Genomic DNA, 72,089 nt, shown 5'->3' with positions numbered 1-72,089 from the left:
CTGGAATCTCTTATCTTGTTCTTTTGTCTCAGATAGCAAAATGTCTTAGGCCAGCCTAAGGGATAGGCCAAGAAGTATCATCTGGTCTATTGGTGTAAAAATGTTTTAGGATGTTTTAAAGGCTAGAAGAGAATATATTAATTGCTATTTATCCCTCCAGGAGCCCACGTGTGTGGGTTGAACAGAGCTTTAAAATCCCATCCTTAGCATCAAAATTAAAAGCATAGTAATGGCTGTGAACTTTGTTTTGAGCAAGTCCAGCTATAATTTGGCACCCCCCTTCTTACCTTACTTACCATATTTTCCGTCTATAAGACGCCCCCATGTATAAGACTCCAATTTGGGGGGACTCCAATTTAAGAAAATGGGGGGAGGTGGCCCCATGTAGAAGACACTCCCAAATTTTTGACATTATTTTTAAGGGGGGAAATCTAGTCTTATACACGGGGAAATACGGTAACAAGGAGTCAGACAACAGCTTGTAAACTAAGTTTAAAAATAAGTTTTACTTATGTTATAATCATACAGTGGTTCACAGCCAAGACGGCAGCATATCTGTGCTGGCAAAATACTTACAGTATAACCAGCTTCAGGTGTGTTCCTTGTGCTGGAGCAAGCAGAGGACACGTCTGCCCTCATGGCTGGTCAAAGGAAAAGAGAGAGTAATAGGAAGTTGTCAGGGAACTGCCATCAGGGCCGGAGGGAGAGAGCAGGCTCCAGAAGGGTTCCAGAGAGCGTCCCGGGATGGGGAGAGGCAGCCCATCTTCTGGGGAAGAGAATCAGCGTAGCACCAGTGGAGAAGGGGGGCAGATGGGGGAATCGGCGAGGCGGTCCCATGACTCCTTGCCAGGGACCAGCGGGGAGAGTAAGGGTCCTCCGCTGCCTACACCCTCCTTGCACAGAAGGCTTACGCGCAGGGAGAGTAGGAGGAGACTAGGCATCAAAGAGCTTCTTTGCTGGAAGAAGTTCAAGAAACGCCCACTGACGGATTCTGCCAGCGATTGAGACAGCCACGGGTGAGTGGCTGTCCGGACAGAAAAGGTTCACTCAGGCAACCAAGCCAGGCGTTGCACCGGTTTACGCACGAGCAACCCCTAGAACCACTACAGAAGTACTATATGCTCCTTCCTCTCCAGGGAAGGAGAGGAAATGATATCACACAGAGCCCTCTCTACCAATTGCATTTCTATGGTCTAAGTATTTGCCTATCTTAAAAAAAAACAAACTTTATTTAGCAATCAATATTAACTTACATGGCAACACACTACATTACACAACCTTACAAGTATTTGCCTATCAGCAATATAGATATGTGGACTTAGCCCCTTCTCATGCTAAATAGCTAGAATATGCATTTGTTAGGTTTGACTACTAATCTCCCACAGTTTCCTTGCAAGTGGGTCCTCTGCAGCCCCCTCTTCAAGAAGAGTTGGGCAGAATTTCAGCCTGATACCCCTCAGGTCATGAGCTCCATACCTGATGACACAACGTTGGGAATGCCTGGACCAGTCAGAGTCAGCATGGTCCTTCCATATATTGTTGGACTGTAACTCTCACCAGCCACAGCCAGCGGGACCAAGGGCCTGGGATTAACTGATCTGAGAAGATCACATTTGTTATCCCTGTCATTAATGTATACTATATAAATGTGTCACTTATTGGTCCAGTTCATACATTTTGACATCCAAAGTGTGGTCGAGCAGCTGAAATGGGTATCACATGCTCCTTGCCTCAGCTGTGCTCTTTCCTTATCCCAACCTCCTTGGTACATTGGCTCTGGTTAACTACAGCTCCCCACTACGTCCAAAATAGGGAGCTGCTGTTTAATGTCAGTTTACTAACCAGGATCCCAAACCACAATTTCTTTATTCAAACCAACCACTGCAAGCTTAGTACAGTCACTTGGCATCCCAATTTAAAACTATTCATGTGATGGAGACAATATTTCACTTTCTAATGTAATGTTTCAAGACTTGCTGGGGAAAAGACAGTAAAAAAAAACAGTCACATCAAGTTTAAATTATATTTAATTTTCAAATATGAATAGAAAGTTCAGACAAGTTCTTGATTCACATCCATTCTAATTTTGTCACAAACCCTCCCTGGCTCCTCAACAAAGGTTGTCCACACACAAAATGATTTCTGACTTTGCTTGTCAGAGGCCAAAACTTCCCTCATGCACACGGCTTTTGGAGTCCAATCTGAAGCTCACAGCTTGTCTTTTGTGTGTCATATTCCATCAGGAGCCAGTGTGCAAATAGCATATTTCCATTTTAAAATCTGGGAGGGGGGGAATGTTACAAAAAGCTTTTGGCATTTACAAGGCTCAGACAATCGCACTTACACCCTCTAATTCTCTCCACAGCTAATTTCTTATGTTCAGTATATACCCTCAGCAGGAAATCAGGAATAACTATTAAAGGCGGGGGAAGAGAAGAGTGTTTCTGCAGCATAGCCATTAGTGTGTGCCAGTAACAAGAAGGGAACATGTTGTGTAGCAATATTGACAGCTTTTAAAAAAGAAATATATGGCAAAAAAAATATCAAATACTAAAGTTCAGATAGAAGGAATTCAAACATCGTTTCAAAAAGTACATTTAGAACTCTGTTTGAAAAACAATCACACACATGTCATTATATAGACAATTATTACAACTCTTTGCATAAATCAGCTATTTCCAGCTCTTGCTTTCAATGGATAAACAAGGGAAACAAGTTAAATTCAGGGTTGAGGCCCTACAGAAGTTTCGGAAACATTTCCCTAAGTGTGAAGCCTGCCGTCTTATACCAAGTGGCTGTGAGGCCTGGGATTCCGATTCAGAGGATGAACCAGAGGAATCCCAGCCTGCACAGGAGTCCCCGCCTCCAGGGCCGGCTGAACTGGGGCAAGGCCTAGATGCTGAAGAGCCTGCACCTGTGGCAGAGCACCAGGAGCTGGCCCCAGGTGAAACCCTTCTGGCCCCAGAGGTGCTTGAGGACTCAGTGGCGTCAGGTGAGCCTCCTCCAGGGCCCAGTAACCCTTCGGCCTCTCCTGATCTGCAGAGGCTTAGGGCAGAGAGGCGAAGGGAACTGGTTGCTCCCAGGAGGAGTGCTTGCCTTAAGGCCAGAGGAGGCAGGGCTCCTGGGGGCCGGGACCGCCCCCGGCCTTAGAAGAGGATAAAAGCCTAGTCAGCCCGGTCCCAGGTTGCGGGAGCAACGTCGTTGTTGGCTTCGGACCTTCCTGTGTTCCTGACCCCTGCTCGGCCTCCTGTTCCTGACCATCCGGTGCTCCTGTTCCCTGCTCGGCCTCTTGTTCCTGATCATCCGGTGTTCCTGTTCCCTGCTCGGTCTCCTGTTCCAGCGTTCCTGTTCCCCGCCCGGCTCTCCGCCTCGGACCTCGCCCCTCTTCGTGTGGACTCTGCTTACGCCCACGGTACCTTACCCCCAGGACCAGCACAGTGGCATTGAGGACTCCCAGACTGCTGGTTTGGGGGAACTTTTACATCCATGCCAAGGTGACTGGCTCTGGAGTGGCTCAGGAATTCATGGCTACCACGGTGACCATTAGGTTGTCCCAACATGTCATCAGCCCAACGCATGTGGCAGGCCACACTCTATATCTTGTTTTCTCAACTGGGCAGCAAGAAGGGGATTTGAAAGTGGGGAATATTGACATCAGTCCCTTCTCATGATAACATCACTTCCTGTTGAGGTTAAGCTTTCAGCATCTGTCCTCCTCTGCAGAGGTGGGGAATCTAATGTGTTTCCATATGGCTCTGAGGGATTTTTTTCCAGCTGATACAACTTGTGCTCCTGTTAAAGCCCTGAGCAGCCTCTGGGACATCTAAATGACTTGGGCCATTGACATGATCGCCCCTGAGTGCCGTCTCCCACTTCATGGAGCCCATTTGGCTCTTTGGTATACTCCAGAGCCTAGGGTGAGGAAACAAGTTGGGATGCAGCTCAAAAACAAATGGAGGAAAACTCCAGTCAACTGCAGTCAAACACTGGTGAGGGCTCCTCATCCAGCCTCCCTAGTGGTTGTGAAGGCGTTTTCTGCAAAACAATGACCCAATGAGGCTGCACTTCAACCCAAATGCCTTCAGCATCTTCCTTCACTGATCCACTGGTCACCTTTCATGCAGCTGCAGTGAGAACTCAACCTTTCCAGCCTGACTGTGTCAACTCCCAGCTAGGAGGATGGCAGTGACCTCACATTCAGCAGCAATGTACAAGCTAGGCATGTGTAGGAGATCCTGGCTCAATCTGCAGTACAGTGGTACCTCGGGTTAAGAACTTAATTCATTCTGGAGGTCTGTTCTTAACCTGAAACTGTTCTTAACCTGAAGCACCACTTTAGCTAATGGGGCCTCCTGCTGCCGTTGCGCCGCGGCGGCACGATTTCTGTTCTCATCCTGAAGCAAAGTTCTTAACCCAAGGTACTTTTTCTGGGTTAGCGGAGTCTGTATCCTGAAGCGTATGTAACCTGAAGCATATGTAACCCAAGGTACCACTGTATGTCCATCTGAGGTTCTCAGATAGTAAAAGTGGGAAAGAACCACAGCTTGTGGCTTTTGAAAAGTTTCACTAGCCAAAGGGGTACCACAAGGCTATATGGGCCAATGGTCTGAGTCAGAAGTGAAAAGTGGGGGAGAAGGATTACACCAGTTATTCCTTCCTTCAACTTCCCAATGTTCCTCTGAACCTGTGTAGCAAGCATGTGAGGGTTATCTACACTAATGCAAGTTTTGTTTAACAAGAGCTCTGTTGTTTATATCTTCAGAAAAAAATGTGTGGAAGCTGAATGCATGGCCAAAAAAGTGCAATCTCTGTCTCTGTCCACATAGAGGATCACATAAACAGGTCTACAGTAAAAGTCTAGCAAATGTTATGATGAATTGCTATGACTAGTCATTTGCATTCCTTTCCTCTAAAAGGTATCCCTTACAAAACAAAGTACCTTTCTCTTTCTATAGTTCATGCTCAAGAGTCGCTGTTTCAAAACTAACAAGGAAAAACAGGCTATGCAGACTTTGAGTCTGCTGTGAGAAGCATCAAGTAGAAGAATTAACTTTCAAATACAAGTGAGCATTCTTCCACGGAGAGAACAAACCATTTCGCTGGGATTATGTCAGCGATACAGAGATGAAATGCTTTGTTGCCAGTGGCAAATTGTGGGAGCAGTTCTGTTCATGTGGAATGGGAATAAGTATTTACTCAGCGTAAACTATTACTCAAGACATAGTCTTTTGAAATAGCACAGCTCTAGGACATGAAAATCTAAACTGATCAATCACACACAAGTCTTCCGAACAAGGCAAGGTAGAGATGTAAGGAAGAAGAAAACCAGCCAGAGGCTGCATGGTTTAAAAGTGAAAAAAACAAAATACTTCCAGCATTTAGATTTCCTGACATGGAAGCATTCCCACAAATCACTCTCATATTTGAAAATCTGATGTCAGCATGTTAATTACATGGTGCTTTCTGCAATAGAATACAGGTATTTTAAAGCTGTTCTCAGCTACCTCACTTGCAGGAGCATCCCTACATCCCAATTTCTAAGTACCCCCTAACTTTCAGACTGGGATTTTCAGGAGAGTTATTACAATGAAAATGAGGGCTGGAGAAGCCCAAATAGTCAACTCTTCCACATTCTACTCTTCTGAATTTTCCACTTTTCCGAATATTCTACCCTCATTGCACATCCACACCATATTGTTTGCAGTGGGGGAAAATCCCCTAAAATTCCTGCATGCCAGGGTTTCCCCATAATCTCTGAAATTTGTAAATATGGGGTTTGATCAATAATAATAATTTTATTGTTTATACCCTGCCCATCTGGCTGGGTTTCCCCAGCCACTCTGGGCGGCTTATGGCATATCTAAAAACACCAAGCATTAAAAACCTTCCCATACTGGGCTGCCTTCAGATGTCTTGTAAAAGTTGTGTAATTCTTTATCTCCTTGACATCTGAGGGGAGGGTGTTCCACAGGGAGGGCACCACTAATGAGAAGGCCCTCAGAAGCCCAATGGATTTAGCAAGACCTAAAAAATATGTCAAGCCAGCTTCCATAGCAGCTTAGCTTAGAGATGTGTCATCAAAGAACTAAGAAAGATGATGGCAGAGTCATTACCTTGACGAAAGGTGAGACATTAAGTGTCAGACAAGATGGGAGGAGTGGAGTTCTTCCTCTAGCTGTGTGTGAGTTAGCAAAAGGCAATAGCTAAGTTGGCAGGGGAAGTTGCCAGGGTTACAGAGGGAGTGATGTCACCACAGGGAAAAATAAGTGTTTTTTACGTGAGGCTCATTTGGAGCAAGGGTTTTTCAGGAGGAGGAGGAGGAGGGAGGGGCCAAAACTCCATGTGCACTGACTGGGAGAGGCTGTCCTGAGAGACTGGAGATCATGGCTGGTTTCTACTCTGGACCCAAGTTTGCTGAAGCTATAAGAGGAGCAACAAGAAGAGATGCTATTGCGGTATCATGTTCTGCACTCCCTCCACTTAAACTCAGGTGCAAATATGTGCCCCCCCCAAAAAGGAACACCCATATTTCTTGAAGACACTACGATCACTGCTCTGCCTCATTGCAAAGAAAGACAAACCCTGGCTAAGTGCCAAGGCTCCAGTAATCTTCTGTCTGCTCAGTAGAGATTGGGGTGGTACCACTTTAAACAGTCATGGCTTACCCCCCCCCCCAGTAATGTAGTTTGTTAAGGGTCCTGAAAATTGTTAGGATACCCCCTATTGCCCTCACTGAGCTACTATTCCCAGAGTTCCCTGGGAAGAGGGGTTGGTTGTTGTGGCTTTAAAAAAGGATTGGACAAATTCATGGATGATAAAGCTATCATCTGCCTCCATGGTCAGAGGAAGCCATGCATCTGAATACCAGTTGCTGGAAACCACAGAGAGAGGGCACTCTTGTGTTTGGGTCCTGCCTGACACTTATCCACAACCATCTGGTTGGCTACCATGAGAACGGGTTGCTGGACTAGATGGGCCATTCATCTGATTACATAAAATGCAGAAATTAACTGGTATGGAAAGTTCATGAAAACAGAAAAGGTGCTGTCTGAATGTAACATTAGGCTTTTGTCGAACAGTCTGCCTTTCACAACCTTAGCATTGTAAGTATTTATACAGGGATATGTCATGCATGATTCAAGAACATACCTGTTTCCCCACAAAGAAGAGCCACAATCGCCATTTTTGCCTGGAACACATATGGTGAACAGCAAAATTGCAAGTATTTAGGTACCTAGTTGTCTGCCATAGATTGTATATCTAAGAAGACTCCAACAGAACAAGAAGGAGACCGTGAATCTCATAGAGAATTACCAGTAACAAAATTCATTGTGGCAACATGAAGCTGAGCGCTGTGACGCACTGCAAGTTTCAGAACAAGTTTTATCACAGCCAAAGCAGCTCATTTTATTTTATTTTATTCTTACATTGCTTCATTTGAAGAAAATGGTAATTAGCCATTGCAAATTATCAATTGTCTTGGGACACTTCTTTCACTAAATGGTGTGTTCTTGTCTCAGCTGGTCTTCCTCAACCACAATCCGCAAATGACAGTTTTTAAATTAGCAGCCACTCTATTATCACAAAAGCAGACACAACAGACAAGCTTACGAGGAGAAGCTGGACTGCATTGTCTTTAAGAAGGGAGAAAAGTATAACTTGCAATGAGGACCCTAAAGAAATATGACGTTTCTCACATTTCATAATGGAGCACCTATAACTCAACAGATTGAAGCATGACACTTATAGGCATTTATGCACAATCTTTGGAATGATGTCCTAAAATACTACTTTTGTGAATTTTTACTGTCAATTCAGTGAAGACTGAAATTCTTTGAAGAGCTTCAAATTTAAAGGGTGACAATATATTTGTTGTTGTGGGATTGACAGCTGTGGCCTCTGACAGCGGCTTTGCTTTATTATAAACATGGCAGAAAGATGTATTTTAGTACATTTATTCAAGGTAAGGGGAGATTTGGGGGGGAGGCTAGCTGGTTTTTTTGCCTTGGGTGAAGCCTCCAGAGGGGCGCCATTGAGTCTCCCAGCCTGAGTGCGTGTGCATACACAAATGCACGTGGGGTCTTTAACTGAGTCTTTGACCCAGGTGAAATAAAACCTAATTTTGCCCCAGGGGAGAGACATGACAATTTCTTGAGATAACCTTGCAGCTTTTGTCCAGTCTCAGACTCCTGGCACTGACTTTGAACTTCCTAGTCATGCTTTTGGTGATCTGTACCTGTAGCTTGACCTGTACCACTCCAAGCCTTGAGTAAAGATTTCTTTCTTATTAATATGTAAGAACATTTGTAGCATTTGGGACAGATGCCCCACCAGTGAGTAGACTAACCTAACTTACATGAGAATAAACGCCACTGGATTCAATAAGACATACTTCTCAGTAGACATAGTTAAGATCGTGCTCTAAGTGTGTTTAAAAATGTGACCTGATAGTTTAAAGAGAGAGGTCTCCCAGCTCAGCTCACAAACTATTTAACTATTTAATCCTGACTACTTGGGTGTAATTTGATCCCATCAAATAAGGAACCACTTCCAACCCTTGCCCCATCACCAAGTAAGAGCTCAGAATGAGTCACAGCAGCTGTGATCCCATCACGATATCACTAGGTATGACGTTACGACAATGTTGCAGTGATATTACAAGCATCTACTGCACACATTACAAGACAGCTGGCACCTATAGGAAATCAAACAGCTTAATTCAAAGTACACTTGATTAATTGATTTGCACATCAAGCTCTTCACAAATACCATTTCTCAGTTTTGGCACTCTTGGGGCTTCATTTAGTCTTGTCGCATTTGCCAACAGACTTGCAGACAAAAATATTTCCACAGTTTCCCAAAAGCAATCTAAATAATCTTTTAAAAAATAAACCAATCGGGACTATATATATCGTCAAAAATGCATTATTGGAATGCTCATCCTAAATCCCTTCTTCTTTCTCTTTTTAAAGTAGAACTTTACATGTTGCCAACTGAGTTCATAGCACTATATGTGCACCTCAGGGGGTGAAGTCAAACCACTGGAGAATCACAGCGCCTGCTGTGGCTGCAGAGACTGGTAACTCATAACTGCTGCCTCCCACATTGTTTTTGCTGTGTTAGCATCACCATGGTGATCTCTCTAGGGCACAAGCCTGGGCAGTGTGTATGGAGGTCCTAGGCTGCCCAGATGACAACACACCCCTCTCAGCCTCACTGATGTGAGCCAAAGGAAAGGAGAGGAGGACATTTAGCACCTGCTTGGTTGCAGGAGTTGCTGGAAAGAGGCATATAATATGCCATCCAACAGTCTTAGAGACTCCATTCTGGATTTGTGTAGAGTTTATTCCTTAGCCTTTTCTTCTCCCCAAGATGTCCTGCAAGGCAGCAGGTACAGATTTTTCTTCAGGATTTACTCCCAACGCTTTTCTAGTGAATAAGTATAGCTACAAGGCAATGGAGGTTTAGGATCAGAGTTTTCCTTCTCCTGGTCGGCTACCTTCCTAGGCTGACAAGCTCCATCTGCACCTCACTTTTCTCTACAGCAAGTGCAGAAACTGCCTTCTTGATTTTTGGACCCACTATTGGTCTCATCTGCTCAGTCCACTGAAGATTGTCTTCGCATGCAGGGAAAGTTCCTAACTCACAGAGGGTTTGAGACCCATCAGATATCCTCACCTGGTTCAGCCTGCCAATCAAAGTCGTTTCCCATTGTATGGCCACTGTCACATGCTGATCACTTTTAGGAGCCACAGGTTGAGAGCTGAGTGCAGGATGGGAACCAAAGGTGGGCAAACTACCACAGAACGTTTAAAATCAGTTCACTTGTAACTTTCTCCATTGAAATGTTTTCTTATGTTGCAACTATCTCATTTGTAGTAAACTTCAGGCCATGGGCTCATACACAGGAACATCAAGCCAATTGTTTGGTTTTGCAGTGTCACACTTCATTATTTGTTGACGTTAAGCAATTGTGACAGCCTGTTAGAAAAGGAAATTTACCCAGCAAAAGGTTACACAAAGCTGGTAAATCATGGGTGCAGATTCTACACCACAAGACATATTTGGTCATAAACATTACACGTCTAAACACATAGGGCAATGTGGACATCCAGAAACTCTAGCAAAGGATGCTACAGTGGATTCAAAATAACTGAAGGAAGACACAGCACTTGTCCCCAAGAATTTCAGAGCCAGGCTAGGCTGTACAGTAGACTTGACCTGGATGGTGGAATTCAAGGAAGGTATCTCTGCAAAATATGGTCTTCCTTCTAGACCATTGAAAAAAAAAATCACAATATGATTTATGACAGTGGATTAATACAATAATAATAAATCATTTTATGGGACGCGGGTGGCACTGTGGGTAAAACCTCAGTGCCTAGGACTTGCCGATCGTATGGTCAGCGGTTCGAATCCCCGCGGCGGGGTGAGCTCCCGTCGTTCGGTCCCAGCTCCTGCCCACCTAGCAGTTCGAAAGCACGCCAAAGTGCAAGCAGATAAATAGGGCCGCTTTATAGTGGGAAGGTAAACGGCGTTTCCGTGTGCTGCGCTGGTGCTGGCTCGCTAGCTGCAGCTTCGTTACGCTGGCCACGTGACCCGGAAGTGTCTTCAGACGGCGCCGGCTCACGGCCTCTAGAGCAAGATGAGCACGCAACCCTAGAGTCGGACACGACTGGCTGGTACGGGCAGGGGTACCTTTACCTTTACCTAATAAATCATAATGAAATGCACCAATACAATAAAATGCCAACAAGACGACAAACAAGAAGGTTTAAAATGGGCATCAATAGTCAGGGATTAACGTTGGGGAAAAGTTTTTAATAAACAACAAACTCTGTGGTGCCTGCTGCATTGTGGAAGGAATTCATTCCAAAAAATAGGCACCACCACACTGATCGGTATGTATCTTGCTTTATATGCAAGGTATGCCTGGGCATTGGTAGATGTAGAAGTCACCATCTAACACAGACCTAGATGTATGCCTTCTGCTGCATGATAACCCAAAGGATCACTGAAACGTTTTTACACCTTTCAAAGCTTCCTCCAATAATCAAGCTGAATGTTCAATAAAAGAAAAGATCAACAAAATGGGGGAGAAGGGAGCTGAAATATACTCGGAGTCCTGTAGTGATTTCATGCTCTTTATTGCAGCTTGTAAAACAGTGATTGAATTGCCCCCCAAACCACAGTCTTTTATATACATTATTTACACAATGAGTCCTGTCTGTTTGGCTGATTTTGCTTCCCTCCTGGAGCCTGATTGGTCTTTTCCTGCAGGCCAATCAGTTGCTGCATTCTACGATCCTACTAACTTAATAGGCTGATTAACTTCCTCCTGGAGCCTGATTGGTCTTTTCCTGCAGGCCAATCAGTTGTTGCATTCAGGATCCTACTTGCCTATTGTTCTAGGATCCAAGCTTAGTACATAACAGTAGCAAAAGTCATTTTAGGGCATGATTTGAAAAGATGGTGCCTGAGACTATTATATTATAGGCTGCATGCAAACCACACATTTAAAGCACATTCCCCACCCCAAGGATCCTGCAAACCAGGGCTTTTTTTCATCCAGAACTCACCAGAACTCAGTTCAGGCACATCTCAGGAAGGTGCCATTGCTATTCTAAGAGAAAGAGAGAGGTGTTTGTGGTGAGGTCCGACACCTCTTGTTCTACAAACATAGCACTGCTGCAAACTATATTTTACTCCCCCCCCCCTCACTTTAGTACAATTCCAAGCACCCTTAACAAACTAGAGTTTCTAGGATTCTTTGGGGAGGATGTGTGTTTTAAGTGTATAGTACATACACAGCCTTAGACATACGCAAGTGAGCTTTTGCTAAGTGCAAAACAGATTTCAAGTGACTTAGGGCCAAGGGAACAAATTAGGAATGACCATTTGCCTTTGAAAATGGAAGTGCTAGACTCCAACTTAAATTTTAAAATCCTAGAAAGTAATTCCAAAAGAGAAACAAATAGCTACACCAAAATAGGAAGTTACTATTTTCTGTTTTGGAACTTATACAGAGCACATCTGATTTCCAGTTTACATATGCATCATAGGAAGACATTAGCAATTATCCAGAAATATTAACTTAGCTGTCTCTGTAAAATTATCTGTGTGCTGTAGCAGATTATGTACAGATTATTGTACACAAGTGTGCTCTGGCAGTAGCATGACAGGTAGCCCAGGAGAGGGGGAGGGGGAGGGGGAGGGGGAGGGGGACACAGACTACCGCTAGCATATTACATCAATACAGGTAATAAAGTTGTAATGTCCTATCAATAAAAATATGGATTTTTCTGAAACCACTTGGGTTACAGTATACACAAGAACTAAAATAAATTGCATTGACTTGAATGAACTCTAACGTCACGACGCTACCAATCATATTTGCTACTCCATAACTGTCTTGAAATCAAACAAGGGATAAAAAAAAAATGTTTTGACCACATCATATAACCATCAGTCACTCCACGTACCTGGAAGTCTCTATTTGAAGGAAGGGAACTAGCAGAAGGCTCAGCAGGGAACTCTCAGTCCTCTTGCACACAAATTAGAAAAAGAAGCTGGTTTGTAACAGGAAGGCCTTGAAGGGAAGAAAATGTGAGAAAGCTGCTGTGGGACCTCACATTCGAGGACCCCCATCTAGATTGTTTGCTTTACTGCTGTACCGTACCAACTTTGATTCAGAACACAAACCGAACAGCCTGGTTCACCGACACAGTAAGACAAATTATGCTTACCAGAACAACACAAACCTATGAGCTTCCAGAAAAGAGCTTGCAGCCACTCTGCATCTCCTGGGTCATTTTGGCTGCGTCACCAACCAAGGTCTGGTTTAGTCAGTAAATGGTCTGGACCCATGCTTCTGGTTAAGCTATAGCTCATGGTCAAGGAGGAGAGAGCTCAGCCACAAGACCACATTCAGGTCACATGCTAAGCGGCTGCAAAAAGAAAAAGCAGACTGAGGAGGGGTTAAGCAGTTACCAGTTTCTCTCTGGGAGCTCCTACATCCATGTAGACCCAGTAAGCCATAGTTTGGCATACCATGTCATGCAAGTGAGGTGAATGTGTGTTTAGGGTAGTGCTATTTTCTTTAAAAAATGTTTAGGGGTACTCTCATTTTGACTCAAGAAAATCACCATTTTATAGTTCAACTCGGGGAAAATAAATACAGTAAATGGACAAAAGTACAAAGAACTTGTATTACCTCATATTGCAGAGCTGACAGTTCAGTAACGCTCGCTTCCGTCTGAGACTCAGGAAACACTGTAACAGGAAATGAGGCTGCCATCACGGGTAGCAATGGAACTGATGATTCACCATGCTAGAGAAGAAACTAAACATTTTAAAAATATTTAGTTTCTTCTCCTGTTAGATTCACAAAATGTTTAGGAGTATGTTTAAGAGTACCCCTGCATCTCCCCAGAAAAAAGCAGTGGTTTAAGGCAAACTCAGAGAGGGACGGAACACAATGGCGAGTGGCTGTACTCTGTTCTACACACACACACATCAAAGCTCAAGAAGGACTGTGAACCTTTCTCCTTCTCCCACCCCTCATGCCATAAAAGCTCATCAGATGCCCTTGGGCCCATCATTGTCAGCTAGGGATGTAAGAGAAGACACCCTTTTCCATGCCACTTTACATTTGTCCCATGCAGCAGTTCCACTGCAGTTTGCCTTCTGCCCAATAGAGTTATTTGACTTACCATCCTCTAAGGCAAAATGGTGTAACTTTAAAAAAATCACCTAATTGGGTGAGGAAGCAAATTCCATAGGTTAACTATGTGCTGTCATTCTTCATCCATAAATGCCTAGCCTAATTTAGAGGACATCCTCGGGATGTCTTACAATTCACCCAGCTTTTATCAGATTCATTGTCAACTGGGCACTACATGCAATTGGTGCAGGAAGAGGTCTACAGGCTTTTGTGCATCCCTGTCAGCTCAGCAATCCACGTGAAGTCATCCAGAGGGTAGCAGTGGAGATTGTCTGGTCCTTACTAGAATGGTACAACAGAAAGTAGATGCCGTTCATCAAAAGCATCACTTCTGCCCTATTTTTTTTTTATCAGTGTGTTTCTCCTGTGCAATAACTCACAATTTCACAAGGAATCAGGGCTCCTCATCAGTTCATCCTGATGGTACTTCAGGATGTTTCACATCAGGAGTTGTCCTCTCCTGTACTAAGCATGCAGATGCTGGGCCTATTCTACATCTGAGAGAATGACTTCTCTCATACTAACCTGGCCTGTCTTTAAGATCAGCTAATGTGCCTTCCTGGTGGTCCCTGTGATGGATGTGGTTAAAATTCCAGAGGCCTGTAATAGGGACTTTTCAGTGGCAGTCCCAGAACTTTAGAATGATCTCCTCACTGAAATGTGCCTCACCTCAAGGAGGCAGGTGGAGATGTACCTCTTTGGGGAGAACTTTAGAGGTGTCATTAACTGACCTGAGTGTATGGTGCCTGCTCTCTTATGCCGTCCTGTTATTTTAGCTTATGCCAAGTTCATTTTGTACTGGTATTTTAATTGGGTTTAGAAATTTGTATTGGTGTGTTTTAATATGTTGCCTTCCATCTGAGAATACCACTAAAAATCACATGTGCCTGTGACGGATAGTATAGGCATATTCATGTGTGACTACTGAAAATCAATGTTTCTAAACTTAGCCTTACTTAGACAAGCAATATTTTCTTCAAGGTTTGAGAAATTACAAGCAGCATCCAGCCGCTCTTAATGTACCGAAATCTGATCAGATAAAAATAAAAGCATAATCATCATAATTAAAGGAACCCACCAGAGAAAAAATTAAATGGTAAAAGGCTTAAATAAAGCTGCCATGGGTGGTTTAATGGCTCTTGAACAAATAGAAATCCATTTTAAGGAAAAAAATGAAAGGAAGGAAAGCAATATAGGTAGCTTAGAGAGAGCAGTAGCTGCCTCCTACTAATCAGCAATAACAAAGACTTAAATTAAATGATTGCTACTCCAAGAATAACAATAAGGACAATTTTTAGTATCACTTGAAACATGAATTATTAATGCCTTCAGTGTCTCGCTACAATATGCCTCCTGTCATACTTTGCTTCAGCCCATCCATTAATAATATTTTTTCAAAAAAGTTTGATGAGGTAAATTTTAATTGTAAAAGGTGGCTGTGGGGAAAACAGGCTGTCTAAAGACAGGCTGTCTAAAGAGACTTAACTATGGCATGACCATTCACAGGGAGAGTCTAATCCATCCTTTCAAGCCTTCAGGGAACCCTTTCTGTACCCAATAATCAGCAAAGGTACCCATTCTGCTCTTCAGCTGCCATGAAATTTTCTGTGTATACCAGGCCCAGTATACCTGAATGAGTGCCTCCACCCCCATCATTCTGCCCAGACACTGAGGTCCAGCGACAAGGGCCTTCTGTTTGTTTGTTTTTTAACTTATCTTTCATTTACTTGTTTCATTGACCTCCTCACACCTCCCTTTTTTGTATTCTAGTTTGGTTAACATTTCAGCAAATCCTTTCCATCTTTTCCAATTTTTGTCCTGTAATTTATCTTAATATAATGTAACTTTACTTTCCCTCCTTTCACCAATTAACAGTCTGTTTTTTTCCTAAACCTTTATAACATTTCTGCTAAAACCACATAACTTCATTCCAACATCCTTCTAACATTCATTAATTTTACAATGTTTCTCCATCGACTCTTCTCCCTGGTCTCGGATTCTGCCGGTCATTTCTGCCAGTTCCATGTAGTCCATCACCTTCATCTGCCATTCTTCCCGGGTGGGTAGATCTTGTGTCTTCCAGTACTTTGCAGTAAGTATTCTAGCTGCTGTTGTAGCATACATAAAGAAAGTTCAATCCTTCTTTGGCACCAATTGGCCAACCATGCCCAGGAGAAAGGCCTCTGGTTTCTTCAGAAAGGTATATTTAAATACCTTTTTCATTTCATTATAGATCATCTCCCAGAAGGCCTTAATCCTTGGGCATGTCCACCAAAGGTGAAAGAATGTACCTTCAGTCTCTTTGCATTTCCAACATTTATTATCGGGCAAATGATAAATTTTTGCAAGCTTGACTGGTGTCATGTACCACCTGTAGATCATTTTCATTATATTTTCTCAGCGACAAGGGCCTTCTGGTGGTTCCCTCACTGCGAGAATGTTTAGGGGTACTCTCATTTTCCTACTCATATTGAAATACTGCCCATCAACGAGGCCAAACTTAGAATGTTTAGGGGTATGCGTACCCCTGAGTCCCTCCCAGAAAAAGTACTGTTGGAGGGTATGGAGCTATGCGACCCCCAAGCCAAGGAGATAAGTAAGTATACAACCTTTAGAAGACATTTGAAAGCAGCCCTGTCTAGGGAAATTTTCTAACGTATAATGTTTTATTGTGTGTGTGTGTGTGTGTGTGTGTGTATCTACCCAGAGTGACTGGGGCAACCCAGTCAGACGGGCAGGGTATAAATAATGTTTATTATTTTTTTAGTATGGAATAGGACATCCCTATTTTCATTGGAGAAATGCTATAGCAAAAGGGCAGAACGGGGTCTGCTGATAGATTTTTTGAGGGTGGTTCAGTAGGTCAGCCATGGTTTGGGGCTTCCAGCTGTTTGACAATAGCAAGGAGAACAAAAATCCTTTCCCCACTTCAGTTAGGCTCCTGAAATGAGGAAACTGGGAGCAGAGCTTCATGTGAAAAGTCTGTGAGTTCAGCTCAGTTTTGGTACTGAAAGCAAATGCCTAGTCTCAGAATGTGCTCAGAGGCTGTCTGTGTGTCATTCACAGCTGGCTCTGGCTGGTAGATTTTGGGGTCCCGTTCATAAGTAAAGTAGATCAGACAAGTGTGAAGTCCCTATTAGATCCCATCCCTGTACTATAACACACAATTACGTACTGAGGCCTCTTCCTCCCCCTGTGTAAACAAAGAACAAACAGGGTTTCTTTATGCCAAAGAGCAGGTTATTTTTATTTCTGCCATATTTGCCATTGGTAGAGAATTGCAGTTCAACAAGAAACCAAGCAATGTCAAAGGAGAAGGTTATATGTGTGAAAATATTAGCATCACGGATAATGACAACTCACTGCCACTCTTACAAAAATTCCATTCAAAATTTAGATTTGTTCCTTGAAATGAAGAGGAAGAAAATTGGGAAAAAAATTCAGAGAAAGAATACTAAAATATGTTAAGTTTTTGAAATGTAATTTGGAAATGTTTGTAATATTAAGCAGCTAATAAGGGTGGGAAATGAAATAGAAAGATGGTGGGGTGGGAAGTCCCTTTTAAATTGGTATTAAATTTGAATTAATGTGATGTTATATCTGTTATTTAATTTGTTTTTTGAAAAGCAATAAAAGATAATGGGAGGGGGGAAATGTGTTCCTTGAGAAGTAGGCCACATCCTTAGCCAGTGCACTGATCGCTCTGAAATCTCAATATGTTTCCTTTCCAGCAAATGTCTCCTCTACCTCCTTTCAGCTGATGATCCATTGCTGTCGCTTATCTGTCTGAGAGTCCCATAGGCGAGAATGTCTGGGCTGCTACTTGGAGTCGCATCAGTTTTGCTCCAGGGTTGCCACAGACTGAGCTGATCTCTCTGACATGCACAGGTCACCTATTGCTTGGTCATGCAGAGGACACTCTTCCTTCTCGAGAGATTCATCCTCTTCACTGCTATGGATAGACCAAAGGTACAGATGAAGATATGAGGGCAGAGGGAGCATTGGGATGGCTTCGTTTGCATTAATCACATTGAAATACCGGGAGGTACCACAACGCTCGCAAATGATAATGTAATACACACACAGAAGGAGACAGACGATGTCTCATCTGGCTTCAAGTTGGAATTTCACACAAGAAAAATAGGCAGAGAAATTGTGCTGGAATATAAAAGATAGCTGTCAGTCTGATTTAAAGGCTAAGGAATACATGAAATTCTTTGTTCAGTGAGTCCTTGAGGGCTTGCTAGTAAAACACAACTGGGAGCCCAGCAAAGGTAATTTTGTGCAGCTTTAATTATGTACTCAGTACTTGGAGACTGGGTGAGAATCTCTTTTCCCTCTTTTCCTTTTTTATTATAAAAAATACACATAAAAACCTGCTAGAATTCAGTTTTTACAGCTTGATGGTGGATTACAGGTATACAGCCTCTGCAGTTTGGTGCATCAAAGTGTAATGTTGTTGCTACCCCTCCCAAAAAAAAGGGCATTTCTGGGAGAGAGAAACTTATAATTGAGTAACCACTGAAAAATTAAGGCAATCAGAATCATCTGCTACCATTCCTCACTGTCTGCTTTTAATCCTGATAAAATATCCACATTCAGTGAGGCTGAATGTGAAATTCATAGACCCAAGCCCTCTTCAGAGACTTTAGAGAGCAGCCTTGTGAATGGGTGGGAAATATTTACTTGCACAGGGATCGAGAAATCAGTCTTTCAGTATGCTCAATAACTGTCCTTTGGAACTCCCTGCCTATTGATGTTAGGCAGGTATCCTTGCTATATTGATCTTGGCTTAAATCAAATCCTTCACATTAGCAAAAGAATCTCCGCTGCAGGCATTCAGTCTCACAACTGTATTTTGGAGATGGCCCCAGAGAGGGCATAGGTAGAGTGCTCATTGTCCTGCTCCCTGGCTTGTGTGAAGGATCTGAACAACAAAATAAGAATCGTACAATTGTAGAGTTGGAAGGGACCCCACGGGTCATCTAGTCCAACCTCCTTCAATGCAGGAATCTCAGCTAAAACATCCATGACAGATGGCCACCCAACCTCTGCTTAAAAACATAAGGCTAAAGTTACAGAAGTTTTGCCTAACAGGGCTAAGCTGTTTCTTCTTCAGAGAAACAGTCACGAAATGTTTCCCTACTACTTAAACTGTATTTTATTTGATGTGGCTCCCTTTTTGGCAGAGACTAGTCATCTAGGCCATTCTGCGTGCCAGTTTCCAGCATTCTCTCGGCCTTTTGTACGGTTTCCTGCTCCAGCCTTTAATCTGAGCTTTCACGTCTTCCATCAGCCCCCAAATCATGTAGGAGAAAAAACCCATTTGCTGCTCTTTTCCTGCTTTTAAAGTCATAGTGCAAAAGCATCAAGGAATTGTAGAGTTGGAAGGGACCTCTGCAATGCAATAATCCTCCCACAGCCATCCCCGTGTGGGCTCAATCCACCAACCTTCCGGTTAACAGCCAGATGCACTGACCCACTGTGCCACATGTTTCAGCATGTAGGTGTTCTTCATGGCACCAAACAATCATTCTGGAAATGCTAAAATGGTTTCACTTTATCCTGTCTCCATTCAACCCTTTATTTAAAGATAGGTAAACCTAGAGATGGGAAGGCCGGGGGGGGCGGAAAAATGGGGGGGCTGTTTTTTCCCTGTTTTTCTCCAAAGCCATTTTTTAGGAGTCCATGAGAAAAATGACAAAGAGGAAGAAGAAACGGAAAATGATAGCAGTAGTTCAGAAATGAGATAGAATAAACTGCATGTATATGTTGTGTCTTCTGTTGTTGTTTTTTTTTTTAAAAAAAAGCACTACTCAGATGGTAGACCTTCTATGGAGCTTCAATACTGAGGTGGACCATAACTTTATTTGCTGTTGGTGCTAAGGGGCAAATCTGATAATTATTTATGTTGATGGTTTCTTGCTTTTTTATTGCTTTTGAGGGAAAGGGAGGTAGTTACCTGTTTTACTGCAAGTATAATACTTTTATATACACGCAATTTGTAAAACTACTCCACACTGAACTTTTTTTCAATTTTTCCAAAATTTCCATTTATTCCTGAAAAAAACAGGGGGGACATTTTATTCTCATGGATTCAAAATTTCCGGAAATTTTACATCTTTAGGTATGCCTCTCAAACTCCTTATAAAACAACAGCTTATAATTGTGTAAGGAGCACTTACTGTACACAAAAGCAATAAACAAACAGAACAAGATTTTTAAAACTTGGGCATATCCAGTGATTTTAAAGAAGGTTTCTTTCCTTTGACACTCCAGGAGACATGGGAATGTAGGTATCCAAGAAACACACACCTTTGGAACTGTCCCTGTTGTGAGGGTTTTGCATTCAAGCCTATTTCAGGAGCTTACGGTATAACAAAGCAATGAACATCTCAGCAGAGAATCTGCAATATCTATATGTTTAGCTATACTTCTTAAAACACCCGTGAATTTTCAGGCTTAAAGTCTTGAAGGTGAAATCCCAATATATGATTATATAATTGTTGAAATAAATCCTGTAATCCATCTTGCTTTAATGTGTGTAATGTGGGGTATGACATTTACTCAGTACTCTAGTTGCACAGGACTCTAATAGGATATCCTCGTGTGGCTAAATGCAGCTTTTCATTCCTGCTTCAACACTGGTAGTATAAAATGGCCAAAGCTGATTTAGAGAATTTGTAGTTGTATATGTACATTCCATTGAGCATGTGAGTCATTAGTTTAAACTTTCTCTATTATATCTTATAATGCAGACTAATACTAAAGGATTCATAGAGACTTGCTTTAGTATGGATGTGTTCCTTAGGCAGACTACATAATATGATCCTGTTGGATTAACTTGGATTAACATTAGCTTGGCATGGAATGTTCTCAGGTTTTTTTTAAGTTGAGTTTATCCACTTCTGAACTACAAAATTGCCAGGAGAAGGCAGTTTTTGGTTAGATTGATAGCCACAAAATCGATGGAAATGCTACTGAAGGGTATTCAGGAAATCTTGCTTTTAACCTCAGAGGCCTTGGCCCCCTAGAAGCCCAAATGAAACTACTAGAAGCAGAATGGAAAGAAATCGAAAGGACTTTTCTGCCATTCGAAGTAGTTAATAAAATGCAGTTGTGCAATATAACAAAACGGCATAAAAAGAGGTCATCTCCATTACATATTACCCTCATGATGGTAGTACAGTAGGTATTCAGGTCATGCATATGGGGGCCCAAAGTGGGGGAATGGAGGACTGAGAACACGTCCCCCTCCCCATATACCTGCACATCCCAGTTCACTTCAGACCTTCCTGGCCTGAGAAAACTAGTCAGAAATGGGATCCTAAATGCATCCAGGTGAGCACACTTAGAATCCTCCTCATAATCAGGAAGCCAGATGAGGTGAGAGCTCCAAGTCATGGGCAGTAAACTATGAGCCATCAGATGAATGCATGTAGAATCCACTTTCAGACCTTTTATGCTTGCCCCTACCCACCTTATTCCACACTCATCCAGGTAACTCCATTAAATCATTCCTGAATCTGCAGCATTAAAACAGGGATGAGCAACTGCACTGGCTGCCCATCAGCTACCCTCTAATTGTCTGGGAAATCCCAGATTGACAGAAGCCTCTCATCCCAATCCTGAATGTCCCGCTTTGGCTCCCGTGCTCTGGCCACACCAGAGTGCAGGACCAAAATATGGGTGTGTGTTTTCTGTCCCACACTATGGCATGAATCGGTTGTCTCACACCAGAGCATGGGACCAAAAAATGGATGGAAAGGAAACTTACCTAGACCCTGTGCATTGCTATTCTTCCTCCTCCTCCCATCGCAGTACTTCTGGAAGCTTCTGGAAGTGTGGTGCTGGATGAGGTACAGAGGCCACTCAGGCCAAAGTGGCTTCCCCCTGGGCCACACTGGCCAGAACAGCATCTCCCAAGGCTGCAAAAAGAGGAGGAGGCCATAGACGTGGGCCAGGGAGGGGGCAAGTGGGTGAGTCTTGATTTCCTCTCCCAAAATGTTAGCGGGTATGCCGTGTATAAGGTCTTGTTTCTGAACAACTCAGGACCAGTTTACCACAAATACCACTTGCCTTTGCATAGGCTTGTAAGGTCACTTTTGGGGAAAACTTTTGCATAGCGCTGCACTCTGCAGAATGACCCAGGGGCTCTACAGCATGGTGGAATGCTCTCCACACATGAACCATACATGAAGCACCATCCATCCATTGCTTCAAACAGCTTGCAAAGACATATATTTTGCCGATGTTTTCTGTGAATCTGGACCCTGCTGTGTGACTGAATTCTTGTTTTTAATCTGTTTTTAATAATACTCCTTTACTGGTTTTTATGTTGTGTCCCTGTTTTTATGACACCATTGCTCATATGTTGTATTTTTGTATACGGCTCAGAAATGTTGAAACATTAAGCGTCTTAGAATGCAAACACAGAAATAAATTCATCTTGCTTACCCTAACTGGCAGAGGAGCTCTTGCAAGTGGTGTTTAATCCTAAAGTTGTTTACTAAGAGATAGTTCCACTGATTTCAGTGGGGCCTGCCCTCAAGCCCTCAAGCTAGAAATAAGTTTGGCAAAGTTTGTTCTGCCTGCCAGTAACATGTTAGTAAAAAGAGGGAGATGCCCTTCATAGGTTGCCATAGCTGTGTGTGGGGAAAGCAGTTGTGCAGGTTCTTCCCACCTGATCATTGCCATTGCGAGATGACAATTGTGTAGAAATGAATGGTCCCTGCCTGCATAGTGCCAGACCTTTTAAAGATTACATCAGCGGCGTGGAATGAAGCTATAAGCAACTAGTTCCCACACTGCTGCTGTACTCAATGTATGATGGCCACTTTGAAAAACTCTCTTTTTTCTCCTTTTCCTTTTTTGGGTAGAACTATAGTTGAAAAGGACTAGAATAAAAGCAGGCTGCTGAGTGCAAAACAGTCAAAAGAGATGTAGCTCAAGCATAATATTTGGGATGCATTCAGCAGAGAAATCAATTGGCCAGTTACTACAAAAGATAAATTAAAGGAGAGTGCCCCTACGTATTCCAGCAGATTCAGACAATTGGTGAAATACAGTTCTTACTGTATGAAGTTAATTCTGTTATTGACAGTCCTAACCAGCTGCATTCTAGTGACTGGGAGCAGCCACTGAGACCACATAACACCAGTTGGCTCCCAGTACGTTTCCGAGCAAAATTCAAAGTGTTGGTGCTGACCTTTAAAGCCCTAAACGGCCTCGGTCCAGTATAACTGAAGGAGCGTCTCTACCCCCATCATTCTGCCCAGACACTGAGGTCCAGCACCGAGGGCCATCTGGTGGTTCTCTCTCTGCGAGAGGCCAAATTACAGGGAACCAGACAGAGGGCCTTCTCAGTAGTGGCACCTGCCCTGTGGAATGCCCTCCCAACAGATGTCAAAGAGAACAACAACTACCAGACTTTTAGAAAACATCTGAAGGCAGCCCTGTTTAGGAAAGCTTTTAATGTTTAACAGACCACTGTATTTTAATATTTTGTTGGAAGCCACCCAGAGTGGCTGGGGAAACCCAGCCAGATGGCGGGGTATAAATAATGTATTATTATTGTTGTTATTATTGCTATTATTATTATTCACTATTAAGAAGCTAATGGTGGAGACTGACTGGGAAATGCAGATAAAATTCTTCTTAGGTATAAAATTCTTCTTAGTGCAACTAACTCCAATTTTGAAATACGGTATCATGTACAAAGCACCCCCCCACTTCAGAATAGACCAAATCCCACTGAAGCCCCAAACAATAATTTTAAAACCCCAGAAAGACATTTGTAAGAACCTCTGAAGGACACTGAAATTTGGTGCTACACTCTCTGACCTCTAGTATCACATCAAAAATAGTTAGAGAAGATAGCTCATCCATGAGGAAACAATATCAGAGGCAGCAGAGTGGGAAAAGATCAGGAGCTCATCACCTTCATCTGAAACTGTTGAGAGGTGAAATAAATATTGTCTTGCACAGAAGTGTACAGGGTTTGTGTGTGTGTGTGTGTGTGTGTGTGAGAGAGAGAGAGATGCACCCCAAAGCCTAAAAGTAAATCTAACACTCTAGAAGCTAACAAAGGCTACCACATTGGTCTGAAATAAAAATCAACACTTTTCTTGTTTGTTAAACTCCCTGTAGCTTCACTTCTCACAGTGAGGGAATTGCCAGAAGACCCTTGGAGGCGGACCTCAGTGTCCGGGCTGAATAATGGAGGTGGAGACGCTCCTTCAGGCATACTGGGCTGAGGCGGTTTAGGACTTTAAAGGTCAGACCAACACTGAATTGTTCTTGGAAACATACTGGGAGCCAGTGTAGGTTTTTCAGGACCAGGTTATTGTTATGTACTGAAGTTATCACCCTGGGCCAGCAGGGGGATACTGTAGATAGTTATGCAAATGAAGGATCGAAAGTGACATTCAGTGATTGGATGATTTTAGAAAGTTGCTACAGTTACGTTGTTCTGGAGCTCTATATAAGCAGGCTGACTGAGCTCTTCAGTTCAGTTCTGTTCTGGCCTCTGAATAAACAAGAGCTGTTTGAAGAATCACTGTGTCGTCTGATATGTTCGCCCACAACTTAACAGTTATAGGGTCCCAGCAGCCACTCCCAGTCACCAGCCTGGCTACTGCATTCTGGATTGGTTGTCGTTTCGGAGTCAACTTCAAAAGTAGCCCCACGTAGAGCACATTGCATTCGATATACACAAGATGTCACACACATCCCTCCAAAGGTGGTAGGTGCCATTTTCCATCCTCCACAAATAATTTATTAGTCACTTACTATGTAAAGAGTGGGGACGTGGGTGGCACTTTGGTCTAAACTACTGAGCCTAGGGCTTGCCGATCAGAAGGCTGGCGGTTCGAATCCCCGTGATGGGGGGAGCTCCCGTTGCTCGGTCTCAGCTCCTGCCAACCTAGCAGTTCAAAAGCACGTCAAAGTGCAAGTAGATAAATAGGTACCACTCTGGTGGGAAGGTAAACAGAGTTTCTGTGCACTGCTCTGGTTTCACCAGAAGTGGTTTAGTCATGCTGGCCACATGACCCGGAAAAACTGTCTGCGGACAAAGGTTGGCTCCCTGGGCCTGAAAGCGAGATGAGCACGCAACCCCAGAGTCATTCGCGACTGGGCTTAACTGTCAGGGGTCCTTTACCTTTACTTTTTTATGTAAAGAGTATAGCATACCATAAGGTCAAGGGTTAATCCTTAAGAGAGAAAACATGTCCTTTATTTCTCCATGGAAAATTTGCATAACAGCCCTTTTAAAGACTTGGTTAATTGAGCATATGGATGCGACCCCATCCACTGCCTTCTGTTATCATAGATAACACTATGACCTTAAGATCTTAAATACAGTCAGAAACCCTGATTCCATAGGATTTAGGATTACATGCGCATGATTCTCTTATATCTTCTCCTGAATGCATGAGGGCTGTGGTGGGATCACCAGACCTGGAAAAACAAATGATATTATTACATTTCCCCCTCCATATGTTCAGTGAATGTGTGAAAAGGGGCTAATGCCTGCTGTATGTTGAGATGCTGGAACCGGGAAATATTTTCTATGATTTCCTGACATTTTTTTATTATAGGCTTTTATGCACTAAAACCACAGCTACTTGGTACAACTATAACTTATTTTTAGGCTGCAAATAAGTGGATGCATCCTATTCCCTGTGCCCTAGGGCGGAAAATGATGTGGAAAGTTTCTACATAACTTTCCACACAGATGTGGTCCCAGCTATTTCATATACAAGCCAATCTCTTTTCTTCTGTTTGGCAATGAAAGGCCTACTGTAAGTTGCTGTGTGCTTTGCTGGTTTTTTTGTTGTTGATGATTTACCACATTTATTTATTTAAGATATATTTAGCCCACTTTTCAATTTGTAATCAAATTCCCAAAATTATGTTTTGCGCTGAAGTTTTTTGCCAACTGCCCAACAGCTAGACACAGCTGTGTTCGTTTATTTTTGACTCAGCTTTGTGCATATGAATTAGAGAAGTAACAGCTCCCGCCCAGGCAGGATTTAGATTTAGCCCCAAAATTAAGAGCAAAACTGAAGAGCACTCAGGAAAAAGGTTGCTTGCAATTGCCACCCCCTCCTAACCCATGAAGCTCAAATCCCCTTACCTGGGAATCATGGGTGTTCTTCCACACATGGTTGGTGTTGCAGAACTAGCTCCTATGTTATTCCTATCCCTTCTCCCCACCTTCTTCTTCCCCTCCTCCAGCAGAGCAGTGGGGAGGCAGGTCTCAGTCCCCAGCTCTCTCTTATGGGACTTCCAGACTGTTGCTATTCTGGGGTGGAGTTCAATCACATACCAGCAAATTCAGGTTCTGCTATTACAATTGACTGGACAACAAACCTGCTCCCCCAACAGATCAACTGTGCTTTGGAGTAGTGGTGAGTGGTGCCCACTGGCGCTGGTAGGACAGAAGGCAGGGAGGCCAACACTAGGTGGCGCCAGAGCCCATGACAGTCAGGGCTAATTAATTCTAATTTTTACTCTATCCTTCTCCTTGCTCCATTCTACAATGATGAAACTGAGAATAAGGGCTCATCCACATTTCCACTTGTTCCATATTGCAGGTATTAACATTACACAGCATGAAGCAACTGAATGCATAAAAATAAACTCCTTTTGGAATAAAACATTGTCCAGACCCATTAGATTGATTCAAGCTTTAGCTGCAGAACTTTATTCAAAACAGAACAAGTGCATCAAAGATACATCCAAATAATTCCATACAATACCTTGTGCAGGTTCAGCACAGCTCAGCATCTTCTTAGAAATAAAATAACTTGTAACCAGAGCTGGGAAACATAGCTCTCTCACACGCAGGCTCCATGAGCCGGCATTCCAGCCCCACGGCTATGCCTGGAGAGGCATCTTACTCCCACTGATGCCTGAGAACATAGCTGCCCCCCTTCCAAGATGCCAAATTTGCAATTCAATACCTTCATCACATGTTCAAAGGTAAACATTCAGGATCAGAGCAGAGAACATTCACAGTTCATTATCAACTAGTTAAACCTCAGCATGCTGCCCAATGTTAGAAATACGCATTTAGCCATTCTCCATTTCAGTGTCAATTAAACGATTATGCTTAACATGCCATGCCTATAAAGCATGGGTCTGACTGATATTGAACTTTCTCCATGCTTTGTAGGCATGGGGCCAAGTGGTTTTGCCTTTGCCCCACTTTTAGTGCTTTCCCTCGGCACTAAAACAGAACTAATGCCAGGTGGACTTGGAGGAATCAAGATTGAGGTGATGGGACAGTGCCCCATCAGCCTTCCACTGCAGGACTGCTGTGGCTTGCCAGAGCTAACTCTAGTGACCTACTTCCTATTTTGCCAAAGCAACACAAGTGCCCTTGGCCACAGCATTGCACTGTGGTTTTTAGTTCTGTAGTTGGATGTTGCTCCAGCCAAGGAACATCAGCTACTCTGCATCTCCAGACTCTCTTAGTGGGGCATCTACCTTTGTATTAGTCTAGGACAGTGCTGGTTTACCAAATAGGCAGTGTAGGCAAGCTTGGCCTTGGAGATCAAAACGAAGCAGGGCAAAGGCTAATAGAGTTCTGTCAAGAGAACAAGCTGGTCATCACAAACACGCTTTTCCAACAACACAAGAGACGACTCTACACATGGACATCACCAGATGGGCAGCATCGAAATCAGATTGATTATATTCTCTGCAGCCAAAGATGGAGAAGCTCTATACAGTCAGCAAAAACAAGACCTGGAGCTGACTGTGGCTCAGATCATCAGCTTCTTATAGCAAAATTCAAGCTTAAACTGAAGAAAGTAGGAAAAACCACTGGGCCGGTAAGATACAATCTAAGTCAAATCCCTTATGAATACACAGTGGAAGTGAGGAACAGGTTTAAGGATTTAGATTTGGTGGACAGAGTGCCTGAAGAACTATGGATGGAGGCTCGTAACATTATACAAGAGGCAGCAACGAAAACAATCCCAATGAAAGGAAATGCAAGAAAGCAAAGTGGCTGTCCAATGAGGCCTTACAAATAGCGGGGAGAGAAGGCAAGCAAAATGCGAGGGAGATAATGAAAGATACAAGAAATTGAATGCAGATTTCCAAAGAATAGCAAGGAGAGACAAGAAGACCTTCTTAAACGAGCAATGCAAAGAAATAGAGGAAAGCAATAGAATGGGAAGAACCAGAGATCTGTTCAGGAAAATTGGAGATATGAAAGGAACATTTCGTACAAAGATTTCCATAATAAAGGACAAAAGTGGAAAGGACCTAACAGAAGCAGAAGACATCAAGAAGAGGTGGCAAGAATACACAGAGGAATTATACCAGAAAGAAATGGATGTCTTGTATACCCCAGGTAGTGTGCTTGCTGACCTTGAGCCAGACATCCTGGAGAGTGAAGTCAAATGGGCCTTAGAAAGCACTGCAAATAACAAGGCCAGTGGAAGTGATGGTATTCCAGCTGAACTATTTAAAATTTTAAAAGATGATGCTGTTAAGGTGCTACACTCAATATGCCAGCAAGTTTGGAAAACACAGCAGTGGCCAGAAGATTTGAGAAGATCAGTCTACATCCCAATCCCAAAGAAGGGCAGTGCCAAAGAATGCTCCAACTACCGCACAATTGCACTCATTTCACACGCTAGCAAGGTTATGCTTAAAATTCTACAAGGAAGGCTCAAGCACTATGTGGACTGAGAACTCCCAGAAGTGCAAGCTGGATTTAGAAGAGGCAGAGGAACCAGAGACCAAATTGCAAACATGCGCTGGATTATGGAGAAAGCTAGAGAGTTCCAGAAAGACATCTACTTCTGCTTCATTGACTATGCAAAAGCCCTTGACTGTGTCAATCACGGCAAACTATGGCAAGTTCTTAAAGAAATGGGAGTGCCTGATCACCTCATCTACGTGGGACAAGAAGCTACAGTTAGAACTGGATATGGAACAACTGATTGGTTCAAAATTGGGAAAGGAGTACGACAAGGCTGTATTTTGTCTCCCTGCTTATTTAACTTATATGCAGAATTCATCATGCGAAAGGCTGGGCTGGATGAATCCCAAGCCACAATTAAGATTGCCGGAAGAAATATCAACAACCTCAGATATGCAGATGACACAACCTTGATGGCAGAAAGTGAGGAGGAATTAAAGAACCTTTTAATGAGGGTGAAAGAGGAGAGCGCAAAATATGGTCTGAAGCTCAACATCAAAAAAACGAAGATCATGGCCACTGGTCCCATCACCTCCTGGCAAATAGAAGGGGAAGAAATGGAGGCAGTGAGAGATTTTACTTTCTTGGGCTCCATGATCACTGCAGATGGTGACAGCAGCCACGAAATTAAAAGACGCCTGCTTCTTGGGAGAAGGGCAATGACAGGCCTAGACAGCATCTTGAGAAGTAGAGACATCACCTTGCCAACAAAGGTTCGTATAGTTAAAGCTATGGTTTTCCCAGTAGTGATGTATGGAAGTGAGAGCTGGACCATAAAGCAGGCTGATCGCCGAAGAATTGATGCTTTTGAATTATGGTGCTGGAGGAGACTCTTGAGAGTCCCATGGACTGCAAGAAGATCAAACCTCTCCATTCTGAAGGAAATCAGTCCTGAGTGCTCACTGGAAGGACAGATCGTGAAGCTGAGGCTCCAGTACTTTGGCCACCTCATGAGAAGAGAAGACTCCCTGGAAAAGACCCTGATGTTGGGAAAGATGGAGGGCACAAGGAGAGGGGGCGACAGAGGACGAGATGGTTGGATAGTGTTTTCGAGGTTACCAGCATGAGTTTGACCAAACTGCGGGAGGCAGTGGAAGACAGGAGTGCCTGGCGTTCTCTGGTCCATGGGGTCACGAAGAGTCGGACACGACTCAACGACTAAACAACAAACAACAACAAGGCACTGGCCTATGGGCCCCATGCCCTTAAGAGGCCCTGTGGCAACAGATCAAAATAATACGGATTTGATCTTGAAGGAAAATTACAATCAAGCTTTCTTAGTTCAATGTTATCCCACTAGTGCACATGCACGAGGAGGACCCCAATATTTCAACTGCCTAGGCCCTAGAGACCTCTGCATGGTTTAATCCAGCACTGGTCTTGGAGTATCCACTAGGTCCTACCTTTCCTTTTGGTCCTACCTACGTATGTACCCAAACTGCTGTTGGGTTCCCCAACACAAGCTGGTGCCAACAATTTTACACAGAGAATTGTAAGTCAGGTCCCTCAAATGTTCATTCGTCTAGCAAAAATATAGGCCATTACACTTCCTAATTGGCCGAGGGATGAACACTGTTTTATATAGATTTCCACAACCCGCACCCCAGCCACCCAAATAGACTCATCATGTAAGTAACTGCAATTTGTTAGATGAGTTGATTTGATCGTTTGGAAATCCTCCTATACTAACCACCGTATATGAAAAAAGAGTGTCAGCTGGATACTGAAAGGCATAGAAAGCTCCATAGGAAATGTTAGAAAAGCATAGTGCTTTTAAGTAGACACCCTAGGAAAATAGATACTTTAAGATTGGATCCCTGCCGTATTGGTAATTTTGCGAAGCAGTACAATTCAGGGACCCTATTGACCAGAAGTCACATAAAATTTATCTAAACTCTGTAAAATATAATGTATTTTATGTATAAGGTAAATGATTGAAACTATCTGAATGTCAAATGTTGCCTCAAATTGAGTCATCCATTTGGAGACTCTATCCACCTGCAATTCCCAGAAACAGCCTCTGACATTGGAGGTGGAATATGGCAACCATGGCTAGTAGCCATTGATAGCCTTGTCCCCCATGATTTTTATCTAATCCTCTTTTAAAGCCAAGCAAGTTGGTGTCCATCACTGTGGAGGTGAATTCCATTGATGATCTTTGTAGATCCCTGTCTCAGAATTGGACAAATTCATGAAGTGTAAGTCTTGTATGCATTTGCCATTGGGTACATCTCAAAGGGATTTACTTCAGAGTTGAAGTTGACGCTATAGACATACATTGGCTATTAACTATAACAGCTAAATGGAACTCTGTTGGTTGGAGTCTGTGGGAGTCAAGCTTAGAGCAGAACCATTGAAATCATTAGGACTTTTCTTACTGATTTCTGTGCATTGGAAAAAATACAATAGTGAATGGGACAACACCAGGTCCATTGCATTTATGTAGACCACAAAACCCATGCTAGTTGGTGCCAATTTCTTTCCATTTGCTGTGCAGGCAGGTGCAACTCCAGTAGGGGTTCATCTGAGAATCTGTACGATTTTTGGCAACTTGATTAATTGATTCTTAGACATTCAGTTTAGCCATTCAGGAGGCATCCATTCCTCTGCCTTTCAGAGGGTTTCTGTGTTCAATTGGGGTTCTGTGTTTGTATGCATACACCCCACAGGCAAAGTGAGATGAAAGGAGCTAGCATCTCAGAAAGCAGATTCCTGAAGGCAGCACACATAGATTAGTAATTAAAGTGAGGAGTCATAAATTTCTAACTTCGCCAAAAAATAGGAGGGTTAGGTTACACAAACAATCAACCAAGGCAGAAAAACACCCCTGAACACATTTCCTCAAACAATATCACAGCCATTGGAAACTTGGTAACTAATCGACTTGGATTAATGATATGTTGCACGTAAATCAGCTGTATTGTCAAAACACTGCTCCTTTAATCCCTTGTAAATTATGGGGTTTATAAAAGCAGATTTTTATGGATCACTGAATATTGTTTAAATATACATATGGAATGGAGTTTAAGTGCTAATCCGCTGCCATTTAAATAAACCAAGTATCCATCATTGGTCTCTGTTATGTCCCAGCGCCTAATCATTTAATAAACTCACAGCTAGTCTAAACTCGTCTATGCTGGAATCCAATTTTGGATTTACGCTTGCATGTTCCATACTGCAGCAAAGAATATGCTCTTAAGACCTATGTTGGTTTCTTTCCTTTTTCTTTTTTTTTAACTGTTTGTTTTCATTTAGCTTTGTCCTACTGGTAAGCTACACTTTATAGACCAATGGAGAAAATAGATCTGCCTGACAATATTTGCACTAGGTGCTTGGTAAACGAGATTGTATTTTATTGAAAGCTGAGTCCTACATCTGCTTTGCTTTATCAACAAAACATGCAAACATGCTGATGGTTCCAGTCCAGAAATCTATTTGTAGACTAAGAGGAAATGCAGAAGGTTCACGTAATTGGTAAAGGGAAATCCATATGTGCTCTTCGATTGGGTTTTTGGGGGGTGTTTCCTTTTTTTACCCATGACTACACCGTTCTACTCTTTAAATGATGACGTTTTGATGTTGAATGTTAAACACAGTCTAATGCTGAACACAGATGTTACTGAAATAACCTTACATGCAGTGCTTCCAAATAAGTCTTTGCCAGTAACCATCAGCATTTATATTACTCATTCCTGATCTCAGATCCATCTTATTCATTCCTGGTTTCTACTCAAAATCTAGATCTTGGAGCAGAGGATCTTAGATGTGCTTGTTCATAATTGAAAGGGCATCTTTAGAGAGGCTTGAAAAGGGAAGTTGGAGCCACCCTTAACCCGTTCAACATTTTCCTCAATTGTGTCATAGGGAGGCAGAGGACCAAAGTAGCCCCCATCTATGAACTATGGCAGGCTGAACGTCTCTTGCGGATATGGATCCTGTGACTCCTGTTCTATTTCCTTTCTGCTTGTTCCAGTGCAAGATGGAAACTGTCAGGAAAACCATCCTTTATCTGATGATGACAGTGATGTTGCCTGAGGGTAAATATGTGTGAGACACCCCCATCCAAAAAAAAAAAAACCCTGCTCTTTAAAATCAAACCACACATGTGGAATATTCAAACAAGTCAGGGTGGTTGCTTTCTTGATTAGCCTGCCATTTAGCCTACCATGCAGGGATTTCTTTCTAGCATTGATTCTATATTTCTAGGAGCCTACAATGCTACTTTTCTTTTCTGTCTTATTTCTTCAGTCAACTTTGGAGCTGGAAGAAATCCCACAGTCACACTTTATTGCCCCTGGCAAATGTTGTCTACATGCAGATATCCTCCATGGCTGAAAGCCTTCCACAGATCACCAACTCCACTCACAGAGGACCCCTCTCACTATGAAATACTTGCATCCTATGTCCCTAAACCATTTATTCACCTCTACACTTTAGTATTCTAATATTAAAAAGTAAGACTACCAAGTCAATAATAATGATATAGCTAGGCATGTACCTGATTAGGCCCTCTGAAGAGACAATTCTATTGTCCTCTTCAAGAATATACCAGTTTTTGTTTTTATTCTCTCAGATACAGTCAGATAAACTGCAGTCCCTCGAATCAGGGTGCACTAATAGCCAACAGTTCAATTCAGATATACTTTAGTGTTAACTGGTCTACAGTTAGCCAAGACAGTTTAGGACGGTTCAGTAATAATGAGCACTACAAATGCATTTTCAATATAGCAAATTAGTGGTATTAATTGGGCTCCTAAGTGGAGGCCAAGCATTTCAATTTTACAGATATATAAAGCACTGTAATGCTTTGCTCTTATTTAACTGCAAAGTATATTGATTCATTCATTTGCTGGGATTATTTAAGAATACACTTCAACTGTATTGCACATTCACACTGAATAATAAGTGACTGACACACACACATGATCCACATCCACATTTAATTTCAAATGGAAGATTGAAGCAAGCTCACATCTAGAATCCCAGGAGAAGAGAAGCCTAAAGGAGGCTCCCTGGAGTGCCTCAAAGCAATTGTCAGTGGGAAAAACATTCTACATAGTTTATTGCCCAGAACAGAGCTGATTGTTCAGAGAGACAACACAGGAAGGACAGTGGCACAGCTGGAATGCAAAAGATGAGACTGACAGGAGCCAAGAACACACCTGCTAGGGGTGAGAAGTATGCAGGTCTCAAAAAAGAAGAAACACTCCAGGACCTTTAAAAGGTGGCATGGTATCCTGCCAGTCAACTTATTGTCATAACCTGCTGTTCACTATAAACTATCTAAGTGTGCTCAGTACCTTGGATAGCTTGAGACTGGTGCCGAGGGAAGACTTTCTTGGGGCGCGAGGAAGTTGTGCCACCTGTCCTCAGAAAAACATGATTGATCTACTTATGGAGAAAAATGTCCCCTGTCCTGTTCAGACCTCAAACAGGACAACTTTTTTCATGCATTTGAGCTCATCCTCATCCTCCTCAAAACTGTGTGGGCAGAAGGTTGGTCCGGTGGGAAGAGGAGAGCAAGAGCATGAGTGGGAATTTCTGCTGGCAGAGAGTGAGTTCATTAGGAGGAGAACTAAGAGTGAAAGCGAAAGTTATCGTGGGACACAGGTAGGGGGTCGGGTGGGGCCAAAAGGAGCAGTTTGAGAGAGAGAGAGATTTTGTGCAAGCAGAGGGTGGGTTGAGGCGAGTGAGAGGAGTTTGAAGGGGCCTTGTACAATGTGGGAGAAAGAGTTTTTGTGGGAGTGAGGATGGGATGGACTTGGAGAGTGGGGTTTTGCATGGGTCTACTCTGTCCATCTGGTGAAGAGCAAGAGGAATTGGGAAAGAGAGTTTTTGTGCAGGCAGAGGCAGGTGGGTCAGAGAGTGAGTTCAGAGTTCACTTGAAGTCTTAATTAACAATGGTCCATTTGCAGAAACTGGAATCAGGGAAATGGTTGCTTAGAAATCTCACTAGCATTAGTTTGACCACCATCCAAATAGATTAGCAAGAAGAGTTATATTTTAGTTCAAAGGGGAAGACATAGAAAAGCAGAGAAATACATAGTCAGGAACAAAGGTCAGAAGGTTCTGGGGTGGTCAACTTTTCACCCCATAAGCATTCTACCATCAGGTTTTCTATAGAACTAACTGAAGAACAGATATATACATGTCTTGATTTTACCATCTGAGAGTGTCTTTTTAAATGTGAGTAATCATGGAATAACAGCAGAGACATGTCACCACATGATACCATTTCCCTGTAAAAAGTGAGAGATTCCCTGTAAAAAAATGATCTCAGAAGACCTAGGAATTCATATGCAGATCTACATTTTGCAGCTGGTCCATGTTCTAGTCAGCTACACTAAAAATTCAGCTAAACCATTAACAAGTTCAGCTGCAGTGCTGTAATTTCTAGTTCAGGGCTATCTCTAATTTTGGTATGGACTCATAAATCAGCCTGGAATGCTGGAAGCTAAATCCAGACATGGTCCAGAGGTACATGAACCTTAACAAATCTTTGAAACAATCTGGCTTTTCCCTTGTAGAAGAATCTCAAATCAACCCACTCTGTTTTTCATTATGAATATCAACCAGAGTTCCAATGGGAAACTACTTCATTTTAAGAAGATGGCAAAATATTAGACTAGGAGACTGCACATGTGCTAAGTCATCCTCTGAGGTATGGTTATGGCATTCACAAGTAGGCCTGCCCAACACTCCACTACAAGTAAATGTATGTAAATAGTAGCCAACTGCTTGCATTTTAAATATTTATCAATAAAAATAAACCTACTCCTGCCAGATTGATTTTGGGACTATTAGAAAGCACCTTTAAAGAGATCTCGCAAATATGTCTGCCCACAGAAGTATCTATATAATTTTCTTTGCATTAGAGGCATGCCAGTAAGTGCTTCCTGGAAGTATGTGTAGTCTAAATAAAGCTTGGAGATTTCACCTTTGTTCCTTCTACGTGCTAACGCAGAGATATAAAAGCCAATGACAGTATATGGGAACCAGAACATGATCAACATCAAGTCTCTTGTCATTTTCTTTTTAATATAAAACCCAACAAAGCCAAAATGTCCATGCTTAAATAGACATGGATCCAGACAAAAACATTAGGTTGGAATAAGGTCAAGCAGAGAAATACTTAAAATTGCATCAGGAATGTTCAGTGGCTCTGTTCCATCTCTGAGGTATATCTGCTGATAGAGCCTATTAACTGATCTCTATATAAATCTGCAATTTATACCATTTTATGGTGCTAAGAACTTGGTTTCTCTGTCTTAGGAGAATCTTTTATTTATCCTGTAAACCTTTGTTGAAAAATCTTATCATACAACAGTGTTTGTGTGCAGTGGCCCAATCAACATGGCCAAGGAAGATGGGAGTTGAGGGACAACAATCTCTGAAGGGTGTCACTGCTATACAAAAAAACATGAATTAAGTACCCCAAGGTATTACAGTGAACATGCTGGCCTGGTTTCTTTAGTAACTATGAATATTAAAGACAGCAAGTGAACCTGAAGTCTCATCCATCCAACTATTCAGGGTGTTTTTTGGGACATTGTTGTACCAGCGACGACATCAAATGCATTCTTCTTCTTGGGCCCAAAGCTGTTGTCTTTTCTGCATGCCTCCCAAATGCTTCATTTAGTAGAACATGAAACTTGTGTTATCACCTTTCTCCATTATACCATTAAATTTTATCCACTTAGGCAGCAAAAGGATTGCTATCTGTTCCGCTATATGTGCTGGCCATTTCCCCCAAAGATGGATTCATACAGTGATCTCCCAAGGTACTCCTCTTGTGCTATAGGTGGCAGTGAAGGGGGGAGATTATCCAGGACAAGCAACCAGAGTAACTCTGCACTGCTGTCCAGCTCTTAATACTAACACCCATCTGTTAGGAAATGATGCTCATTCCGATCTCTGTGTCCAACCAAGGTCACAGGAACATAAGAAAAACCTTGCTGGATCAAGCCAAAGGCCCATCTAGACCAACACCCTGTTATCACAGTGGCCAAACAGATGCCTACGCAAAGCCCACAAGCAGGACCCAAGCTGAAGCACACTTTCCTCTTCCGCATTTCCCAGCAACTGGCATTCAGAAGCCTACTGCCTCCAACTGCGGAGGCAGATACACGGCCATTATGGCTAGCAGCCACTAAAGTCCTTAGCCTCCATGAATGTTTATAATCCTCTTTTAAAGCAATCCAAGTTGGTAGTCCTCACCGCCTCCTGTGGGAGCGAATTCCAATAGGTTACATGGAATTCAGCATCCTGATTAGAACACTGGCCAACCAGATGCTCTGAGAAATCCCACAATCCACAAGGCATGAAGAAGACAGAATTTCCTCCGTTGTATGTTGCCAACTCCTGGTATTCAGGGGCCATAGCTACTGTTTGGTGCTAAATGTTGGGAATTTCCCCCAATCCCATTTCAAAGCCACATCACCACATCTTGTGGCAGCAAACTGCATAACCTAATTATCTGTTCACAGATACATTCTGCATTGTGCCCACACCAAAGAGGTAATCAGTGAGGTCTGGGCTGACAGCACTTATTACCATTAAATGGAAGAGGAGCATTTAGCACTGAACATCTGCTCTGTCAGTGAACATCCACGGTTGCGCAGCTGTGGAGGGCTACCTCATTTCACTGGATCGGTACAACTGGATCCTGAATGCTATCTCCCTGGAAAAGTGTTCCAACCAAAGTTAACCACTTTTCAGTGCTATTAAACATTATCTTCAATATGTTCAGTTGAAATTAATGGGACTTAAATTAGCTGGACTATGTCCCAATTTTGTGGAAGACCCTGTACGTATCAGTCCTTTTCATCAGAAGCACTTATAATTATTTCCCAAATTTTCATACCTTAATATATAATATCATTCAGTCAACAACCAAAATGCTTTGAGAGAATTCACTTCTATTTGTGTGCAAGTGTATATGTATCACTATGTGTTTGTGCATATGTATCAATTTAAAAATGAAAATACAAAAAAGAACACTATAAGGTTTTTATACAAAATTACAAAGCATGGTATTATGTTTCACTTTTTTATGCTTAGAAATTTTTTGAGCAGCACCAGGAACAAGATTTATTCAGCTTTATTACAATCTTCAGGAAAAATAACTAAGTGAAACCCTATATCTTCCATGACACCTTTAATGTGGTTCTTCGGGATTGTAGATTTTGGTTGCTAACGCACACAGAGAGGGGAGGATAGCGCTGAAAAATCAATACAACTGAATGAAATACTCGGCCACAAGAAAGCGCAAATCTTTCACAGTTAAGGGCTGAAATTTACAGTCTACATGCAAATAAAATCCCCATATAAATGAATGATAGATTTACCTTGGCAGGAAACAAAAAGACAGGCGCTAAGAATAACTTATTTTAATGACAATCAGGAATATTATGTGCAAGGGTGGAATGTGAAGTGAGGGAAATAGAAGGATATTTTTCTGCAGACAGCCTTTGAGAAATCACTCTCCATAACATTTGGTGTTGTAGAGACAACAAATATTCTTGCCTAGGAAATCCTGACAGATATGTTTCCTCTGCAGAAAGGAACAAAGGCAATAGCCAACATTGTAAAAAGGCCATTGTGGTTATTGGTGGTGGCTGTTGCCCATTGGAACTGGAGGAATGAAAGGCCCAGCAGTAGGTGGAGCCAGAATCAGTCACATGCACAACAATGCTCAATAAAAGTGCCAGTTTCTGGACTGGATATAAGTAAGAAGGGAGGCAGGTGAGATATGTGGCTGAGAGGAGACTCAGATTGGTGGGACAGTTATAGGACTGTATCCAGCACTGCATGAGCTTGTGCAACCTATATTCCTCTCGTTAAGTATAATTGGTTTAATTGACACTGAAATGATGAATGCCTTTGTATTGCTGAAAATTCTTTAACATGGGCATTTTCCATGGAGCTATATTAATGCCAAGAATGGGCTCTCTGAGTTTTAACTGAGTTGATAATTAACCATTGTTGTTTCCTGCTATCTAGTACGTGAGTGTTTAACCTTAGATCACATGGGAGGCTGTTGAATTGCAAGTCGCCATTTAGTCCAGGCATGGCCAAACTTGGCCTTCCAAATGTTTTGGGACTACAATTTCCATCATCCCTAGCTAACAGGACCAGTGGTCAGGGATGGTGGGAATTGTAGTCCTAAAACATCTGGAGGGCCAAGTTTGGCCATGCCTGCTTTTGTCTTTGTTCTCAGACTCTGTGTGAGTGAGGATGTAAATGAAGTTCTCCAGGTAAATAGCCCCAGGCAGGATGCAGGCTGGAATGCAGGCTGTGGGGAGCCTCTGCTTCTAGGTCTGTTTCATATTTTGTAAGATGCTGGTCCTTTGCCTTGGACCAGCATAGCTCTTGTGGAACTGTTTGGATGTATCATTTGATGTCCCTGTTTCATTTTGTTTTGTTTTTTGTTTTGTTTTTTAATAAATATTTTTATTAACAATTTTTGGTTTAATCACAATGTCAATAAAACAATACAATCTCACATCTCTTTAACATAGATCTTTTCACTTCTTTGGACTCCCTCACATCTCCCGCTCCTGCGTTCCTGGTTATAATTTTACTCAGCAAATTTGTCCCCTTACTTTTTAATCATCATAACTAATTTTCCAATGTTATACCTCTAATTTTAACTATCGTTTTATTCAAATCTTAGAAAATTTAAATATAACCAACATATTCCAAAATTTTTATCATTTCTTAAATTTATCTTATCTTCCTAATTCACTTCCTTAAACTCAATGGTGCCAAGTTGTTTGTACTCTAGCATCCTTCTTAACATTCATACAATTTGCAATATTTTTGTAAATAAATCTTAAATTTCTTCCAATCTTCTTCCACCGTCTCCTCTCCCAGGTCTCGGATTCTGCCGGTCATCTCAGCCAATTCCATGTAATCTATCAGTTGCATCTGCCACTCTTCCAGTGTGGGTAGATCTTGTGTCTTCCAATGCCTGGCGACAAGTATCCGTGCTGCTGTTGTTGCATACATAAAAAATGTTCGATCCTTCTTTAACACACTCTGGCCGACAATACCCAGAAGAAAGGCCTCTGGTTTCTTAGGGAAGGTATACTTAAATACCTTTTTCAACTCATTATATATCATTTCCCAGAAAGCCTTCACTCTAGGGCAAGTCCACCAGAGGTGAAAGAATGTTCCTTCATTTTCCTTACATTTCCAACATTTGTTGTCAGACAAGTGGTATATTTTTGCAAGTTTGACTGGGGTCAAATACCATCTATATATCATTTTCATAACATTTTCTTTCAAAGCATTACATGCAATAAACTTCAACCCAGTGGTCCACAACCTCTCCCAGTCTTCAAACATAATGTTATATCCAATATCCTGTGCCCACTTTATCATAGCCGATTTAACCGTTTCATCTTGTGTGTTCCACTTCAGCAGCAAGTTATACATTTTTGAAAGTACTTTAGTCTTAGGCTCTAACAATTCCGTTTCTAACTTTGATTTTTCCACCTGGAATCCTAGCTTTTTGTCAAGTTTAAAAACTTCTTTAACCTCAGCATAATGTAACCAGTCTCACACTTTGTCCTTCATTTTCTCCTGACTCTGCAATTTCCAATTATCTCCATCTTTTTCTAGTATTTCCCAATACTTCGGCCATTTGGCCTCCATATTGAGTCTTTTCCGGGCTTTAGCTTCCAATGGTGAGAGCCACCTTGGAGTTTTATTTTCCAATAAGTCTTTGTATGTCCCTGTTTCATTTTGAACTACCTTGTGCAGTACATTATACATTTTCATGTATCATACTGGGAACTAATTTTGAGAAAGATTGAGGTGCTAAAATAAAAGCTTATTTAGGCCTATGTGTGTGTCAGTGGAGATCTAGGTGGAAACATTTGCCCAGCCTATGTATGCCAGGCTTGCTGGAAAATTGGGACTGTCTGTCCCCTACCTCTAGGTCTAAATTTTCAGCAACCTTAATTTTACCTCTAACAACCTGATAGGCAGAGAGCCGGGAGGCTGTCATCTGCAGAAGGGTGCAGTGCCTCCTGGCTTCACAGCAGGGGGGTGATAGGTCTCCTTATGATTGACTGACAGCGAGGGAGATCGAGCAGACTACCATATGTTCCCTGAAAGGAGGGAACACCAATTTGGCGAATAAATCACACACATTTTTCACATTAACTGTTGCCATTGAACAATTTTCACATTGAAAATGGCATTAACAAAGGGCATGTGCATTAGCTATGGTGATTTACTCTCTACCATATGTCTGTTAAGTGACATGCTGTTTGTGTGGGTGACGGTGCTATATGTAATAGTATGTAAACAAAACACTCATGAAAAGGAAAGAGAGAAAATAAAAGACTGAATGCCTGCCAAACTGAAAAAAGGAAGTGAACAGCAGGGAATGAAATGGCTTTCTTTCAGATTTCTAAGAAATGATTGCCAATAACAGAGGGTGGCTTTTTGCCTTTTTTTTTTAAGGTCCTCAGCAAGACCCGTCCCCCCCAAATTTCTGGATTTGAGGCACACTTTACCCTTACACACAATGAAAGTTTGTTTTCAGAGTGTGCAAAGATAAGGGGCACTCATCCTCAAAAGAATCTTGCTGTGCATTACAGAATTCTTCAGCAGCAGCGTTCTTGGGCAAATTACCTCATGCCACCAATATGAGGTTCAAACAGTCCTACTTGCATTCCATACTGCTTTCAGCCATCCATTGTGTTGTGTCATTGGCCCCATTGACACTATACATCTAAAGCAGTATCGTATCAAATTTGAACAGCGATGGCTTCCCCCAAAGAACCGTAGTTTGTTAAGGGTGTTGAGAGTTGTTAGGAAACCCCATTCCCCTCACAAAGCTACAAATGCCAGAGTTGATCAACAAAAGGATTAATTGTTATAGCACTTTCCCACAATTTTTTTGGATCAAAAAAAATCTAACACTCACATGTGTTTTCCTTCTGCCCTACAGCCCAGTAACTGGAGGTACTTTTTCTGCTAGCAAGGCTGGAGGAAGACAAGGCTGGCCCTGTCCAACAGCCAGAGCCAGAGCAGCTGCCTTCATGTTCTTCCTGGGAGGCAGAAAGAATAACCTCTCAGTGGCCCTTCATCTTCATTTGGTGGCAGAGGCCATAATGTGCTCTCCTCCTTAGAATGAGACATTCCCACCTGTATGAGACAAGGGAGGAGGCATGACTCTTAAGGTGGCACCTGCTGCCCCTGATTTTTGTTACAGATTTGCATTCAAAGTAATGAACAGTTTCAGGCCAATTGTAAAGAGTGAACCCTAAACCTGTGTGAGAAGACATCTTAATGGTGCCATAGGAGTTTAGACCCACTTTTAATACCAACATGAAATGCAGCACCTAAAAAATTCTGTGTATCTGAAGAAGTGTGCATGCACACGAAAGCTCATACCAAGAACTAACTTAGTTGGTCTTTAAAGTGCTACTGGAAGGAATTTTTTTATTTTGTTTTAGTACCTAAAAAAGAATCATTTATTTCTACATCTCTCAATATGGCAGGAGCGTGAAATCCTTGGCCCTCCAGATGTTGTCCAACTACAATTCCTAGCATGCTAGACTATTTGCCTTGCTGGCTGAAGCTGATGTTGGCGTCCAGCAGCAGCTGGAGGTGCATATTCCCCATCCCTGTTCTGCAGGGGGCACAGGGATGCTTGATATGCAGAGTATCCCAGTTTCAATCCCTGTCATCTTCAGTGAGATGGGTGATATGGCAGGTGATATGGCAGAACTTTCCATGGAAAGCTTCTACCCATGTAGAGAATTTTGCACTAGATAGACAAATAGTCTGATCTGGCATAAGGCAGCTTCCCATTTCACTTTCTCCCTCTGTCTGCCTGACTCCTTTCCTTGCTCCCAATGGCTGTGGATCTGCTGGTATGACCCACCTTGGGACAATTCACAACCCAGTTGTTGGTAGCAACCTACCAGCTGATGATCAATATAGTCAAGCAGCCTTCATCAACCTGGTTTCCTCAGCTGTTTGGGACTACCAACTGTCCAGCTGTTCCAGCTGTCAGGTGAGTTGCAGCCCAAATCAGCAATGGAGCACCAGAGTTGTGGCAGCCTCACTGGAGGTCAGAGATCCTGAACCTTTAAAGAGTTTTCTTTTCTTTGACTGTTATTATATACCACTTAATTACAATGGCCTCTGAGCAGCGTACAGTAACTCAGTATGATAAAAATCAAAACCAGTTAAAATGACAGGGAAAATAAATAAAAAGTTCAACAGGGTCTGTTTGACCTCAACTGGAAGGGGATTCCATAAAATAGTTGATGAGAAGCAGAAGTGGAATTTTCCCTATTCTAACATTACAGGAAGGCAAGGTGCACTTGCTACACAGTGCCTTTCGGACCAGCAATGTCTAATGCTGAATCCGAGTGACATATACCTTCCTTTTCCCAGAACACCTCCAACATTCCTTGATGTGCAGTGCAATGCCAAACCACAGGGAGCCCTTCTTCTGACGCACTGCCAACAGCTGGAATCAAAAGAGAGAATTGTATCAGCACAAACCGCAGGAGTATCAAAACCCAGCAGCACCTTCATCCATAACCTATCCCCATTCATCCGTAGCCTGGATAAAGTGCTGAGATAAAGTGAATAAGCTGTGCCTGAGTATTCTCGGAAATGGTTTTAATAATTCTCCTTGAAGATCTTTTAAAATGTGCTCGAGCTCTTGTAAAAAACACACAGCCCACCAACGCCAAATTCAGCAACGTAATGAGATTCAGCAAGAAAAGCTCACAATCAACGCCAGCTGTTGCCCAATTAAACTCAACAGTTCACAGGTGTTCGCCTGAGAATACACAGTTTTGCCGAAGCCAATCTATGTTCTTAACAAACCCTTCAGAGAGGGAAGGGGGAAATGAGATGTGTTTGATAGGGTGCTCTCTTTCAAAAGTTGGATGTTTTTAAAAAAACATTTTTGTACGTTCGTGTCAAGAATCTGATGCACAGCAAACCCACCCCCCTTCAATTAATTACAGTTTAGTAAAAATGGAAAAGTCAGCTTTAATAGCTGAAGCCTATGCCTTGTCATTCTCTTCTGGGTGCTTTGATTTTCCCTTAATAGGCTTTAGTGTCTGTCTCAGGTGCCACCTCTTTATGCAGAGCTAATATATTCATTGATTCACATTTGGGCTGTGTTTACATTATACAGGCAAATAGTGCTGGCCACTTCTGTAGGAGAGTTATATTGGAGCTAGGTTTCTAACTTCTATAGGGTGCTCAAACTTATATATTGGACCTAGAGTGTTTACCTCTATATGGTGCTCAAACTTCCCTTACGTGCCACCCCCTTTATTTCACCTCCCATCCTCAGGAGAGAAATTCATATTCAACGAAGCCTTGTAGTAGCTTTCTCCAATCTGGCTGCTTCTGCCTGGCTGTGACTGATGGGCACTGTAGTCCAAAAAATCTGAAGGGCACCAGACTGGGGAAGGTTGCCCCCATAAGGAATATCCTAGGATTCCTGGTTTGCTTTGATTTTTGGAGATAGAAAATATTGAGGTAGGACAGGGGTTAATGTGTGCCAAGGCATCTGTTTTCAAGGTAGTGAGTACAAGATCAGGCCAAAGGTCTATCTCGTTCACTTCCTGTTCTCGCAGTGGCCAACTAGATGTCTATGTGGAAGCCTACAAGCAGGACTGAGTGCAGTAGTGCTTTCCCCACTAAACTGATATTTAGAGACATACAGTCTCCAGCAGTGGAGGCAGATCATAGCCTTCATGCCTGGTAGTCATTGATAGCCTTGTCCTTCAGGAATTTGTGTAATCCTCTTTTGCAGCCATTGGCCACACTTCCACTTGTTCCATGCCTAGAAAGCATGGGTCCAAGCAGTTTTCCATTTGTTCCGTGCTTTACGGACATCATACCCTCCATTTTTTTCTGATAGAAATAGGGGCATCCTATTCCATAATAAAGTTATTATTTATACCCCACTCATCTGACTGGGTTGTCCCAGCCACTCTGGGCAGCTTCCAACATATATAACAACATAATAAAATATTAGACATTTTTTTTAAAAAAAAAACCCTTCCCTATTCAGTGCTGCCTTCAGATGTCTTCTAGAGATTGTATACAGTGGTGCCTCGCTAGACGAAAAGAATTCGTTCCGCGATTCTCTTCGTCTAGCGGTTTTTTCGTCTTGCGAAGCAAGCCCATTGACAGCTTAGCGGATTAGCGCTACAGCTGTCAAGCGGCTTCGAGCGATCAGCTGTTAAGCGGCTTATCAGCGGAACAGCTGATAAGCGGCTTAGCGGATTAAGAAAAGGGCGAAAAAAGCGGAAAAAAACCCGCGGGGGGATGCAAGATTTTTTTCGTCTTGCAAAGCAACCCCATAGGGAAATTCGTTTTGTGAAGCGCCTCCAAAACGGACAACCCTTTCGTCTAGCGGGTTTTTCATCTTGCGAGGCGTTCGTCTTGCAGGGCACCACTGTAGTTACTTATCTCTTTGGCTCAGGGAGTCACATAATTCCATAGCCTCCGGCATTTCTCTGATGAAAATAGGGATGTCTTAAGGAATAGCAGGACGTTCTGGGATCAGATCAGAAACCAGAATGGCTTCTGTAAATCCAGAACTATCCCTGGAAAATAGGGACACTTGGAAGGCCTGGGACATGGGTCCAAGCAGTTTCACCTTTGCCATACCACTTTCTCCTTGAAAACCTACTTTTGAGTGCTAAATCAGAACAAACATCAATCCGGAGAAAACCAGATTGGCATTTGCTCTGATTCAGCAGTAAACAACAGGTTTGCTTGGGTGAATATGGTGGAGCAAGTAGAAGTACCAATGAGCCCTAAGTTGGTGGCCATCAGTACATGTTATGAGAATGATAGTGTAAAGAAGTACCGTACTTTCTTTTGTCTGTATTCATTTAGTGTACTCAAGCCAAAGAGAACTGATTAACCAGTCACCTGAGGCAGAAGCAATACTTTTCAGCCTACAAATGAAGTAGTTTTCAGGATAGCAGTCCCCAAATCCATTGTAATGCTGTAGAATTGTAATTCCTGGAGTGTGTCTAGTTGATTTAGACTTTGGTTGTCTGAGTTATAGGTTATAAGGATTAAAAAGTGGTCAGAGTTTTAAGTTAGCAAATGACTGAGAGATTTGTGTTCATATTGGCCTCTGTAATCATACCGGTTCACTTTTATTTGTGTCTATGTACACACCATTGGTGAAAATGCTAAGAGACATGGGGTTAATATGAAATAGAAACTCGTGGTATTTATCCTTAAACTTGAGATGAAAGCACTTCGCCCCACCCCACAATGAAACACTGTTCCTATGTGTTCTGCTTCCAATTTCATTTAATAATACTTAATAATAATAATAATCTTCAGAATGATGCACTGCACTTCCTTTGATCTTCAGCTCTCAAAGGTACTTTATAATCACATATTTCCACCACACCCTAATGATGTCGGAATCAGACCTATAAACACATGAGCTTAACGCTTTGCTCTATGAAAACCAGTGGGAATTATTCAGCCACTGACTTCAGTGGAGACAGGAAGCTTTACCTTAAATGGGAAAGAAATTTTAACTTTGTTGAGGAGATTTTTATGTCCTGAATGTTTCAGCTATGAATTTGATGATGCTAGAAAAATCAGAAGAGTAAAAACATTGTAGCTGTTGAATTTGATGATGCTAGAAAAATCAAAATAGTAAAAACATTGTAGTTGTTGTATAAGGGATTATGAATAAGATTGAAATGTAATTGGATTAAATAAGATTTTGGAAGCAAAATTAAATGAATTTATCCTGAAATCTAGCATGTGAGAGGCCATCTAAAAAGTATAATTGGCTTATCAAATGCTTTGTTTTTGAATTGTAATTGTAATTTGGTAATGTTAAAATGTGATTTATATTGGATATATGTAACTGAAAATTAATAAAAAATGTTTACAAAAGAAAAAGAAAAATAGGAATTGAATCAAAACATAACGCTCTTTGGAAATAATCCTGTAGCTCTTTCAAACTCCAGGAATTTGTACTTTGTGCATGTGCAGTTTGATCTATGAAAGGTTGCTGGGGTAGAGGGATTGTACTGCCTCTTGAGGCAGAGAAGGACCTTGGTAACAATGGTACCCTGTGTGAGGCTAAAATTTGATGCACCCACCCCCTGAGCTTGCGCCGCTTTCCCAAAGCTGGGTAAGGGAGGTGACAGGCTTTGGGAAGAAAGTGCAAGGGTCCCACAGCCCTCCTGCCACCTTCGCAAAGCTGGGCAAGCACAAACTAGGCTTTGGGAAGGAGGCGTGAGGACTCTAGGATCCTGTCAGAGCCCCCACACCTCCTTCCCAAAGCCGAATGCTTGCAATTGAAGCACCTTACTCATATCGACCAAGAGTGCAAAACCAGGATGCCCCATCCTGAAATGAGAGCCGTCTGGATGAGACCTTCAACTGAGCCACAGAGAAAATGTGAAACATATACATTTATATCCATTAGGGATTCATATGTAAGGGAGTGTGTGTGTTTCTTTTTGAATATTCTTCCCTGGGATTAAAATACACAGACAAGCAGTCATAGGCTGCCTTTCTGTATTATCTTGCTAGGCAGTCTCAGAGCAATGCTGCTGATCCTATGGGCCAAATTACCATCCTTTGGAACTTGCAAGGGAACTAGAAGTTCAGAGAGGAGATGTTTAGAGTGCTGACCTTGCCGAGAGCGGAACAGCTTGGAGTGCAGCGCACAGAGGAATAAATGGCAAATGAAAACTGGATTATTGTAGGGGAGAAAAAAGGGAAAAATGAAAGAGCATGCAGGGAAATTATCAATAGATGCCTATTATCAAGAGCCTCATTCAGAGAAAGCCTCAAGATAATAGTGCACAGCAATAAATATGTGCTCTTTCTGATGAAAGGGGATGCAACCTGAGCGAGCGAGAATGTCATTCATTTCCTGTCAAGTTCTATGCAGGAGGGGCTGAGCTCCTGCAACAAAAGTGTCAGAGGGCTCCAGGGCTTGAACTAGGAAGGAACTGCATGGCCTGAGGTTGGGAACGAGCTTTGTAAGCGACCTGGGAATGTGTGTGAGGAGTCCGCTTCAGGGACAGAAGGGAACAGTGCAGCGCTAGTGATTGGCAAGCACTTTGAAGGCTAGCCAAACCGAGTTTAAATATGAGACATTTGACAAATTATGCTGACATTTGTTGGCCGGTTGGGGTCATTAATTGTTGTTATTTAATGTGATTTTTAAAAATATATTTCAAATATGTGGTTTACTTCTTTGTTTGCTTCAGAGGGGGGTGGTCTGGAAATAGGTGGGGTGTATGTCACCCCATTGTCATGCTCAGTTCCTGGGGAGATTTGGACTTACAGTGACAATTCTTCCCTGAAGGCATAGGGGCCCGGGAAGCCTTGGCAACCAAAAAATTCCAACTGTGGGTGCCTGGCTGGGCGACCCAATGTGTCGCATGTCATGACACCACATGTCATGACATAGGTACCATTTCCATGGGGCCAACAGAAGCCCTGCGGTGGAGGCGAAGGCCCCAACCTAGTCGTGGTGGCCGCGGTAGAGAGCCAACAGAGGCAAGGCAGCAGTGGTGGGTTGAGGCCAAGCAATGTCTTGCACACATGATGGCTTGAGTGATGTCATGACATCACAGCATGCGCATAATCTGGGTCCTGAGTCAGCACCTCTGCCCGCTGGGGTGGAGAACCAGTTAGGATGGTCCGCATTATATTACCATAGTTCTGTTCTTAACTTCAGGGCCATGTTTAGAGAGTAGCAATGGATGATGACAGTTAGTGGTGAAGCTGCCAAAAAGAAAGGATATGGCAGCCATGACAAGCAGGGTCAGACCTCTTTAGCTTATTTCTATTTCGCCTTTCTCCCAAGCTGGGATTCAAGGCAGCTTGCAATATATATCTATATCTATCAGCTATCAGCTATCAGCTATCAGCTATCAGCTATCAGCTATCAGCTATCTATCTATCTATATCTATCTATCATCTATCTATCTATATCTATCTATCTATCTATCTAATCATCTATCTATCTATCTATCTATCTATCTATCTATCATCTATCTATATTGTCAGGGAACTGCCATCAGGTTAGAGGCGAGAGGGGGAAGGGCAGTTGTGTTATAGGGAACCTCCGAAGATCTTGCAAAGCAGCTCCTCCTCTGACGAGTGGGGAGGAGGTGGTGGGACCAGGGGATGCAAGGGAGAGCCTCAACGCCGAGGCTGAGCAAGCCGGAGAGGAGGGAAGTACCCCTTTGCCAGTGCCCAGTCTGTGCAGTAGGTTTCGGCGCAAGGAAGGGAGGAGAAGGCTGGGGGTCATGCAACTGTTATGCTGGTGGAGGTACAAGGACTGTCCACTCCCAGATTCTGCTAGCAACTGAGCCAGACATGAACTTGCGACGTTCTTCACTGTAAATAGTTTGCACTAATAATAAAGCCTGGAAAAGACAGGTCGGAGTCTTGCCTGTTTGCTCTTGAGCAACCACACCATCATCTGACAGATATCTATATCATCTATATCTATATCTATATCTATATCTATTTCCAATATATTTTTTGTTGAATTTCCTTTTTTTCAAATTCTGAGAGAGAGAGATGTTTTATTTGAGCTGGATCCAGTGCTATTTTCATAGAAAAAGAGGTGCTGGAGCTCACCATAACTTTTTAAACACCATGATCAGCATGCCAAAAGAATGAGCTGGACTGCAAGAGTTACAACTCAGTGATGAGGCCCTATGGGCAAATGGGTGGGCCTTCTAGCATCCTGAGAAGCATTCTGTGTGTGTGTGTGTGTGTGAGAGAGAGAGAGAGAGAGAGAGAGAGAGAGAGAGAGAGGGCATCATCACTGTGTTGTAGCTCTTGCAGCCCAGCTCATTCTTTTGGGATGCTAATCATGGTGCTTAACAAGTCTAACTCACAATCATTGCCTAGACAAAGAGACTGGATTGGTGAGCTTGCTCTCATACTTTCTACCCCTTAAACCTACATCAATACTGATTGCCCCCCTAGCAGTACAGTGGTCAACATCCTCTACACCTAATTGTCAAATGGGAAGGTCTCATCCTGCTGGCAGAAAGATAGAGGGCAGAAGCTGCTTTAACCTCTCTTGGGAAGCAATTCCACAATATGAGAGCACTGCCACAGGAAATGCTCTATCTCATGTCACCGCCAACCATGCATCAGATGTTCATGGGACTGGGGTGCTCAGCCAAGGATCTTAGTAGCCAGGCATGTTCATAAAAGAAGATACAATTTTTCAGGTAACCTGGTTGGGGGTGGTTCATCAGATGCCAAGGCTTCCCCAAGTTTGGTTCCCCAAGTTTGGTAGGCGTGTTTCCTACATGTCCCTTCAGTTTAAAATACCCACTATGTATTGCTGCTTTTGAAATCTTGTCTGTGTGCTTCCTTGCTTACAAGACATTTCTGGCTGTTTTATTTCACCTTGTTTTTGTGACATTCACTGCAATGCTTGTTTTTCCACTTTTTAAAAAAAATAATCATCAGTCGAGAGGTTTGATATAGAAGGAAGATCCCTGCCCCCAAATTCTCTTTATCTATCTGGTTTCAGGGAGAAAGTACTGTCAGGGGACTAACTCACATTCTCTTTGAGATAAGTTTCATGGGCAGTCTTTCCTGTTCTACTAGAGTGCAGCAAAAGACATCTGCAATGGCCAGTAATGCACATAGTGATTTAATTGAACCTTGTCCCCTGAACTAAGACCCCCAATTCTTGGCTTCACCCTCTCCCCACAGACACATTCCAACTCAACCTAGTTGTAACAGTCTCCTCCTGAGCCAGGGACCTGCATCCATCTGTTTGTTATGACTCAATTTTTTTAAAAAAAATTGCATAGTTTATATGTTGTAACTTACAAAATGGTCCTTCTTCTGGAATAGTCCCAACAGAGTTTGATATAAAATGGGTACCACAGCCCAATTCATACACAATGAACACATCTTAACGCAGCACAAATACATTTTTCCACGACACTATAAAAATGCCACGTAATTTAATGGGCTGCATATTAATGTTATTGATTTTTCACAAACTCAATTACTTTTAATTTGAGTGGAGGAGCAAGACATTAGGTATGTCATCTTATTAATGACTTGGATGAAAAAGTGGCAAGCATACTTATCACATTTGCAGATGACACAAAACTAGGAGGCAGCTCAGAATTATCTTGATAAATTGGAGAAATGGTACTGGAAATGATTTATTGATATTACACAAAGGGAAAAAATATTAGATATAAAATATAAAGCCGTTTGGTGTTTGCATGTTTCCTGTGACCAAGGAATTATAGAAGTCTGCAAAGAATCAGTAATAAATTCTAATTTAATTGTATCTGCATTTACATTGAGCAAAAGTAGAATTTAAAAGGCGAGTTTTAGGCTACATTCACACCATACATTTAAAGCATTATGATACCACTTTAAACAGTCATGGCTTCTCCATAGCAGTTCTGGGAGCTGTAGCTTGTTATAGGTGCTGACAGCTGTTGGGAGACCCCCCTATTCCTCTCACAGAGCTAACAGTTCATAGCAGAAGCACCACGTTCCACCCAACATTGGGGCACTCATCATGTGCACATGACATCACATGCATTGGGAGGAGGCCGCAAGACCCAATGGGGTCCTCCGCCAGCACGGGGAGGCCCAGTGGGTCCCCTCATGATGAAGGGATCAGCCCCTTCTCCACATACTTTGGGGGACTGAGGTGTCCTCAGTCCCATAGCATTGGCCCTATAATTCATAGAGTAGTTTAACAACCAACTTCTTCCCAGGAAACTCTGGGAACTGCAGCTGCCTTTCCTCATATAGAGCCAAGGGCAGCTAACAGCATTCAAAACACACAGCATGCAAACAGAATTAAAACCACAATTAACAATTAATTAAAATAACAGCATTTAAAGATCAAAGTATCCATCAGTGGGACAGAAAGCATTTTAGACAAATAGGGCCATTTCCTACTCCCTCTGCTCTGAGGACCTACAAAAATAAAAGTGTCTTAAACTGATGTATGAATGAATATCATGAGGAGGAAGTTCAAAAGAAGGATTTCAAACCCTTGGTGTTTTCTTGCAAGGTTAGGGGTCTCTGAAGTCTCCTCCCCAGTCTCCCCACATTTGGACTCTAAGTATATTTCCTCATTATGCCCCCACTTTAGTAATACAGTCGTACCTCAGAAGTCAAATACCTTGTGACTCAAACGTTTTGGCTCCCAAACACCAGAGTGTTCCGGTTTGCAAACATTCTTTGGAACCCGAATGTCCGGCATGGCTGATGTGGCTTCTGATTGGCCACAGGAGCTTCCTGCAGCCAATCAGAAACCACACCTTGTTTTCCGAATGTTTTGGAAGTCAAAAGGGCATCTGAAACAGATTCCGTTTGACTTCCAAGGTACAACTGCACGCACAAGGAAATTAGTGGAATAGGAAGAATCTTCACTAATACTTTTTTTACTTATCCTGAGGCTACAATCCTACTTGCTGAAAGTAAGGTCCATTGAATCAAATAGGACTTACTTTTGTGTAGCGACCTACAAGATTGTGTTATAAAAACACCAAGGTCCAAGTAAATTATTAAGTTATTAAGGTCCATTATCTACTCCAACAGTAATGGAAGCAATGGAGCTCATTCATTAAGGCCCAATTTGGAGAGGGGGGGTCAACTAGCAAAGTGAGGTCTCTTTGAGATGCTACAATGATACCTGAGGTTGTTTGGTCAGTTAGTTGCATGAACGGACCTTCACATGCTGCTTCTCTCAAGCAGCCCTCATACTACTTTGTGTAAACTAGCTCTAAATTAATAAAATTCTAAAACTGAGGTTTACATCCAGTAATTTTTTTCCCATCCCCCTGTGATAAGGAATCCCCACGAATCCTTTCTATCCAGTTAATGAAAACATTTGGGGAAAGCTTTCCCCCTCCTATGTGGTTGGGGGGGGGGGAGTCCCTTCATTTCTAGCAGACCACTTTTATAACATTGCTGGTGTTGGCTTGGATCCCAAAGTTGCTTAAAATACCACAGTTTTAAATGTAGCATAATAAAAAAGTAATAGCGGAACATTTCAGTAGCACACTTCAAGTCGTCAAAGCACTTAACATGCCCTACCTCAGTAACATTTACAACACTACAAATGGTTGGCCAATATTATTAGTGGCATGTTGAAGATATAGAGAGAGATGCCGAGATAATGGCTTGCATAAAACTTCCCAGAAAGCTCACAGGTGATTTGAGCTCTGAAGTGGGGGCCAGCCTGTATATTAAGCAGAGTGTAGCAATTGCCTCAGGAGGATCATGCTGTGAGGAGTTGGTAGTGGGAACCTAAGAAGGGGCTGCTAGATCAGTCTCATAGCCTATCTAGTCCAGCATCCTATTCTCACAGTGGCCAACCAAATGGCTATGGGAAACCCGCAAGCAGGACTTCAGCAGACTCTTTCCTGCAACTAGTAGATGCCACCACTACAGCCTGTCATTTCTCCCAGGTCTCCTGGTAATTCAACTCCATGACCTACTTCAACTGCCGATTTGCAGGGCTTAGAACTGAGGGTGAGGAGAACCATCCTATCCTTTTCCTCATGCGGCAATATTTCATGGGAGGACCCTGCTGAGGACTTATATGACATCCTTAGTGCTACACCAGCAGAAGTAGAAGGAAAGGTGGAATTTGTTGGATCTTTACACAAGCAGGCAATGACACAGGTCAGCCTTTCTCAACCTGTGGGTCCCCAGATGTTGTTGAACTACAACTCCCATCACACCTAGCTAGCAAGGCCAGAGCTCAGGGATGATGGGAGTTGTAGTCCAACTACATCTGGGGACCCACAGGTTGAGAACTGCTGCCATAGGCGATGCTGGACTGACAGCAGCCATGTCTGTTCAAAAACACCCATATGTCTCAGAGAAGAGAGAGCAACTGTGAATATTTATAGTTCTGCATTGCAAGGAGTTGGGTGTTTCATTAATCTGCATTATTGTTGATAGAGTAGGGCTTTGGATTTACCTATTAATGTTCTTATAAATCTCATTAATGGATGTAATAGAGGTCTTCTTAGCAATGTGCCCTAATTCTGCAACCATAGCAATAGAAAGCATTAAACTGTCTTGAGATCATTTTCAGGGAAAATAGTACCTCGGTGACTAGGAAGAGAAAATTTATCACAACATTGTTTTATGTCTTTATCTTTATTAATGCTGTATTAGCATTGATATTGCTCCTGAAGGGAATTACCATGTTCAGAGAATGCCTCAATAATGAAGAGGGAATTTATTTACTTGTTCTTATTAAGGTACGAAGCATATTTGTAATGACTTGATGGAAGGAGCCCATTCTGATTTAAAGATCGTGATCTTGAGATGAGTCAGGTAAACAGTCATTTCAGATTTACAGCTGACGTCAAGTTTCTGCTTACTTCAAAAGTCGTTGCTAATTTAGATTTTGTTATTAGCATCTAAGTTGAATCTTTGGCCAAAAGAATTTAAATCACAGCAGGAGATATCTCCTAGGCACTGCTGTTGCTGCCGCCGCCAGGGTCCTTGATACAATTACACACTCTTATTCTCATTTATTGCAGTGGGAATTTCGCACACATAACTGCATGTGGGAACAAAGCCATACTTTTTAGAAAATCACACTCTCTACCCTGGTGCTGCAAATATTGGCCATGTTGGCGTGCTATCTTCCTACATGCATCAGCCCAAACAATTCATCCATACTGTCAGCTCTAAAAGGTCCAATCACATGAGAGGAAGTGACAACTGTGTTCAGTTTCTTCTTCCCCATACTGGTAATAAGCACTGCCAAACCTTGACTGATTACCTGTTTTGAGTTGCAACTGCACTTCCGAACTGAACAATGGGAAGTGTGCGCACAGCTTGGTTCTGTAGTGCAGAACCACACATACAACATCCATTCCTAGTTCCTTATCAACTTAGGATGGACAAGCTAGTTAAGTGAGGTTGACTAGAGACTGCAAACTATGGGTAGATAGATTGAGACTTCGATCACCACATGGAAGTTATAAGCAGATCATTTATAGACTTGCCATGGAACGAGGAGGACGTTTCCACCCTCTATTCTGGTGCAAATGTAAGAGAAGACTTTTAAAAGTACACTTTTGTTAATCACAATAATCATTCACATAATAACTCTAAAATCTTTTGAAGTGTGTCCATTGCCAACATCTGAAAAAGCAGGGTGGATACTTGGCCCTGCCATAGTTGAATGATCGCCTAGGCTTAAACCTGATGTTATGTTATATGTGGCGATTCTCAGTCACGCAGGCCCCCTGAAACTCTGAAACCACCAATCAATGGGAAGGATAGCTTAGAATTACATACCTGGAGCTTCTCGCTGGGAAAAGAGACCTGGTTGCAATAGGGCAAGGATGGAATCAATGGGTGGATATCAATGGATATTACAGGGAAGCAATAAAATGTGTTCATCAGTGAAGCTCTGTCTGGGAGCAGATGTTGCATGGTCATCTGTCAGGATGCTTGAGTTGGACTCTGAACTGTAGCATACCCTCCAACATCCAGGGGATCAGAATTGGGATGCTCATTTTTTGGTCAGCCACTTGTGCACAGCTGATTCTTCCCATTTTTCTGAACCCATTTCTTGAATGTGAGGCATTTGAAAAATCTCTCTAAAGTGCAACATAAAGCAGGTACAGATGACTAATAGCTACCTCAGAAATTATGACTGAGAGAAGGGGTATAAATACCGGTATTTCAAATAGGTAAATAAAATAGATTAAAGATACCCTCTCTGAAAACCAGACCTCAGGAAATGTTTTACGCTGCTTGCCGCAGACCCTTCAGTTTGCAACGTGGGATGGTTTTCCACAAGAAAGGAATTCCACAGTTGTGGGGCTCCCCCCCCTCCAGATCTGACTAATCCAAAAACCAGTCAGATTCTCTTCAATAGTATTTTACTGATTACAGCAGAGAGATATTTGTTATGTCCAAATTCTTCCCTTAACATTTATTTGCTAATCTATTCCCTTATTCCTATGTAAGAGGGACAATGACTAAATTACTAAAATAAAGAGTATTAAAGAGAATGCTTCTTGTATTCTTCGCCATATGAATATGCAGCAAGAATATGTGATTTGTTCTTTATAGCAGCTGTGGAAGGACATTGGAGAGAAAATGTTTGGCTTGCTTTGCTGGACATAAGCTATTGAAGTATGTATAAACTTTGTAGACAGTGCTTTATGTTGTTCTGGTATTATTATTTTAAAAGAATACCACATTCCACACACTTAACAATGCTAAATAAAATCATGATATGGCAAGAACAGTTTGGTCTAAGCTTTCCTTCTACCTGTCTTTTACAATAAAAATTAACTGAACTTGTGCCATGTTGCCAAAGGCTGCACATTTTGACATCAAATACCAGATTCCTGGCAAAAGCAGCTATCCTTCAAAGCAGGCCTCTTCCAAAAATGATTCTGGATATTATTATTTTTGTTGCAACTCTCAGCAGATTCAAGGACAATCTAATGTAACATTTAAAATGCAAGTTGTATTGATCATAATCATAATCATAGAATTTCTCTAATATCCTTCAGTTGACGACCACAGGGCAGTTTATAATATGAAAACAAAAATACATTTCATAATAACAAATAAAAACAATACCTCCACGCAAAGGCCTTGGAGAAGAGGAATGTTTTTTGCCTGACACCTAAAGATATGTTATGAAGATGCCAGGCAAGTGTGCCTTCTTTGCAGCCTTCACTGCCACTAGGTAAGCTTGATGAAGAGCCCTCACCAGTGATTGATTGCGTTCAACTGGAGTTTTCCGCCACTCATATTCTAGCCATCTCCCAACTTGTTTCCTCGCCCAAAGCTCTGGAGTATACAATGGAACTGAAGAGATTCCACAATGCAGGAGAGGGCTCAGGAACGATTATGTCAATGGCTGCTGCAGAAGTCCTCTTGATAATGGTCTCCTGATTTTCATTCTGTTTTGTTTTAGTGTGCATCTTTTCCTGAAGTGGAGAAGAGTAAAAACATGGGCTAGGAAGCTATCATGCAAGGTTGCCATAGCCTGACTTTACAGCCCAATCCTACATATATTGACTCAAAGGTCATTCGCATTGAGTTGGAACCATTTAAGTGAGCACAGAACTGCAACCTAATGTCAGACAAATGAAGAAGGCACTTAATTCTGGAGAATTCGGACCTGGAACATGCAAAGATCTGAACAATAGGAGAGTGACATATGGAACATCTCTATGGAAGGTACTACCATTCACAAGATAACATTCACTAACAAAAGAGTGTGGAGGCCCCTCTCTCACCTGGTTTTTGGTGAGAAGGAGAAGAGTCAGAGGCGAGAGAGAGCGCTGGGTGAGAATCAGGCAGAAGGCAGGAGCCTGAGAAGGAGAAACATGCTTGATTTCTGTTTGAATCCAAAGCTATGACTTGGGAAAACTAATATGCTGTGAGCCCCTCCATCATAGGCTCAGGCTGTATACATGTGTAAATAAACTATATAAATCCTAAAGACACCACAGTCTCTGCTGCCACGCATTCCAAGAAAATTGAATTCTGGGTAAGTGCCTGGAACACCTGGAATCTTGCACCACTCGGAGATTGGGTTGGTGTGCAACAGTATATTAAAAAGTTGTGGTTTTTTTTTTTTACAATAAACAACTCCTCCTCACCTGACCATTCCCATCACCTGATACATTTGATAATATAGGACAGATTAAATCACTATTTACCAGGGTTTCCTCCCCCAACGGCCCTTCTCAGGTCACTGATGGTGTTTGTTAGTTGTAACAGTTCCATCCTGTTGCCAAGAAAGACTCATATTTTTCTCCTTTTAGCAACCTTTTAACTTGACAGGTTCAATGTAGCTCCAAAAAGAACATGACTGTTAAAGACAAAGGCCACTCTTACAAGTGACACTTAAAGTGGTTTCTGTATTTCCTACATCAGTAAAGCAAGCAACATGGACTAGAATGTAGTATATCTGATTTTTTAAAAAATGGCTCTCCCCTGCTCCCACTATACACAGTGAGTGTTCATAGGCAAGTTCTCATTCTTAGAAAGAATCCCTTTTCTTCTTTTTTTCTGTAAATAACTTTTATTGGTTTTACAATTTCAAATTCAACAATTCTTTTCCATCAAAAAGGGGGGGGGGGAGAATGAGAAATAAAAAATATCAAACATGGAATATAAGAACTAAATAAAAAAATAAAAAAAATCTTTTTGGAGGTTATCTTTAACCTCCTGACTTCCCTCTATTTCTTCCCTGGTTCATTGAATATATATATTTTCTGCATAATTGTACTTAAACCTCTTTTTTCTTATCCATGTTATTTTATCTTAATTACATACCATCAGTTTTTATTGTTTCAGTTCAAATTTCCTTCCGTAAACTTTATCTTATTTTAACTGCTTGCAAGTGTTTAGTCAAAGCCTGCCAATGTTTCTACTTGTTTACAATATTTTTGTACATATACAATGAATGTACAAAACATTTATGTACAATAAATGTCTCCCATTCTTTTTTTAAAATTTCTCAATGTCATTGTCTCTGAGCTTTTCTGCTAGTTTTGCCATTTCTGCATAGTCCATCATTTTCAATAGCCATTCTTCTATTATTGGTGTCTTATCTTCCTTCCACCTTTGGGCTAGTAACATCTGGGCTGCTGTTGCTGCATACATGAACAGTTCCTTCCTTTCCTTCGGGATTTGATTTTCTCTTATTCCTAGTAGAAACACTTTACCAAAAAACCAGAGTATGGCCCCATTCTTATTAATGGATCTCCCTATTCTTAATAATTAATCTCCCGGTATGCCCCACGGAGGACCTTAAGGTCCATAAATAGCAACACCCTAGAGGTCCCGGCCCCTAAGGAAGTCAGATTAGCCTCAACCAGGGCCAGGGCCTTTTCAAAACTGGCTCCAGCCTGGTGGAACACTCTATCTCTTGAGACCAGGGCCCCGCAGGATTTCTTTCTGCAGGGCCTGTAAGACAGAGTTGTTCCGCCTGGCCTTTGGCTTGGAGTCAATTTGATTCCCTCCCCCTCTTTCTTTTTTCCTTTCTGCTCCTGTGATGAGGCTGCATTTTAATTTTAATGTTTCAATGTTTCAATGTTGTAGTTTAAGGTTGTTTTTAAGTTGTATTCATTCAACTTGTTTTTTATTATTGCTTGTTAGCTGCCCTGAGCCCGGCCTTGGCTGGGGAGGGCAGGGTATAAATATTATTATTATTATTATTATTATTATTATTATTATTATTATTATTAATGAGTAAAAATTCCTGAGAGGGGTACATGCCATTAAGACAAATTCCCAGAAACCTGGAGACATATGAAGATTTGTCTTTGGTGGTTAACATGTGTGGCTTCTCTTCTGCTAGGCATATGTTGTTGCAATCTTTCATTCTAAGTAGAGATGGTAGCAGCCCAGGAGATATTTCTGAGGAATTAATCAGAGGTTCATGGGTCATAAATGGGGAAGCTGAATGACATCACAAACACACAAAAACAGGACTTTGCATAGACAGGCTAAAAGAAATTGAACCTTTGTTCTACAAAATACATATTTTTCTTGATGGATAGTTCAACCATTCTGAACTCTCCAACTGAAAGGAGTTTCCTTTTACTTAAAAAAAACACACAACCCCAGCCCACATCTGCTTTGAATGCTAAACTCTGGACAAGCACATGGAGATTTAAGGTTAATCTTCACATAATCTAAAACACCAGTTTCTTGTCTTCTCCAAGATGAGGCAGACATCTGCCATGTTTGGTGTTTAGTAACATGGTGGACAAGGAAGACATCAGCTCACTTGGAATGATGAAACATTTTTAAGAAAGAAATCATGGATCATTCTAACTATGCTTATTATAAATCACAAAAGGAATGTTCTTGCACATTATGTCAGCCTGTTGGCAGACCTTTCCATAGCCTTTAATTTAATCTAACTCGTGCCCATGTTTACACAAAAGTAAAATTCAATGGAGCTTACTTCTAAGTAAACATCCATTGCAGCATTTGAGAATTCATATGTCAACTGCCAACGGAGAAATTTGAAAACAGGTTCTATCACATCCTTGCAGGGTAAATGGTTTGTTGTTGTTGTTGTTGTTGTTATGGATAGAGGAGTTCTGTTCTTCAGATTAACTTCCATGTTTATTTCGTTTTGTAATTCGGACAGAATGGACATAGTGCCATGCATCACCTATGCTGAACTCAGGCCTGTGTTATTAAGATATACTTCCCACTGCAGTAATGGTGCTGTGCTAGCAAGCACTATTTAGGACAGTAAAACATACTACTTGGCAAGGGCTCATCTGAAAGTTGCTAATAAAGGGGAAGTCTGGGTTGAAACTGATGTGCAGAATCTAAAAACATCATTGGGTCTCATGTGCATTAAACTCTATCTTCTCAAATGCATTTGCTTTGTATGATTCGGCCTGCTTATAAAATATGGATTTCTTTGGCCCTTGCATACCTCTATAGGGCTCAAATATGTCTTAATATGAGGAGAATTACTTGGGATTTACCAGAAGTAAATATTAAGAGAGATTTTACTTTCTTGGGCTCCATGATCACTGCAGATAGTGACAGCAGTCACGAAATTAGAAGACGCCTGCTTCTTGGGAGAAAAGCAATGACAAACCTAGACAGCATCTTAAAAAGCAGAGACATCACCTTGCCAACAAAGATCTGTATAGTTAAAGCTATGGTTTTCCCAGTAGTGATGTATGAAATTGAGAACTGGACCATAAAGAAGGCTGATCGCCAAAGAATTGATGCTTTTGAATTCTGGTGCTGGAGGAGACTCTTGAGAGTCCCATGGACTGCAAGAAGATCAAACCTATCCCTTCTGAAGGGAATCAGCCCCCCTGAGTGCTCACTGGAAGGACAGATCGTGAAGTTGAGGCTCCAATGCTTTGGCCACCTCATGAGGAGAGAAGACTCCCTGGAAAAGACCCTGATGTTGGGAAAGATTGAGAGCACAAGGAGAAGGGGACGACAGAGGACGAGATGGCTGGATAGTGTTCTCGAAGCTACGAACAGGAGTTTGACCAAACTGTGGGAGGCCGTGGAAGACAGGAGTGTCTGGCATGCTCTGGTCCATGGGGTCATGAAGAGTCGGACACGACTAAACGACTAAACAACAACAACAAATATTAAGTATAGTGATTTAATTTACTGAAACTGGGAATGCTTAAATGCATTGCCACATGTTTAATTCTGGAATGTTCCCCAGTAACTCTGGTCACATGGGAGGTATCTTATTACATTCTCCATTTTGTTTTGTGTGCAAGTGACTTGACTGCAATGGCTGCATCTCCATGAACACTGAAGAAGAGACAGTGTTAGATACCGTATTTTTTGCTCTATAAGACTCACTTTTTCCCTCCTAAAAAGTAAGGGGAAATGTGTGTGCGTCTTATGGTGTGAATGCAGGCTGCGCAGCTATCCCAGAAGCCGGAACAGCAAGAGGGATCGCTGCTTTCACTGCGCAGCGATCCCTCTTGCTGTTCTGGCTTCTGAGATTCAGAATATTTTTTTCTTGTTTTCCTCCTCCAAAAACTAGGCACGTCTTGTGGTCTGGTGCGTCTTATAGAGCAAATAATACAGTAATTCTCCCTCTCTCTCTAAATGCAATAGAGGAGAGGAGTGCTGATATTTCTGTGTGAATGTATGTGACAGAAAGAAGTACAGAAGTTGATGTTCTCCCAAAGAAGCAATAAGGAGCAGTCTGCTGGAAGGAGATTGTGGAAACCTTACAGAAGGAACTGCCTAGCTGGTTAATATACAGAAGGCTCAGTGCAAGTACTGAAAAGAGAGAAAGCCACTGTTTGAATGTTGAAGGATGAGGCTGTAATAATCAACTAAGAAAAACTAAGCCCATGCACGGTATTGCACATGATTTGGCTTCCTAGCCGCAATTCAGCTACTCTGCCAACAGGAGAGTTTTAGTGAGAGGCTGGAGCTCATTAGGAAAGCATCTGCCTCCTAATATTCAGGTCCAGTCTCCAGCATCTACAGGTAGACTTGGGAGAGGCCCCTGTCTGAAACCTTGCAGAGCCGTTGCCAGTCAACATAGACAATAGCTAAATGGACCAATGGTCTGGCTCAGTATAAGACAGTTTCCATTGTTCCTATGTAACTAGTTGCTTGGGATGATGCACAGACAGATTTTCCTTTCTGCTGAGCGAACAATCATTGCCAGATACTCCTAGAAGAGTTTAAAAGAGTTACGATAAAATTCATACTTGGCTACCAAAACCCAAGCACAACAAAACATACACATACTGTGCTAGTTACAAAGGATGCATGCCTGTGTAATTGATGGCTTTTCACTTCAAATTACAAACAGGCAGTGAGTTTGGTGTGTGTGTGCTTTTAGGGAAAAGCTAAAAATCATAAAACAAGCTGACACAGAATGATTGTATTTAATATCTGAGTACTGGGACCAAAGACAAAAATAGCACAAACTGCTTGACTTTTTAAAAAGCCAGATTCTTAAACTTGATTTCTACAGAAATATCCAGTTGTGTATCTGTGTGTATTGTGTTTCAATAACATCGTTTTTATAGCTGGACATTGTTTAAATGCTTGCTGCTAGCCAGTCCTATCTAGTTTTTTCAACTGAAGCTTTTTGTCTTGTTTCTGAAACCAGCGACTACCAAAACTCTGAAACCAGTTTTAGGATGTTGAGCCTTGCAGAGACTGTCACACAAGAAACTGAAACCAAATAAAACTCGGCTTCGTGGAACATCGGCAAAGACGTGCCATTTTTGGAAGTTATCTAAAAACAAACAAATAACATGTGCGTCAGGAAATGTAAAAATGGTGTGGATTTGAAATTGGTTTGGGTGTTTTAGGCCACCTCTCAATAATCACATGAACCAATATTCTCTACTCATCTTCATTTACTTTTTAGAATTGAATTTACTGTGATGTTTCCCTTCAATTTTCATCTGGTGAAATAGTCTCAAGAAAGGAAATGCTAGTTGCTGACTTGTGAGTGTACTGTTACACTTACTGAGTGACGATCTTATGTTAAATGCATAGTTGCTTAATGGTTCATTGCGATTGGTTGACTTTGGACAAATGGGGAACTGATGATAGGATATGCTGTCATGAGGGACATGCCCAGCAACTGTCCCTCCAGTCTTGAGATGTCATACTTGTAAGTCTGGGAAAATTACATCTTCCAGCTAGCCTGGCCATATGGGAAGTTTTGAATTTGGGATGGAGGAAGTGGGGTAGGGAAAATTTAAATCTGTAAGTTGTTTGAAGGAGAAGCACCCTGGCTCCTAGGTCTGCCTTTGGGAATCTGAAACAGGGTTATGTAAATCAACACTGGAAATGGAGAAACATTATTAGAAAATGGGAAGATTAAAGGATTTATTTTATAAGATGCAACCTAAGGTTGGAATTTACAGAAAAATCAATGTCTGCACATAAGGAGACTGTGGAATTGCACACTAAAAAGAGAAGGATATTGACAAGCAGAGGTATAGTTAGCTGAAAGAGCAAGTTCCAAAGCACTGGAAAAATACGGGTGAATAATTTAAAATGTGAATTCGCAGAATGTCCCATTTGGGACCCTTTTAAAAAGCACTTGGAAAATTTATAGTCAATCCTTTAATCACCTTCCTTCAAGAAGGTCTTGGGGTTTTTTTGCTTTTTAAGCTACATGGGTATCTTGACAAATAACTACAGAAGTATTAAGTCAAAAAGCCTTCCCTGATTGATATCAAAACCAGAAGCAATTATTAATAAAATATACATTTTTACTTCTAAAGTGTTGCACCAAATACATTGCACATACTGTAAGATACACAAGACAGTGAAGAAGGTCCAGTGTTTCTGCCATATAATTTAGCAACAGCAAAGTGTCTCAAAGGCTAAATTTATTATGGCATGTGTTTTCATAAAGTGGAGTTTCTTCAACAGATATTTTAGCAATGTAGTTTCTTGTATCTAACAGAAAGAACTAAGAAACAAAACACAGCACATTATTTCTCTGCACTGGAATTAGGAATGGGGTGGGGATTTCTATTCAGTTTCTGTTTAAAGCCAAAGTTATTTACCGGTAATTTGCCCTTTCCAAAGCAGCATGTTAGCTGTAACACCGCTATGTTTTCAGATTTGCACTTCTCTGAATTTTGCAGTACAGTTCTCCAGACGAGTAATGTGTACAGAAATACATATACTCAGTGCTTTTTTTCTAAAAAAAAATAATGTTTAGGAGTACTTTCATTTTCCTGCTCATAGTGAAATATTGCCCTTCAATGAGGCCAAACTTAGATTCACAAAATGTTTAGGGGTACGTGTACCCCCAGAAAAAAGCACTGCATATACTACAACAAAGTGGGCAAAAAAATGCAAAAAAGCAAAAAAACATTTAAATTTATTAGGGGAAATGGCTTTGCAAAAATGTGTATATTAGGCAAGATCCAGTACAAATATGTCTCTATTAAGAGTTGAATCTAAAATGCTGGTGATTTTTCATGGCTTTGGTTTTTTAAAATCACAAACTGATATGGAAATGTGGAGAATTGAGAAACTAAATTTGACAGATTTGCCCAACAATAACTGCGATACAGGAACTCTTCCTAGATGTGTGAACTTCTAGTTGTAAGTTTGTTGGACGGTCTCATTTCTGAAGAAGCTCGCATCTCCTGCAAATCAACAACACATCTATATGTTTGTATATTTAAATATCCAATTCTAATTATCCTAATTGAGAACATGCATGAACTTTTAGGAACATGCATGAACTTTTAGGAATAATTAGAATTGGATATCTGAAGAAGTGTGCATGCACACGAAAGCTCATACCAAGAACTAACTTAGTTGGTCTTTAAGGTGCTACTGGAAGGAAAAAAAATTTTGTTTTGACTATGGCAGACCAACACGGCTACCTATCTGTAACTTTTAGGAAGTGTTATTTTTCTATATGAAAGGAGTAGCCAGGGCCAACCCTACCATTAGGCAAAGTGAGGTGAGCACCTCAGATAGCAGCTGCTGTTTCTCCTAGTAAAAGTAAAAGTAGCAAGTAACAATTACCTCACAGCAGTTAATATCCTGCTTGTCCTTTTAACTGTTCCATCCTCCTATGTTCCTCCTGAGATGAATCCTTTCAACAACAACATCTCCCAAGGCCAGCTCTTGGTTTGAGAAGGCCCTTGGCAAGGTGCCCATCTGAAGCCTCTCATAACTCAGTACACTTCAATGCCATGGGCTTACCTGGGGCAACTAGCACATGACTATCAGCCACTATTTAAAGTTCCCAGAAATCTTTGGCATGATTGTCATTAGGGTGGTCCAGGGCATTGTGGGAAATTTCAAATGGATTCTCATAGCTCCCAAGCATGGAGGTCCCAGTGTACCAGGAGACCCTGCCAGGGAGCTGAGACCCCATCAGCAGCCTGAGTGCACTGGGGGGCGGGTCAAATCCACCCTATACATTTAAAGCACATAGCTTCCCCCTCAAAGATTCCTGGGAACTGTAGTTGGCTAAGGGTGCTCAGACCTGTGGCTCTGCAGAGAGTAAACCCCAGTTCCCAGGAATCTTTGGGGAAAGCAGTGCAATGTTGGATGTGCTTTAAACATCTGATGTGGATGTGACCCATGTCTGCTTGCATCTCCTACTGTTGAAGCAAGCAGGACTCTTTTTTCCATATTGTAGGCAGGAGAAGAGGGTGATGAGGAGGACCAGAGCAGGACTTCAAGCCACTGCTGCTGCTGCTGCTGCTGCTGCTGCTGCTTCTTCTTCTTCTTCTTCTTCTTCTTCTTCTTCTTCTTCTTCTTCTTCTTCTTCTTCTTCTTCTTCTTCTTCTTTTTCTTCTTCTTCTTCTTCTGGCAGCAGAGTTGTTATAAAGATATTGTGGGTTTCAGCTTGGCAGTTCTAACTGCAGACAGCAGAAATGTGTCTGGTGAATATATGTTAACAAACATCTCTGTGATCTTTAAGGCTTATTCTGACAGCCACAGCAGCAGGACCCTTTCCCATTCTACGTGGCTAGTTATTCAGCTTATACATTGCTTCATTCAGCTGAAAAGAGTCTTAAAGCGAGGGCCCCACGTGAGACATTAGGATGCCTCTGCCCCACACAGGCACCTATAATTCAGCAGAACTACTGAGCGGGGTTTTGTACATGGGCAGGCTTCTTAACACGGGCCTTCATCAGGCCTTCTCCAGGCCAAGGGAAGAGAGAAAGAGTAGATTTTGGAGGCTAGCCTGTCCTTCAGGAAGCCATCAACAGTTAATTCAGTGTGGTTAAATGCAACAGACTTTGCATGAAGACTCTGCCCCAATTTCATGAGAACTAATGCTACAGCAATAAGAAGTGCCTCTTCTTGTGGCATATTGGTCTTCCTTGCTTGCTGCACCAGGAAGTCTCTGCATCAGCTCTCAGGCACCGTGCCTTCAGTTTCTGTTCTATATTGCAAGCCGTAGTCTGCTTCATGTTCTTTATTCCCCCAGATGCCTTTTGAATTGAGGTTCTTGTTGATGAGGCATCCTCTGTGTAGGTTCCTCTTCAAACTTTCCACTTCCTAAATGACTTTCGATGCAACTTCAGAAGGAGCTGCAAAAGACTGGCTCCTGTGTCATTCGGGTGATGTCAGAACAAGCCCTAGGAGAAAATGCCTGTTAAAATCTTCCTGTTAATTCTGAAAGGGATGGGAATTTATTCAAAGAGCTTCCTGTTCACTGGACACACGAGACCAGTTCTGAAAAATATTAATTTTGCAAGTTACTGCAGTGGTGATAAAAATGACACCACCGCTGCGTTATTCATTTCATGCAGACCAACTTATTTGTGGCTGTGAAAGAACACACCATTTGAAAAGCTCCTTCGATATATAGCTCTTTTCTACTCCTGGCCCCTTAATTTTGCTCAAGTTGTTCTGCTTCCTATCTGATAAGATTTTCCGGCTCCTTTCTTTTCCAAGTGCTTTTTAAAAAGAAACCTTCTCTCACAATCCCAAATTGGACCCAACTGCCCCAGGCAATTAAATTCCGGGACCTCAGGCTGAGTGTTGGTATTTTAGCTGGTTGATTAATAGCATCCCCATTTAAATGGTCACGGCTAGCCTTTGAAGCCATTAACACCCCATTAAGATGAATGGGGCAAACCATGTGCCTTTTGTTTCAGGCTCCTTGAGTGGGACAAGGCACAAAGGCCCAGTTTAATGATTTACAGGGAGAAGTTTCAACTCCAGTGAAGAAAAATACAGAGGGGAACTTGAATATTCAACAGTGCTAAATATTTATATTGTTCTGTTCCATTTGGAGCAGTTTTATGTATTTAATAAATGTAAGGATTTTCTCTGTTTTTAGAATTGTATTTTCTGTTGCTGTAACCCACCCTGGGATCTTATGGTGAATGGAGAGTAAGACATTTTATACTCAAGGAAGTAAAAATAGCCTGTTGCCCTTACAACACCTGGAGAGTCAGTGTTCCCTTAAATGATCAGGTAATTACACTAACACAGTTTTGCAAACTGTCTGGCTCATTGTCCCATGCATTTCAGGGGAAACTGCTCCAGGGGAAGGAAAACACAAGTCAATCTAAAGGCAGTTTGCAGCATTCTGATGCAAATAATTGTCTGTGTGAAATTCCCATCTAGAATCTTCGCTGAGCAAAATAAGTAAAAGCAGTAGTTAGCTTTTTCTACAGGGAAAACAGCACAGTGGATTTCTGTGCCTGCTGGTGCTCTCATATATTTTTGTTTACAGTTATAATAATCTTGTCCCTGCATGCATCTCCCTCCTAACAGGCCAGTAATGATGCGATGAAATTCTAGCTGAAATTAAATGACTTGGGTCTTTATCGGGAGTCACTGGAAATGAAATACGGATGCTGTTCCAAGAAATTGACTCCTATCTGAAATACCTTCCCATTTGAGGTGGAAGGTGTACTACCAGGCATCCTCTTTTACAGAGATGTGGTCACTATTTCCATATTTTCCATCACCACCACCATCCTGTCAAAACACAGAAAAGTAAAGGAATAGAATGGAAAGATTTCCAACAAGAGCCGAGAGAGAGAGAGGAAATGACTTACCACGGTCTTAACCTGTGCAATGAGGTAAAGAGTTCAAGATTAAGCATATTATGTGGATGATTTGTATATTTGATTGTTTGTTGATATATTTATTTATTAAAAGCATTTTTACCCCTTAGAAATTCTCAAAGAGGTAAACAGACTACAATAAAATGTGCTACAAACTAGCAGCCTTCTACTAGGTGTCGCTTTATAATTCAAAGAGATTTTTTAAAATCAGCGTAGTTTTGAAAGGTCAAATCCACCATCTTGATTCAAACTGTTGTCCTAACATAGACGGAATCCTTCACATTGGCCTTGGGAACCACCATGCAAAATTTGGTTATGACCTTAAGCGGTATCAAAGTGCATAGTGGACAAGCAACTTTCCGTAGGTTAAAAATGTAAAGCAACAATATAAAATCCATGTGGGTTAAGCATTTAGCTTTGTTTGAATATACCCATTGTTTTGTTTCTGAAACAAGCATGGCATACTACTGGATAAATGACATTTCCAAGTATCATAGTTTTATCTAGGACCTAGGACTTTCCATCCATTAATTACTTGACACCGCTATACAGCCTTATCTTTTGCCTATTTTTTAAAATATGCCACCAATAGCTCTTCCAACAGCTCAGAATTTCAGGTCTGCAAGGATTCTGATGTAATACCTTCCTGCTGCTTTTATATTTGGCTCAAGATGATGTTAACCCTACCCCACAATTACTGTGCCTCCAGATTCAGAGGCAGCAATGCTTCTGAACACTAGTTGACGGAATAGGGGATAGTTCTCTTGTGTTCAGTTCCTGCCTGTTGGTTTCCCACAGGTATCTTGTTGGCCACTGTGAGAACAGGGTGCTATACTAGATAGGTCATTGGCTGATCCAGCAGGCTCTTCTTATGTTCCATTTTTGTTTTGACATTTCCGTTTTTCTTTCATTATGAAGCCGCAAGGAATCCATCAAGAGAAATGTTGCCCCGCCAGCCCTAAATTTCAGATCTGCAAGAATTTTAGCATCATTAACTTTCCAATGCTAGTGCTACCGGTAACTGTGAACGCCTTCCATTACTTTTTTTCTTTTCAGACATTTCCCCTTTTTTTCTTTCAGTGTGAAGCATCGGGGAATCAATATTTCCCCACAAGGTTTTATGCAAAATGCATACTGTTAAGGAGCCATCTGAATTATCACCGCATATGGTCCGAGGCCTAGGCATTACTTGGTATCAGAAACCTCATGTTGATTATCAAACAGGAATGCTCTACTGCCTCACTGCATGGGTAGTAGAGATGGGCTAAAACTGGCAGAAGTTATCTCTTCCCTCCTAGTTTAACTGAATCAGACAGGGCAATTTTTGTTGGAAGAGTCTGCTGGCAATCAATATGTCTCGGCTTGCTTCTCTATGCCTTGCTGAGAGCGGGAGAGAGAGCTGTTGGAAAAGAATCAAGACGTGAAACTTCTTCAGCTCTAGTTTAAAGCTTATGAAAGCAAATGATCTCCAGGGCACTAATCCTTTCACCTTGGTAAACATGCAATGAATTTAAATGAACACAAAACAGAGAGGCTCCTCTTTCCCTCCAGTTCAAGCATCCCTCATACCTTAAAGGCTTCAGACAATATAGATGCCTAGCAGGACTTTCTGCTAGGGCTGCCCTATACAACTCAAGAGGAAGGGGAGTGTGAAAGCAAGATTCCCTTCGAGGCAACTGAATGTATCATTCTCTTAAAAACCTTGGCTTTTCTCCTTTTACTCTTGGAATATGTTTTCTTTGGCTAGGGAGCCTTACTAAATACAATGAGATTGTGTGAATCCCGAATGTGATTTTATTCTGTGATTCTTTTCTGACAGAGCAATATAGCAGAGCATAAGTATTTAAAATACATACTGTGAAGACATATTTATTTCAGCATTTAGTTAGATGCTGGGCAGGATTTTTCATTCTTATTGTTCTTTGTTTTAATGTCGTCCCCACTGATTGGGAATAAGCCCCATTGAACTCAATAGGACTTACCTGTGATTAGACATATACGTGTCTGGAAATCACGCTTGATGTTTTTATTTGGATAGTTGGATTGGGTGCGTTCTGTGCTGCTCTTTTCATTTTTTTATGATATTGATTGTAAGCCACCTCTTGAGAGTGCCAAACATGACTTTATAGTCCTGAAATAAATAAGTAAGGCGCCATACAGAGTATTTTTTTTATTTTAAAAAATCTATAGAACTCAATACAATAGTCTGCTTTGCATTGGCACCAACTGAAACATGGCACAAGAGAGTTCAACTCTGAAGCACAAAGCATAGATGACAAAATGTGTGCTGGCTTTAAAAGGGAATTAATCAAATTTACAGAGAACAGGACTATCAGTAGCTACCAGCCATGATACCTAAATGGAACTTCCAGAATCAAAATACAACTGAACATGAAATTTGAGGGACAAACAAGAGGGAAGGACTGTTCCCTTTCCCTGACTATCCCTGAGGCATCTTGCAGAACACTGCTGTAAACAGGACACTGAACTAAAACAGAGCTGGAGAACCTGTGACCCTCCCAGTGCTGTTGGACTACAACTCCCCTCATCAGTGACCACTGACAATCGGTTGATTAGTGGGCCACTTGGTCTGATCTTTTTTATCTGAAAATTTATAAACTGCATTTTTCTTAAACGATATCAAAGCATCTTACAGCATATAAAATGCAGTAAAGCACTCTGCCAATATCTCAAAAACATAATAAATAAAGAATATACCAGTACACACTTTTTGGTTAATGGGGTGGGGGGGTGATCATATTGTGAAGGCCTCCCAAAAGTATAGAGTTTTCAAAAGACATTTGAAAGAAGGAAGGGACAGATTCTGCCGAATCTCCACAGGTTCATCTAGGATGTGAGGAGGTGCCCCTCTTGCCTTGCCCTTGTATATGCCCATGAGAGCAAGAATGAAACGACTGCTTCCGGCTGCTGCGATCTCAGTGCAAGCAGGGTTCTCACCGGGAGGGAGAACTCGAGCTATTTTGAAGGATTGGGGGCAACTCTAGGGCGCGGAGACCCCCCAAAACTCTCTTGAAGGGTGTTCAGAGAGTCTAGTCCCCGGCACGGCCAGAGAAAGACCAAACCGGCTGCCAGGTAACCTCGGAAGAGGCGAAGAGCGTGGGCGGAGAGGTCTAGCGGTCAAGGGGGAGCCATTACTCACCTTCAGATAGCGAAGCCCTGAGCTTGCAGGGAGAGCAGTACGCTCTCAGAACAAAGAACTCCGACACTTGCAACTTTGTAATTAAGATAAAAAGAACAAGGAAGCCTCGGAGGGAGTAAAGAGAAACAAACGGAGTTCAGCTGATAGCCGAAATCAATTTAGACGCGGAAAGACGCCAGTGCGGGGAAAAGAGAAAGGGAGTCACCTCAGCGGTTACGCTGTTTCCCTTTCTGTATTCCTCCCTCCAAACAAGCCGAATAGAAGGAAAAGTACGCTGGAGAGGAAGAGGGAAGAAAGGGGGCCAGAGACAAAGCATTAGGACTTGGCATTTTTGGTGAACTGGAGGTTGTGAAGAGGAGAAGGGGTGTTTCTCTATCTTAGCGTCAGAATTTAGGAGAATGAAGCCGGAAGAGAAACCCCCGCCGCCATTTGAGACTTTTTGTGCGTGAGTTTGTGAAAAGCAGAAAGAGGACAGTGATAATATCTATATTGGAGCTAATACGCATATTGTTCTCCATCTCTTTTCCCTTGGTTGGAGACTAGGGTTTTTGAACTTCTGGGAGCTCCTGGGAACACTTTGGGAACACGTTGGGAACTGGCGTCAGTGTATATTGGTTTGACGGCCTCTTGTGTTAAAATGAGGTTGGTGTGATCTGAGACTGGCCTCCGCTCCCCCTGCCCTTTTCTCCCCTCCTTTTTCTATTCACCACCCCCTATTTTAAGACCCCCCCCCCCCGTATATCTACTATGGAACATGGACTAGCCTGATTGGAGGCGGGACAAACCCCCGACATTGGAGCATTCCGCCTTGAAGGAAGAGGACTGTACAGTAAGAACTTGACATCGATTTTATATATACGGACTTCGATACTGACTTTGGGGAAAATACATATATAAAGAATTGGGAATTCTGAACAGTAACACTAAAGAAAGAAAGAGGGTATTACAAAAACGGACAAAGCGGGCGGTATAAAGGAAATCATCTGAAACAAACTCAGGGGGCGAGAAATTATCGGGGAGAAGGGGAGATAAAAGTGTATAAGTATTTAAGATGTCACATACAGGGAAAAAAGGAACAAATGGCGGGACCCCTGGGGATAGGAGGGGCTCTAAGCAAGAAGTAGACTTTAAGTCGGATATCTTGAAGATGTTTACAGAGATCAAACAAAGCCAAGCCAACTTAGAATATAAATTAGAGCAAGTGGATAACAGGATCGGGAAAATGGATAAAAAAATGGATGAGACTGTTAACGAACTTAAGGGCCAAATAAAAGAAATATTTAGGAGAACGCAGCTTACAGAGGAAGGGTTAAAGAAGACAAGGATAGAATTAAAGGATATTAAGAGGGATAAAGAAAGGATTAAAACTGAAATGATGGACTTAAATAAGGCTCAGGAAGAGATGAAGGACATTAT

General features: G+C 42.0%; 1 long non-coding RNA gene across 1 annotated transcript; it reads right to left on the bottom strand.

Annotated features, from left to right (window-relative positions):
• Positions 1 to 41,541: 41,541 nt before the first annotated feature.
• Positions 41,542 to 56,416, bottom strand: LOC310827250. The gene is made up of 3 exons (XR_014556257.1): positions 56,218 to 56,416; positions 42,853 to 42,942; positions 41,542 to 41,606 (listed from the first exon to the last, which is right to left on the bottom strand). It is a non-coding gene; the product is annotated as an uncharacterized lncRNA (long non-coding RNA).
• Positions 56,417 to 72,089: the final 15,673 nt, after the last annotated feature.

This window comes from Podarcis gaigeae (assembly GCF_964106915.1).
Source record: "Podarcis gaigeae genome assembly, chromosome: 11".
Taxonomy (NCBI): Eukaryota; Metazoa; Chordata; class Lepidosauria; order Squamata; family Lacertidae; genus Podarcis; species Podarcis gaigeae.
The sequence above is the reverse complement of the archived record's forward strand: the minus strand, read 5'-3'. Positions and strand labels throughout refer to the sequence as shown.